This window comes from Hevea brasiliensis, chromosome 4 (genome assembly GCF_030052815.1).
Source record: "Hevea brasiliensis isolate MT/VB/25A 57/8 chromosome 4, ASM3005281v1, whole genome shotgun sequence".
In the NCBI taxonomy this organism is placed as follows: Eukaryota; Viridiplantae; Streptophyta; class Magnoliopsida; order Malpighiales; family Euphorbiaceae; genus Hevea; species Hevea brasiliensis.
The window spans coordinates 83,293,165-83,365,253 of NC_079496.1; the positions used below are offsets into that span (position 1 = coordinate 83,293,165).

General features: G+C 35.5%; 1 protein-coding gene and 1 non-coding gene across 3 annotated transcripts; one reads left to right on the forward strand and one right to left on the reverse strand.

Moving 5' to 3' along the window:
- Positions 1–27,736: 27,736 nt before the first annotated feature.
- On the reverse strand, positions 27,737–30,417 carry LOC110658078 (serine/threonine-protein kinase RHS3). 2 transcript variants are annotated; one of them, XM_021815551.2, is made up of 3 exons: positions 30,248–30,417; positions 29,398–30,149; positions 27,737–28,717 (listed from the first exon to the last, which is right to left on the reverse strand). In XM_021815551.2, exons 1-3 carry the CDS (start codon positions 30,287–30,289, stop codon positions 27,841–27,843), a joined length of 1,671 nt encoding a protein of 556 aa, XP_021671243.2. In that variant the 5' UTR covers positions 30,290–30,417; the 3' UTR covers positions 27,737–27,840. The 2 variants fall into 2 exon arrangements, with proteins under 2 accessions (XP_021671243.2, XP_021671242.2); XM_021815550.2 differs by having other exon boundaries at positions 29,398–30,348.
- A 26,308-nt stretch (positions 30,418–56,725) lies between these two features.
- On the forward strand, positions 56,726–56,832 carry LOC131179718 (small nucleolar RNA R71). The gene has a single exon (XR_009148605.1). It is a non-coding gene; the product is annotated as a small nucleolar RNA R71 (small nucleolar RNA).
- The last annotated feature ends 15,257 nt before the right edge of the window (positions 56,833–72,089 follow it).

A 72,089-nucleotide genomic window follows, 5' to 3' on the forward strand; every position in this document is an offset into this window, starting at 1 on the left:
TTCTTTATCTCACTAACTATGCAAGACTAATCTGATAGGGCCATCTTCGATGTGATTCTAACTCCCTATGGTCGGGGAGGTCGAATCAGATTCTAACTCCCTATGGTCGGGGAGGTCGAATCATCGTGCACAGTACCATCACAATAATGAATCTTCCGCAAGGGCCATAACGATAAAAAAACTTAGATCTAACCTCAAATCAGAGGAAAATCTAAGCCTGTGCACGTACCATGGTAATCAAAACACAACTAACTCCATTGTCTTCTCAACAAATGAGAGAGATGGATAATAACCTAGTCAAGCATCTATAGTGAGATATAAAACAATATCACAATCCTTTTAGTGAGCATAAATCACAATATAATTCGATTCAAAGTCAATTCCAATATCCAATAATTTTTATGCTCAACACAAATCAAATCATAAATTTACATTTTTCCATGAAAATTACCATCACAATTCAAAACATGTTCTATCACAATTTTCCAAAACATAATTTATTCAATCCATAACAATGCTTAATACTTGTGGAAATACCATTTCACAAAGCTAAATTCATACATACTATAACAATTTTCAATAATCATTGAATTAAATCTAATACTTGTTAAACATAATACATAAGAAAATATGTCATTTAATCATATGAAATATTCAAAACAAAATCAGTTAAAAACTAGTTGTGCACAAACCTCTGATAACTGTCTCTTGGTCTTGACTCAGTGTTTCCTTCCCTTTTCCTGAGTCTTTGCTAACTGAGAAACACAATTTGAAGTGTTTCGGTACTAAATTAAATTGTCTCTATCGATAATGTTTGACAAATAATTCACTGAAAGCTATTATTTGCTTAATCACCTAACATACCGACCCTCGATGCGTTCTAGGTAAATTAGGTTTTAACGTTACTAATATGTCACATTCGATAGGGTTTTAGGGTTGGTACGTTTTACCAAACTCATTTCCTTGTTTAGTGCATTTTAATGCAACTTGCTGGATTCCGGGATACTAGTTTGACCTAGCCGGACGACCTAGTTCCCTCGGTTTTCGAGTTTCGGTTAAAACTACAAACTTGTAGATCTATGTCTTATGGAACGCGGGGCAAAATTTTAGGTCATTCTGAGTTAAGTAGACCAAGTTATGGTCATTATACTATTGCTGATCAAATGGCATCAAATTAGGTCAATTTTAGGTCAATTTGGTCAACTTTGGTTCGGCCAGTTTTTGGACCCGAACTTGTGCAAGCTGTTTGACTTGCTTATGGTCATTTCTGTGCTTTGGTGTCTTCATAAGACTTGTAGGTATGGATCTTAACTATTCATGGTTAAAATTTCAGGTCAATTGGACCTGTTTTGAGTGATTTATGGCCTATATACTAACTGCTGCCCAATTGGTCAGTTTTCAGGTTTCACTTGCACTTAATCCGAATTGGTCATTTTTTCATGTCACCTTGCAAGCAGAATTTTGGTATGCTTTCGCAATGAAAGTTGGCACATTTTGTGCCTAGTTTCACCTCCAATTGGTCTCATACCAATTGAAGTTACACATTTAAAGTTATAGGCTAAAATGCATACTGCCCTTAATTACCTTGCTTAAACATACATCAATGACACATTCACCTTACTATATGTCCACTTCCCTTACCAATTCTGTTTTGGTATATTACCAAAACCATATACCACTTCACTTTAAAGTCACTTTGGGCAGATTACACACATCCTCAATACACCAAATAAACTCAAATTTACAAAGTCTAAGTACAATCACATATACACCTAAACATTACTCATTCTTACATACACTTTACACAACCAATCTATATACATATCCATCAATCCTCAATGTCAATATTCTGCCAATACCTTCATGAACTCATACATTTATCAAAGTGTCCCAAGGCTGCCGAAATGTTCTACAATGCCAAAGTGTCCCACAATTCGTCAATCTCCAATTTAAGTGCACAATCACCACATTTTCATGGAAATAACTTACTAGGATATTAAATCCCTCTACTCAACATGAATTTACATCAAATATATGTAATAATAAATCATTAAATACATAACTCCATGGCTGTCCAAAATGGACATATCAATAACTCAAACTTGAAAATTTTCTTCACAAATCCAACACCCATAACATGTACACAAAGTTTAACAAAGCAATATTCAAAAATGTAAACTTACCTATGGTTGGAAATTGCTAAACCTTGATTAAACTTCTTGATTTTGGTATCAAGCTCTTCCTTATCATGTGTAGACAATCTTTAATGAAGCAATCTAAGTGATTGGAGATGAAATGGAGGGATGGATCAAGCTCCAAGTGAAACGGCAATGGAGTTCTTCTTTCTTCTCAAATCGGCATGGTTGAGGAACTTTGAAGAAATGAATTTTCAGATTGCATATTTGGTGTACACATGCCCCATTTAACTTAGTTTATTCCTTTAGTGGCCCGCTCACACTTATTAAATCATATAATAAGTTAAATGTGTTATTTACACCTTTTTCACTCCACTTTTGGCTATTTGTATTAGGTACCCCCAAATTAATTTTTCATTTTATTTTATAAGTGTAATATTATTTATTTTTAATGGATATTTAGGTCAAAAGACAATTCGGGATATCGATTGACCATAATGCCCCTGTTCGGGTTGCATTCCCGATTTTTCGGTAACACCGGGTTTTGTCTGTTTTTCGATTTCTCACTTTTCTTTGTACTAATTATTTAATTTTTCTTTGATATTTCTAATGATATTTATACTTCAATTTATGTCTCTTTAAGTCCTAAAAATATTTTCCAGGGTTCCCCGCGGTCCAGGGCTAGTCAACGGCCCACGCCGTGACTTCCCGGTGCGGTCACCCATCGCTAGGGTTCTCGGCTCGCTTAACTTGGTTACATTTCTTTGTTATTATTTTTCCTTTGTTTTTTTTCTTGTATTTTCTTTTCTTGTATTTCATTATTTTATGTCTCCTCACTCATAACAAAGTGTAGTTCTAGGCATCCTAGCAGTCCGGACAACACTGGTCACCAGAACAGTAGAACGCACTATCGAACTTAGGGGTGTTACAATGCTGTTGAATTTTTATTGGATATTTAATTTAGGAAAGTGAAGTTATAATTGATTATGATTATTATGGTTCTGGGAGAAATCTTGAAGAATAACAAGCTCAAGGTTGGTTTCAAAAAGGTTAGTGCTAATTTATCCTTAAAACTTTGTATATATATATCATGTGGAGTATGAAATGAGGGTGAAATTAAGAGAATTGAAACAAGTTTGCATGAATAAATTTCACCAATTTTTGCAGCCTTAGGATACATTAGGGTTTCATTGATTAGATTGAGTTATAGTTGTACATGGCTGCCATTGAACATAAATTAGATACTTTGATTCATTGATTGCATGTATATGGAGAATTGAAATGGTAGAGTTAGGGTTTGGGCACAAATTTGAGATTTTGTTTATGTAATGATGAAATTGAGTTTTAATGGTCAATTAGTGACCATTTGGTTATGTGTAAACAAGAAATGTGGTGGTTTGATTAGTGGGAATTGCAGTTGGTGTGGCTGCCCATGGTGACCTGCAGAATTGGACATGAGTCCAGCAGGTTTGGGCAGGCATATCTTGAATTTTATGGGTTCAATTGGTACAAGGCCAAGTGGACATGAAACTAGACACATAATGGCACAACTTTGGTGAAGAAACCATTCCTATAAAACCAAACCAAGTGGACCAAAAGCTTGCTCAAATCTGGGTGATCTGCAGGCTGTTTCTGCAGAATGACCAAATGAACAGTGATTGTTCATTTGGCCATAACTCAATGCAGAAAGGTCCAATGTACCTGAAATTTTACCAGCAACAAGATAAGATATAGACCAACAACTTTCATTAAGAAACCTACCCCAAATTATGACCAGAACCTATCCAACAAGGGAGTTGTAGTCACTGTTCACTGCACTGTAGATATGGTCAGTCCAGAAAAATTTCAATCCGGCCAGTTGTGGTTTTTGGACCATAACTTGAGATAAAAAACTCCAAATGGAGTGATTCAAAAAAGGAAATTAAACTAGACAAAATAAGAAACAACTTTCATGTTGATCATTTTACCAAATTCCCACTGCAAAAATGACTAATGAAACAGTAAATATAAGGTATAAAAACTAAAAATTCTGCTCAATTAACTTTAAACTTATAAATGGTATTGGCAACTAATACCAACAAATTTTGAATGCAAAATGTGGTATGTTGGGAGTATTAAAACCAATGTACCTATTGTCTATGCAAAAGTCAACATTTTAGTTGACTAATGAAATGAATAGTAATATTCAAACTTGAAATTCAAAAATTGTGAAATTTAAAAGTGCAAAATGCCCTAGTAGGCCTAATATGATTGGTTTGGATAGGTTGGCATGCCAATAGGGTTTTGATAGCAGTACTGCGTATGATGTATGGCTTCATTGCCATTCTGTGATGTGATAGCCTATGGCTATACTAATTATGATGTTTTACTTGACTTTATGTCTTATTGCTCTTATGGCTTATTAGCCATTCTGTTTGCACACCGGGAGACACATTGTGACCGATGGTGTGACGGCTTGAGGTACCTGGTACCCAGTGCTAGTTTACCGGTTTATCCAGTCCGGTCAATTTGTATAGGTTACTTGGGCATGGAAAAGTATAACTGTAATTGAACTGATTATCAAAGAAAATACGAAAATTAAATATCATGAATGATTACAATAAAATACAAAGAAGCTCAAGATCATGAAGAAAATAAGTAACAAAATGCATGAAGAAGTTGATATCATAAAACATAATTAGCCCTCGACTAAACAATAAGTTAGTAATTATTCATTTCTTATGAACACAATAGCTGGGAAATTATTATTTTTATTTGCATATTATATTTTCTTGTATTATTGGCACCACTAAGCTTTATGCTTAGCGCGTCGCTTTTGCAACGCGTAGGTACTGAAGATTTGGACAGAGGGCCCAGTAGACCACAGATTGGGTAAGGCCGTTCACAGTTCTGCATAGTGTCCGTGTCACCTCACAGACTACAGTGCATTGGTAGGACACTAGGTCCCATTTTGTATTTTATGATTTTTGTAAATTTTGTAATTAAACTCTTATTTTATCATGTGTTTTTAAAGCAAATGTAATATAATTTTGTATTAATGTAAGTACTTGTAATTTGTGATTATAAATAACATATGAGAATTTATTTATGATTTGAGTCTAATGATGATGTGAAATGAATGAATGACAAATAGAGGAATTGTTAAAAAATTGTTGTAAATTGATGTGATAGAAATGGAGCTTGTGAATGATTGGAAATTATTGGAAGTGTTTTTAAACAGGTTCAGAAGACCTGTTTTTCCAATTTACAGCCGGCACTCTGCCGAATTTTCTATAAAAATTGCGTAAAAATTTAGATTTATCAAAAATTGTAAACAAATGATTTAAAAGGGATAAATTGTAATAGAACTATGAATTGGTGCTCCGGCACACTGAGTGGCATAACTTACTCGGCTACACTGTAGTCGGGTAAGGGGTGTCACATACAGGATAGATATATGGTTGTCTAACCCGTATACTCCCATGTATCTAGCATTATAGTTTGTTATAGGTTACTTGGGCACAAATATACATATATGACTTGAATTATACAAATATGACATGAAATATATAGATATGACATGAAATATACTGATATGACATAAAATACACTGATATGATTTCAAAGACTAATATGAGTTTAAAAAGACAGAGAATGAAATAAATACACAAAAAAGATACTGCTAAATAATTTATTTCCAAAGTGCAGTAAAATATGCAAATGACCTAGAATTGCAAAAGTTTACACAGAATTATTATTTATAATTATTTAGTTGAATTTCTTTAAGATTATGTACCACTAAGCAATTTGCTTAGCGTGTTAGATTTTTCATTGCGTAGGTACTGGAGACCAGATACAGCAGCCGCCATAGCAGCAGCCACCACAGTAGTACTCTGATTACGGTTGTCCAGATCTGCTACAGTCTATAGTCTAAAGTCACCTCATCAGTTATAATATTTTGGTAGGGCCCATGTATAGACTAGTATTTTAGTTCATGTAATTATAGTTGATGATGTAATAAATTATATTGATATTTTTGAGACTATAAAAAAATAAGCTTATGAACTTTTGTGTATAATTTCCATATGAATGAATGAGTGAAAAATATTATTTTCTTAAAATTGAATGAACAGATATGATATGATATGTTATATGACAAGATGAATAGAGCAGATACAGAAATGAAATTGTTTTTAGCAAGTAACTATTGGAACCCGCCAAATGCCAATAAAACAGAGGAGGCTCTGCCTGGGTTTCCATAGAAATAATTTGTGATAGAAAAAAAAATATTACCACATGTTTTCTACAAAGTTTAAAAATTAACAATGGACACGACAGGAAAAGATAGGGTGCTCCGGTATCAAATGTGGCACACTTTACTCGGCTACACTGTAGACGGGTGAGGGGTGTCAAATTTAGTGGTATCAAAGCAAAGGTTTAGGCGGTCCTAAACCTAGATAGATAGAAATAGATAGAGTACATTACATGCATGGGCCTTTAAATAGAGTCAAGGTGACACTAATGTAGATTTGTTCTTTGTCTATTCTATAGGATTGATGGCATCTAATCCTTCAAAGCATGGGTCTCTTAGACTGATAGATGGGTTAAAAGATAACATACTTGTCACCAACCCTTTAGGTCATCAGGTGATGGTAGATTATCAACCGAAAAGGATCATATTAAAGATAATGGATGGAAATAAGAGAGAGACTGCATATGAGATGAAAGAGGATGAGTACATAATTGATTAAGGATAAGTATAGGAAAAATTTAATCTACTGGAATATACCATGGTAACTACACAATGTTCTCAATGTTTGTGCTATAAGCTGCAGATTACAGTACCGACTTGGGACTATTGTGCAGAGCTGCATATTTCCAATAGTAAATTGAGATGAGGATAAGATTGTAAAGCTAGGTGTAATGAGACAGACTAAAGAAAAAGCGAAGTATTATAACACAAAAAAGTGAAAAGACAAGGAGATAGTGGTCCCTCGATTATTTACACTGGATAAATTTTGAGGACGAAATTTTATTTAGAGGAGAAGAATTGTAACGCCCTCACTGTAGGTAATCCACACATTCTACTATTTCGAAGACTAACATCTGTCCGGACAGCTAGGATGTCTGGAGCTAACTTAAATGATAGTGAGGAGACATAAAATGATGGAATACATGATAAGAGAATACAAGAAAAATTAAGAGAAAATAAAGAAAATGAAATGCAACTAGGTTAAGCGAGCTGAAACCACAACGATGGATGACTGCACTGGGAAGTTACGGTAAAGGCAATTACCGACTTCAGGACCACGGGAAACCCCGAGAAATAATTTTCGGGACCTAATCAAAGGTCTATAGAGGTATAAACGACATTAAAAATGTCAAAGAAAATTTAGTAAGTCGGTACAAATGAAAACGAAAAATTAAAGAAATCAAAGGATCAAGGACTTAATCAATAGTACCGAAAAATTCAAAAAACAACCCGAATAGGGGTATTTTGGTCATTTGACACCTAGAGTTGGATTTTGACCTAAATGTTTATTAAAAATAAATGGTATGAAATTTTGAAAACCCCATGAAAAAAGAAATTAAATATGAAATGCAATTAAAGAAAAAGTGGGGGATTAAATTGCAAATATTGAAACTTTGGATTATAATAATAATTAACTAACTTAATGGGGGTATAAATACCCATATGAGGACAGCATTCTCCACTCACAACCTGATTTCTTCAACCTTCCTCTCCCATGGCTGAAATTGAAGCTCTCAAATTCACCATGGCCGACCACCATGCAAAGGTTCCACTTCACCATTTTAAGCCATGATTCTTGCAATTTTCTTTACTAAAGTTGGTCTCCACACCATGGGAAAGCTATAGGCAGTAATAAGAAGAAGAAATTCTAAGGTTATAAGAAGCTCAAGAAAAGGTTAGTGCCTAATCTTCTCATTTTCCTTCACTAATCCTTGTTTTGAGGTTTGGGTAAGTTGATTTGCTAAAAAAAATTGAGGAAATTGTTAAGTATTGAAGAACCATGAATTCAGTAGCCATGGACGCTATGGGATTTTGATTGATTTTTACATGTAATTGAGGATTAGTGAGGTTGATTAAGTAGTTACATGTATTAGGATTTAATGGTATGTATAATTTTGAGGTTTACTTGTTGAATTAGGTTTTTGATTTTGATTTAGAGACTTTGTGTGTAATTGCTTGAATTTGGCAAGGCTTGTGTAATTGTTGAATTTTGGGTAGCCTTGATTTCTATGAGAATTGGGTTAATTCATGTATGTAGATGATGATTAGGCTTGTTGATTTATGTAGATATGTGTATTACGGCTTAATGGCAATTGTATGTTTGAAGTTGTTAAATTGAATTAGGAATTGAACAATTTTTGAAGACCTAAGGGAAAGCGATCAATTTGGTAGCCTTGAGGTATTCAAGGGATTGGTAATTCCATAAAATTCAATGTTAATTTATGGGTTGATGGACTAGTAGAAGTGTATGGTAAACTGTTAGTAGAAATTTCATGTAGTAGTTAATTGATTTCATGTATATATATTGTTGATTTTTGACTTTGTGAATTAGGGTTGTGTATTGAATATTGAGGACTTATGTAAACTATTGGAAAATGACCAATTGAGATTTATTTGATGGTAATTAGAAGTGCTATGTATGCAATTATAGTTTGGGAGAAGGAGGAATGACAATTGGAAGTGCAAATTTTCTACACATGTTGAGTTTGTTGAAAATAGTGTGTAAATTGAGCCATAACTGACCTTGTGTGACCCCACTTGGTATGAGCTCAATTGGAGGTAAAACTAGACCTAAATTGGACCAACTTTCATGTAGAAACCTTACCAAAATTTTGTCCAGAAAGTGACTTAAAAAGTGACCTAATTCAGATTGGCAATTTGAAACCCAAAATTTTTGATCATATGAACAATAATCAATCAATTGACCATAACTCACTGTAAACAGGTCCAAATGACCTGAAATTTATACCATTGGAAAGCTTAGACATAGGGATACAACTCTTGTGAAGACACCAAAGCTCAGAAATGCCATTAACTAAGTCAATTTGCTTGCCTAATTAAGTATACAAAATCTGTCCAGAATTAAAACTGCCCAGAATTGCTAAATAAAGACCACTTGACAAGTTTTGGCAAAGAAGCCATAACTTGGTCCACAGAACTCCAAATGCCCTGAAACTAGTGCCACAATTTCAATAAGACAAAGACCTACAAAATTGGTATTTGGACCAAAATCCAGAAACCAAGAGAAATAGGTCAATTAGCTTGATCAATTTGATGCACAAAAATCTGGAAAATGCATAAGTGACCAAGGAATCCAGAATATTCTTTTTAGCATATCTCCCACTAGAAATCTTCAATTGAATTGAGCCATAGCATTGTAGAAACCTAAGAAATAAATCTTCAACTTTGTTTCAGACATCTTCCTCAACTTATAAATATAAGAAGCTTAAATTATAGGTCAAATTTATTGACCTAATTGAGGATTATATTAGTATAGGACATTTGAGTCCAGTCCAATAATATGGCTATAATAAATTCTACAAGACTTAAAAATTTGCAACTAAAATTTCTAATTGACCATAAGAATAGGGCAGCAAATCCTATATAGAATGCTGGGCCTAAATGTTACTACAAACTATCCAAATAAATTGGTTAAATTCAATACCAAAATTGCCTAGTAAGGGAACCAAAATCCAAAATTGACCTAGTTATGGTTATTTAACCATAACTTGAGTTATACAAATCCAAATGACATGATTCAAAAAGAGAAATAAAAATAAGACATAGAGGAACAACTTCCATTGAGGAAATGTGGCCAAACAGTAGCCACAAATTACTCAATTTGATATGCAAAGACAAGACATTAAGCTAAACCTAAAGAAAGATTCTAGAAATAAATTATTGACTTATCCCTAATAAGTCATTACATGCTAAATTACATGAAATAGATATGTGGGACACACTTTTCCCACTTTCCCACAATTGGTCGGATGGTCTAAGGTCCAAAATTTCTAGGTCAATTTTGGTCCAGGCAAATTTGATGACCTGAATTTGCCTAGCAAATTGGTTGAGTTAGGGTTAGAATTAGGTTCCTAATCTTCATGAAAAATGTTCTACTATGTCTAAGCTTTTCATAGGTTCAAAAATCAGGTCATTTGGAGCTTCCTACAATGAGTTATGCCTATTTGAACATTTACTATTCATATGGTCATTTTCACAATTTCCAGAATATGTCATTCCGGATTCAAACAAATTTTAAGGCAATTTATAATCAGTTTCTGGGCAAGTTTCTTCATGGAATTTGTGGCTTTAGGTCTTAAGTTTCACCTCTATTTGGCCTTACACTAATTGGAGCTATCTAGCTCTACTTATAACCATGTAAGCACACTGGACTTAGAGGTCCAGAAATCCAGCACACATGCAATACCTCCAATTCTCAATTCAATTCAACAACTCACTTCTAAACTCAACCAATTCTCATCAAATGGTCAATATTTGACCTCAAACACTTCAATTGAGCATTAATGCACAAAACCCCCAATTTCTCCCAAAACCCTAACTTCCATAATCACAATTCATGCTACCATATGCAAATCAGCACATAAATCATGTATTTCATTTTATCTAAGCTAGAATTTAAGTTTCAATTCAATTAAACACAACATCTCTCAATTCCATAAGCTGACTAAAATTTAGATCTTTCAAACATATCTTATTTTCATTAATTCTCATTCAATTTCATCGTAAATCAACTTAGTTTCAACATTATAAAAAGCAAGATCATAGGATTTAGCACTAACCTTAATTGAGAGATTCCCAAGCTTGTAAAAATTTCAAGTTTTCTCTTTCTTTTTGCTCCCAAACTCTTAAGCAAGGTCTAAAATAAAAGTTTTGTTTTAGGGACTAGGGTTTTTATGGTGAAAATTGAAGGAAAATCAAGCTTGAATTGAAGAAAAATTGAGGAAAGAGCTAGGTAAGGGGTTCAGCCAATTCTAGATGAAGAAGAAGATGAGACCGATTTCTATTTCTTTTAATTTCTTTTGTCTCTTTTATATGTGTTTGTCTCATTTTAATTGGTTAAAAATTTTAATTAAGTCATCTCCATGTCATGCTTATGTCATAATTGTTAATTAAATTTCATTTCTTTTATTTTCTTCCTTTCTATTACTCATTTCTATTTAAATCTTCATTAAAAATTCTTCCTTAATTTATTATATTAATTTATCTTGACTTAATTGACATTTTGGTCAAAAATTAACTCTTCATGCGAAATTATTAAAATGCCCTTCCTCGAGTCATAATTTGTCTTTACCGATTAGCATAAATTTTCTTACATTTCCTTAACATTTCTATTGTCATTAATCTTCATTAATTCTTCAATTTAGTCCCAAATAATTATCTCACAGGGTTCCTATAATACCCTCACTGTAGCAATTCCGTACATTCAACTGTTCCGGTGACTGGTGTCCGTCTAGACAGCTAGAACATCTGGAAAAATATTTAGACTAGAGTGAGGAGTCATAAATAACTCAAATATTAATAAGAAAGATTTAGGAAAAATTTTAGAAATAAAATACAACCAAGTTAAATAAGCCAGTGCCTTAGCGATGGGTAACCTAGTGGGAAGTTGCGGTCTTAGTAGCTAGAAGCCCTAAACCCGGGAGAAAATTCATGAAATAATTTTTGAGACTCTAGAGAAGAGTCATTGAGGTTTCTGTGACATTAGAATACTAAGAAAAGGCTTAGAAAAAATTTTTAGATCAGTACAGACGATTTTGGCTTAACAAGCCAAACGAAGGGCATTTTGGCCAGTTCGTCTTCAGAGATGATTTTTGGCCGACTTTTCCAGTTAAGTAAATAATTATTATGACATAAAATATGAATAAATATTGCTAAAAATTAAATTGAAAATGAGTAGAAAAGAAAAGGAAAGAAAAATGAAAGAAATCAAGATTTATGACATCACATGATGTCATTAAAATACTCCCACCCAATCACATTGTGACACATGGCTATAACTCACTTAAAATGAATTAAATAGGCAGAAAATGAAAGAAAAAAAAAATTCAGATTGCTCGTCTTTCTTCTTCTTGCCGAGAATCACCATTGGAGCTCCATCATTTTCCTTCACCCAAGCTCCATTTCTCACTCAATTACACCATAAAACCCTACCTTGTCTTCACTAAAATTTCTCCTCATACCTTAAACCATCTCTAGGCAACAATTTGAAGGTGAAATAAAGGAGATTTATAAGCTCAAGTTAGCTCCCAAAAGAGGTTAGTGCCTAATATCATTATCTTTTTTGTTTAAAGTTTCATTTAGACTTAAGAAGAGTTGAAATTACTTGAAAAAAAAATGATAACTTTGTGTAGAATTAAATTTTTGTTAGCAATGAGAATTGATAGGATTTTGATGACATGAAGGCTATACTTGTGGTTATAAGTGTTGATTAATAGGTAAATGTGATTAACATGTTGATTTACATGTGGTGTGCATAAATTGAGACCTTGAGTTAGGGTTTGAGTTAATTTTGTTACCTTGGTGATATGGCTTGAGATTGATCTTGTTGAGGCTGTTTGTTGATTATTTGAAGTGTTATAAGTGATAAATTATAGTCGGGAGTAAGGAGGATGAAATATTGGAAGTGATGTTTCATGTGCAGAAATTCAGACCTATGAGTCCATGGTCTTTTTTGACCTATAACTAAAGTTGTGTAATTCCAATTGGTATGAAGCTAATTGGAGGTGAAACTAGACTCAAAACACCCCATTTTTCATGAAGAAACCCTGTCCAAATTTTGTCCATAAGTTGACCAATTTGCTAGTCCAATCCGGATATCCAAACACTGAACCCAGAAAAATGACCAAATGAACATGTTCATTTGGCCATAACTCTTTTTAGACAGGTCCAAATGACCTGAATCTTATACCATTAAAAAGCTTAGATATAGTAATACAACTTTCATTGAGAACACCAAGCCTAGAAATGCCTCTAACCTAATGAAATTATTGACTTAAATTAGGACACCAAACTGACCTGAACCATTCTGCCCAGAATTTTCTGGACATATACTACCCGACCAGTTTTGGAAAAATGGCCATAACTTGATCTATAAAAATTTAAATGCAATGAAACCAATGGCAAAAGTTTTATAAGACATAGGTATACAATATTGATCTTTTGACCAAAACCTAGAACCCAAAGGAACTAGGTCAAATGGTTAGAAGAAATTAACACATTAAAACTTGGAGTGTGACCAAATCACCTCAAAAGCCCATCTTCCCTTCACAAAAACTTATCATCACCACTAGAGCAAGACTTGGGCAGCAAAAAGAAGTGAAAATAAAGGAGTTTTTCAAGCTTGGATTGACACACAACAAGGTTAGTGCTATCTCTCTCTCTTGTTTTCATGTTAGGATACAAAAAAAAAATCAACTAGAAATTGTGGAAAAAGAAGAAAAAAATGCATGATAGGATCATTTCAAATTTTGGCAGCTAAGAGAGTGTGAGCGTTTTGATGATTTACTTACAATTAAATTTGTGTATTGATGTCAATTGATGTGTATATAAGGATTGGAGTTGGGGATTTTAGGAGTTACATTAGATTGAGACTTTGATTAATTAGGGCTTGTGATGAATTAAGGGTTATTGTATTTTAATGTGAAGTGGGGTTTTAATGGTCAATTAGTGACCACTTGGCTGAGGATAATGAGAAATTGAAGTGAATTGTAGCTTTGGATGTGAGGTTTGGTGTGCTGCCTTGAGTACCCTGCAAGTCTGGATGTGAGTCCAGCATGTTTAGGCAGCTATAACTTTGGTTGTATAGGTTCAATTGGAGCAATGCCAATTGGACATGAAATTAGACACATAATGGCACAACTTTAATGAAGGAACCCTGTTTAGAAACTAAACTTAGGATACCCTAAAAATTGACCAAAACTGGGTAGCACCAATTCTGCCTGGCAAAATGACCAAATGAATAGTATTCATTCATTTGGCCATAACTCAGTGTAGAAAGGTCCAATTGACCTAAAATTTATATCAATGGAAAGCTGAGGTAATTTAGAACAACTTTCATGTAGACAACAAACTCAAATTCTGGACTTAGCTAAATGAAATTGCTAGCCAAAGTTGGACTATCAAATTTGGCAGAACTAAAAACTGCCCAGAAATTCTGGGTAAAGGCAATCCGACCAGTTATGGTGAAATAGCCATAACTTGAGCTACAAAACTCCAAATGGGGTGATTCAAAAAGTGCAATATAACTAGATACAATAAAGAACAACTTTGATTGAGAATACTTGGCCAAATTCTCACTGTAGAATGGCCTAATGGAACAGTAAACTCTAGCACCCAAAACTAAAATTTTTTTATTTATTTTCCATTGGTTAGAAGCAATGATTGGCAACTAATGCCAATACTTTTGGGAATCAAAATGTGGTAAATCTATGTGATTAAAACTCATGTAACTATTATATATGAGAAAGTCAATATTTTGACTTAAATGACTAAATGAATAGTAACCTTACATGTTAAGTACAAATATTTAAGAAATAACTTTGTAATATGCCCTAGTAGGCCTAATGTGATTAGTTTGGATAGGCTGGCATGCCAATAGGGTTCTGATAGCAGTACTGCATATGGCTTCATGCCATTCTGTGATATGATAACCTATGGCTATACTGATTATGATGTTATACTTGGCTTTATGCCATATTGCTTTTATAGCTTATTAGCCATTCTGTTTGCACACTGGGAGACACATTGTGATCGATGGTGTGACGGCCCGAGGTACTTAGTACCCAGTGCTAGTTTACCCGTTTATCCAGTCCAGTTAATTTGTATAGGTTACTTGGGTATGGAAAAGTATAAATGTAATTGAATTGATTATTAAAGGAAGTAAGGAAATTAAATATCAAGATAAAGAACAAGAATGATTACAATAAAAAGAGGCTCAAAATCATCAAGAAAATGATTAATAAAATGCTAGAAAGAATTGAAATTGTAACACCCTCCCTGTAGCAACTCCGTACATTCTACTGTTCCGGTGACCAGTGTCAGTCCAGACAGCTAGAACGTCCGGAAAAATATTTAAACTAAGGTAAAGAACCATAATTAACTCAAATATTAGTAAGAAAAATTTAGTAAAAATTTTAGAAATAAAATACAAACAAGTCAAATGAGCCGGTGCCCAAGCGATGGGTAACCAGAGGGAAGTTGCGGTTCTCTCAACGAGGAGCCCTAGACCCGGGGGAAAAATTATAAAATAATTTTTGGGACTCCATAGAAGGGTCATTGAGGTTCCTATGGCATTAGAATGCCAAGAAAATATTTAGAAAAATTTTTCAATCGGTACAGACAATTTTGACCCGTTAAGCCAAAGGGAGGGCATTTTGGTCATTTCGCCTTCAGATACGATTTTTGGCCGACTTGTCCAGTTGAGTAAATAATTATTATGATCTAAAATATGAATAAATATTGTTAAAAATTAAATTGAAAATGAGTAGAAAAGAAAAGAAAAGAAAATGAAATAAAAGTCATATTTATGACATGAGCATGATGCAATTAAAATATTTTCACCCAACCAAATTTTGACACATCATTATAAATTACTTAAATATGAATAAAAGGAGATAAAAATTGGAAAAAGTGGACAGCCATCTTCATCTTTGGGCTGCAGAAACGTTGAGAGAGAGAGAGAGAAGAAAAAAACTCCATGAAAGCTCTTGTTCAAAGCTTGATTTTCCCTAAGCTTTCCACCCCAAAACCCTAAACTTCCTTTACAAAAAATTATCCCTAAACCTTGAGGAAGCATAAGGCAGCAGAAATTTGAGGAAAATTTGAAGTTGGGCAAGTCCAAGTTAGGTCACAAGTGAGGTTAGTGCCTATTATGCATACATCTTTCTCTTTCCATGATTAGAGACCTAAAATAAGCAAGAATTTGTGAATAAAATGAATGGAATTTGTGTGTATGTATACAATGAATTTTGGCAGCCCTAGGGAGGAACAAGATTCAGTGTTTTTGATGGACTTAGAGTGGACTAAAGATGATGTTTAAGGTATATATATATATGTATGATGAATTGGTGTGCTAACTAAGGTAATTGGTGTAATCCTTGAAAATGAGCTAGGGTTTGGGAGTGAAACTTGGATTTAGCTTATGAAATTGTGAAAGAACATTTTAATGGTCAATTAGTGACCATTTGAGGCAAGTTCACCATAATTTGAAGAGATTTAGAGTGATGCAAACTGAATTGGTAGGCTGCCTAGGGACAGCAGCAGGATGACTGAAATTTTAGTCCACTTGGACTGTCATATCTTTGGCTGTGTTGGTCCAATTGGTGTTTGGCCAATTGGACATGAAACTAGACTTATAATGGCACATTTTTGCTGAAGAAATCATGCCCAAAAGACCAAAGCAAGAGGACCAAAAATTGGCCCCAATCCGGATACCCTGCAAACAGCCCCTCCAGAAATGACCAAATGAACAGTAACTGTTCATTTGGCCATAACTCACTGTAGATATGGTCAATTGACCTGAAATTTTTACAGCAACAAGATATGATATAGACAAACAACTTTCATGAAGAACATCACCCCAAATTATGCCATTAACCCATTCAAATTATTGGGCAAAGTTAAGTTATCAAACCTGCAACTCTACAGATTTTCACTTGAGCAGTAATGTTTGGATGGCTATAACTCTCTCTAGAAAACTCGGATTTAGGCGATTCTTGAACCGATGGAAACCTAAGGTATGGTAGAACATTTCATGTGAAGAAAGTTAGATCAAATTATGAACTTAACTTGATCAAATTACTGACCAAAGTTGGACCAAAAATCTGCCAGACCCAAAATCTCAGCATGAACAGTGCACGTGAACAGTAAACTTATTTTGGCCATAACTTGAGTTACAAAACTCCAAATGGAGTGATTCAAAAAAGGAAATTCAACTAGACAAAATAAGGAACAACTTTCATGTTTACCATTTCCTCGAATTCCCACTGCAACAGTGCCCAATGAATAGTAAAGTTGAGTTAGCAAAATTGAAAATTTTGCTTCTCTTGGTTTAAGCTTAGAAATGGTATTAATGCTTAATGCCAACAAGTTTTAAATGAAAAATGTGGTATGTTTGAAGTGCCAAAGTCAATGTACATATTTTCTATGCAAAAGTCAACATTTTTGTTGACCAATGAGGTGAATAGTGTCACCAAAACCAAAAATTGGCAATTTTGCCAAAATGACCTAAGCTTTGAGAAAGTGATCAAAACCAACAAGTTTTGAATACAAAAATGTGGTATGTTGGGAGTATTAAAACCAATGTACCTATTGTTTATGCAAAAGTCAACATTTTAGTTGACTAATAAAGTGAATAGTGACATGAAAACTTGAAATAAGCTTGGAAATGGATTTGGTAATTGATTCCAACAAGTTTTAAATGCAAAATGTGGTACATCGGGAGTGTTAAAACCAATGTACCTATTGTCTATGCAAAAGTCAATATTTTTGTTGACCAATGGGGTGAATAGTAATCAAAATGATTAGTGAATTAAGATGAAGACCTAGAACCAATTCTAAGCTTAAATGCTTAGAATTGTATGACAAATATGGACTATGCATCCTAGTCAAAATTGTTAAAAAGAAATTAGGCCATAAATTTGAAATCCATGAAATATTCATGGATTACTTGAAACATGAAAAATAAGTCACCTAATTGATGTGAATAGATAGTTAGGGCATATATGCCCATCACAAATGGAATTCATAAAATATTAGTAACTCAACTTGAAATATAAAATTTGTAATTACATAAGTAGACTCTTGAATGTATAAATGAGAAAGGAAAAATGTTTTGAATACAATGGTACATGTGAACCATTGTTTAGAATTGGGATCAATATGAATAACATAATGAATGGATAAATAAACCATATAAATGTATGAATGAGACATTAGTTATCATTATTATAAAGAGGAGAAGTATTTTGAGTACAATGGTATAAAAGGATAATTGATATGAATTGTGATCATATAAATGATCAAATGAATGTATGAATTATGATTGAAATTTATCATGAAATAATGAAGTCATAAAGCACAATATATTAATATTTTAAAGTATCAAATGCCCTAGTATACCTAACAAGATTGGTTTGGATAGTTTGGCATGCCAATAGGGTATTGTTTTAGCAGTACTGCGAAAGGAAAGGCTTTATGCTTGTATTCATGGCTTTATGCCCGTATCCATGGCTTTTATGCCCGTATTCATGGCCTTTATGCCGATTATGTGATATCATGGCTCTTTAGCCATACTGACTGCATACGTGGTTGACGTTCTGCGTCCCATGGTATGACGGCCCGAGGCACCGCGGTGTCCAGTGCCAACGACTTGTTATCCAGTCCAGTCGTCTAGTATAGGTTACTTGGGCAGTCAATTAAAGTATTATTCAATTCGATGACTAAGTTAAGTTAAGTATAATGAAAATCCAGTACAATTAAATTAAGTATTGAATGAATAAGCAAAAGAGATTAGCAAAAGAAACATAACAAAAATATAAATTGCAGAATCGTACAGACTTGAAATACAATACAGATAGAATAAATTATATACCTGCTAGTATTACTGAAAAGTTATAAACTAAGCACTTCCAAAGAGGAACAAACTAGTATATAAGATCGTTGATACTGGAAATACCATACCAAATTAAATTGATTCTTGAGTATCTGAATTATCATTTATTTCTTTCTTTACTTGTATATATTATTTCTGGTTTTATTATTGAACCACTAAGCGAAATGCTTAGCGCGATGGAATTGCTTCCTCGCAGTAATCAAGGTAAAACCAGTAGATTGTCGACTGAGATTTTTGGAGTCCAGATCTGCAGAAGTGTCAGAAGAGTTCAAGATTGTCACTTCCTCAGCAATGCATGTAGATAGGGCTCATTTTATACATGTTATGTATATTGTTCATTCCTAGCACATTGTAAATTATTTGTATATCTTGTACAAAATAAACTCATGTAATTAACCTATGAACTATGGAAGCTATTCAAAGTAAGTATTTTAGTATGTGAATTGAATTTAAGTTATAATGAGATTATACTTGTGAATATTGAGATATTGAAAATCTAATGAGATTTCTGAGAAATCTAGATACTGTATTGAGATACATTATGTTTGAAAATTTTTGAGACTATTAAGTTTGAGAAATTGAGTATATATTGAAATTGTCTTTGGCAGGTTCAGAAGAACTGTTAGTCCAAATTACAGCCGACACTTTGTCGGATTATCGTTAAAATTTTTGAAATTTCCAATTTAGTTAGATTTTGACACTTAGTAAAAATAGCCTAAATCTTCAATAAAGTTTTTGAATAAATAAATCAAGAACTGTAATGAAATCAGATAAAATAGAGTGCTCCGGCACACTGAGTGGCATAACTTGCTCGGCTACACTGTAGTCGGGTAAGCGGTGTCACAGAAATGAACTAGACTGATGATAAAAAAAAAAAAGTTATCTATTATTGAATGCACTGGGAACTTTAATTATTATGAAATAATTTAAGATAACCTAGAAAGTATTGAATTAAATGATACAAAAAGATTAATAATAGAAATATAATTTAAATAAATATTATAAATGTACCTTTCATAATAATATTAAGTTAAGAATAATTCTATTAGAATATTAGTATATTATATATTCTTACTGTAACCTTATGAACTAAGCACCTCTAAAGAGGACTAAATTAGGGGAAAAAAAAGGGATATTAAATTTTAGAAATCTTATTGAAGCATAATTAGATCTAAATTATATGAATCATATTTTATTTCCATTTGTGTTTTGTATATTATTTTCTTTATTATATTATTGCACTACTAAGCAGAAATGCTTAGCGCGATGGATTTGTTTCCTCGTGCAGGTACTAAAGCTAAAGCCCAGCGAATATTAAATAGAGATTTTGGAGTTCTGATCTGCAGAAGTGTCTAAAGTATTCAAGGTTATCACCTCCTCAGTAATGCATGTAGATAGGGCCCATATAGGTCATATTATGTATTTTGTATATTATAATTAGTTATTATTTGTAATATAAACTATGAATTATATGTTGAAATATAGATTATGGAATTGTAATTAATTTGTAGATCATGTAAATTTATGTAATTTGAAAATTTTTATATATGAATTCAGTATGAATGGAAATATATGGAAATGATTATAAAATTAAAATATATGGATAAGATTTGAAATATGAGATAATTATGAGAATGATTGATGAGATAATCATGATTTGCACGGATAAGATTTTATTATGAAAATATTATTGAAAATTTCAAACAGGTGAATAGTGAAACACATCAAAAGTAAATAAAATAGGGGAAACTCCATTAGTTATTCGTCGAAAAATAATTAACATTAAAAGATAATAACTTGAAAATGATTAAAGGAATAAAGTAAGATAAGATAGGGTGCTCTGACACCGAGTGTGACATGCCTCGCTCGGCTACACTGTAGTCGGGTGAGGGGTGTTACAGTTCCTCATGAGCCTAGGGTTGGCAACTGTATCCATAGTTGCTTCCCAATAGGGTTACCCATTGCCAAAACCTTGTGCCCCTTAACTCCTTTGCATCTCATTTCTTTGATTTCTCTTTAACTTTGCTTAGTCATTATTTAGTTATTTATGGCTCCTCACTCCAGTTTAAATATAGTTCAAGACATTCTGGCTGTCTGATCAGACATTAATTACAGAAACAGTAGAATGTATAGAACTACCTAAAATGAGGATGTCACAGTATGTATGTAGAACACAAATATATTGCATTTTGCATAATTCTTGTTGATGCTTGATGGACTTTGGATGATCCACTGGCCTCCCCTATGTCATGTATATGCTATGTTTATGATGTGATCATGGTAAGACCAAGTGAAGCCTAATAAGCCCTTGGCACACTATTTTTTAAGTGAAAGTCTTGAGGAGCCTCTATATGAGTTGGGCACATTGGATATGTTCTTTATTAAATAAAAGTCCTAAGGAGTCTTTGTATGATCTGGGCACATTGGATCGGGAGACCACTAGGGACAAGTCTATCCTATGTGAAATGTTTGTGATGTGAAAGTTATTTGGATGATGCATTGTAACACCCCTATTTGCATAGCCTGGTATATTTCACTATTCCGGTGACTGGTGTCGGTCCGGATAATTAAGGAGATTAGAACCACATCTAAGACAACTAGATAAACCATAAACACAAATAATTAGTAATTGTCAATTAGTTAAGTATAAATAAGAAAAATAGAACATAAGAAGTTAAATGAGTCGAGAGTCACAGCGATGGGTGACCTTCTCAGGAACGACTACGAAGTCGATTTAAACTCAAATTTTGAACCGTAAAATGTGACGCCGCGGTCCTTAGGACTAGTGCGAACATAGTGGAAAAGAGAAAATCACGAAAAAGAATTGTTAAGTCAGTCAAATAATTAGGTCAGGGAGCCGGAAGAAATATTGAATTATTTGCAAACCGGGTCGAACTGGAGAGGGGCAATTTGGTCAATTGACCCCGAGAGCTAACTCCTGACCTAACTGTTAAATAAAATCGGAGAAAAGAAAATTTCGGTATCGAAAATTAAATTAAAGAACTAATGAAAAAATAAATAAATAAAAAAGAAAATGAAAAAGGTGAAAAGAGATGACATCATGCATGACATCATGCATGATGCTATAATTATTATAATTAAAATTTATTTAATTTAAATTTGTGGTCTTACTAACTCATAAAAGAAAAGAAAAGAAAAAAAAAAGGGGACTTCATCTTCCATTGTCGTCTCTCTCTCTCTCCCAAGTTCTCTCTCTCAAATTTTCCTCCATGAAAGCTTATTTTTCAGCTTTCTAAACACTAAATCCCACCATAGAAAGTTAAACCTCCAACATTAAATCTTGATTTCAAGCTTTGGTAGAGAACTTGACAACAAAAAGAAGAAGAAAGGAAGAGTTTTGAAGGGAAGAAAATTCTGCATAAGGTTAGTAATTCAAACTTCAAATTTTCAGTTTCATTAATGTATGTATAGCATAAAGAACTTAGAAATTAACATAAAATGAAAAAGAAAACTTATTTGGAGGACTAGATAGAAATTCTGGTAGCTAGGATTTGTGATGGAAATGCATGTGTTTTGATTGAATTAAATATGTTAGGCAAGCTTGTATGAATGTGGTATTGAGATTGATATGCATTGAATTGGTTAAATGCAATTAATTGGTGAACTAGGGTTTTGGATACCTAGGGTTTTGGAAGCCAAAAATTGGAAGAATGGTCAAATGATGTGTTTGACCTAGTTTGAGGTGAGAAATGGTCATTTGTGACCAAATGGAGTGTGTTGGAAGTGTTGGAATTGAGATTAAATTCGGATTGAATGTGGTCATGCTGTAGGCAGCAGGACCAAGGTCCCTTTGAGGGACCAAAACTGAAAATTTACAAGTCCAATTGGTATGAGACCAATTGGGAATGAAAATAGACACAAAATGACACAATTTTTATTTAGGAATCATGCCCAAAAAGTGACCAAAACTTAGTGAACAAATTGACCAAATCCGGAAATTCTCAGTCTGCCCTGTACAAACTGACCAAATGAACAGTATTTGTTCATTTGACCATAACTTGAGATAGGGAGGTCTAAATGACCTAAAATTTTACCAGTGGACAGATGAGATATAGACCTAAAACTTTCATGAAGAACACAAACCAAAATTATGCTATTAACCAAGTCATTTGGCCACCCAAAGTCGGTGACCTAAAACTGCCAGAACCAAAATTTGCCCAGAAATCTGGGTTAAGTCCAATCTGATAGCCATGGTTCAAATGGCTATAACTTGAGCTAAAAAACTCCAATTGGAGTGATTCATAAAGGAAAATAAACTTAAGACAATAGGGAATATTTTCTATAAAGGAAGTTTTGCCAAATTCTAACAGAAAAATGACCAATGGAACAGTGCAACTTAGGATACCAAAACTGAAAATTTGCAAATTTGCCTAAAAGACTTAGAATTTGAGTAAACAACCAAAACCCACAAATTTAGTAACCAAAATGTGGTATGTGGGTGAAGTTGGAATTCCCATACCTATTAAGCCTTAGAAAGTCCACAAATTGACTTGAATAGTATAGTGAATAGTAACCCCGAAATATAAAATTTAAAGAACGTCAAGATTAGCACATTAGAGCTAGGTATAAGTGAATGTAAATTTATGTTTGGACTAATGATGAGTTATGATACTGAAATACTGAGAAACTGTGTGTTTCAGTTGAAAAGAACGCCAGGAAAGAAACCGAGACATCGAGTCAAGGCCAAGAGGTGACTCGTATAAGGTTTGTGCACAACTAACTATTTTGTTACTTTTCACTTCTAAATTGATTTAAACAAATTTATTTTATGATTTATAATTTTGTTGTATTGAGGATTTTAATTTGTTGAATGAAATTGTATAAATTAAATGTAAATTTTCTTATGCATTCAAGGATTTATTGCATGGTTTTGAGGATTGTAAATTTTAAGTTTGATGTGTTGCCAACCTTGAGCATGAATTTATGATGATTAAATATGTTGATGATTTGTAAACACTTTGTAAATAGAAATTGTTTTGAATATGATTTGAAACCACAGTTGACATGGCAAAATATATTGTAAATTCTCATTAGCTTGTCTAGTGAGATATCTCCTCCACTAGATGGGGCGAGTTCCTTCCTCTCTGGCTTACCAGTTGGGGCAGAGTTTGAATGAGTACTCATGTATACTAGCTAGTCTTTGTTCCTCCCTTTTAGCCTCGGTTATTGGGAGAGTGTGAAATGTCGTGGTGTACAACATGGCATCTATTTGAATTTTGGGTCATGGGTTTAACTGTGTGAATTGTTAGCAACGCTCTTTAAATTATGCATAATTTGATAAATTGTGATTGAAAAAAATAACTTGTTAGTGATTCAAAATATTTTTGTATTGTTTCAGAATTTAAAAGAAATGTAAATAAATAGTTACTATTTGATCAAAATGTTATTCAAATGAATAATTTGCATGAATGAAAATAATGATTTTTGAATGTCATGGATTTTAAAGAATTTAGAAATTTTAAATTTTTATCCATTGTGAATTGTTAAGAATAATTTGTATTAAGTTTTAAATTATTAGTTTGTGCACCACTGAGTTCACCACTCAGCGATAGCTTTGTATGCTGTCCCAGGTGAAAGAAAATATAGAGCAGCTGACCGATGTTACTGAAAGACACGGTGAGATTATCCTCGAGTATATCATAGGTATACTCTTGTACATTAGCTTTTGATGTAATTCTGTAATTATATGTATGAAATTTCCTTTGAGCAGTTGTACTAACACTTTTTGTAATATATATATTTCGATTGTAATCAAATACAAATTATTGTAATATTATCTTGAGATTTTATATACTTATAAAGTTTTGCACTATTAAATTTTAATGCTCCCATGAATGTGAAAATTAATTTGTTTACCTCAATGAGATGTTTTAATATTTGATTTAATTTACACAGTGTATTGAGTGATTTATGCGGATTTGTGAAATGAGATTGAATAATGGAGTTGGGATTGAGAAATATATTGGGAGTCTCTTTATTTTCAAGTTTTGAAGAACTGTTTTCTCAAAATATAGACGACACTCTACCGAAATTTTTATAAAATTTGTGGAAAAATAAAATGGGCAAAAAATTTTAACTAGTTTTCAACTTTAATTAAATGTTTTAATACCTATTAGAAAATGCTCACCACTTAACAAAAGTAAGAAAATTGTTTTAAAATCCCTTGTAGGGTACTTAATAGGTTATCGGTAGGTGAAGTTTGGTAGTTCATTAGGTATTCTACGGGATCATGTTATGCCTTACAGAGGGGTAAGGTGTGACATGCATTGCATATATATGAAATGAATGATATAATTAAATATTATTGGTTAGTTTACCCACTGAGCTTGTAAAGCTCACCCCTTTCCCTTAACACCAGGTGCAAAAGTGCAGGAATAGAAGAGTTCTTTGAAGTTTAAATGGCAAGAGCAGTTGTAGAGTTTCTCTGTGTATGTCGCATGTTTAGTGAACATGTAATATGCAAAAGAATAGTTATTGTGCTAGTATTCAAGATTTTGTAAATGTTTTATCTTAAGTATAAGTGATGTAATTATGTATGTCTAAAATCTAAGGTAGCTCCTTATATGAGTATGTATGTATGTACTAATTATACTTTAGTGATTTTTATATATGTACCGGTTCAAATTCTGAGCCAATTCTATGTTAATTATGAATGAAAAAAAAACTAAAGTGTAATAGTTTAGAGTATGCTTGGATTGTGAGATACATTGATATGTTTATGTTTAATAGTTTTTTCAAGCTTACTATGGGTTCCAACAGCCTTAAGTTGACCTCATCTCTATTGCCGATTGGGGTCGTTACAATGTTGACTAAAATAGTTCCAGCGTGGCGCTTAGTTAATATTTCTCTTTCCTATCTCAAGCCAAGTGTAAATTGAATACTTCTCCTCTTTGCAGAGAGAATAATTTTTCATGCGTAGAGAGAATAATTTTACATTTTGCATGAGAAATGAGAGAAAAATGCTGACTAAGCACTACGCTGGAGCTATTCACATCAGCGTCTAAGTAGAAAATCAGTAATTAGAAGTCAGGGAAATTTTATTGTATAAAATTTGAAAGTTGAGGGAGTTTTATATTACATTTTAAAGTTGAAAAACAATAGTGTTATAACCATATAAGTTTAGGGACAGTTATTGAAATTTATCTCTAAATTTTTTTTATGGCAAAATCAAGCTTTTAGTGAAGAATTTTCCTTTAAAAAACATATTTTGTTACAGTGATTATTTCTTGAGTTATTCTTGCAATATTTAGTGATGGCCTACACTAATATGTTATTGGCTAATAACAAATATTACTTGAAAATCCTTAACTAATTTGGTGGAAAGAGTTCTAGACAAATGCACACAGTCCCAATTCCCAACTGGAGAAATTACACAATGAATCGGTTATTCCTTGTAGGTAACCATACATGGAATGACAAATTAATGATGAAGTAGCAACTAAGTTATAATGGGTCTCATAAAATTCAGTTTTTTCCATGCGTTAAAAATAACTTTTTTTTTTTTCAAATTATAACTACATTTTTATATTTAATTGTCCTTTCATAATTAGTTTGCTATTTCATGTCAAATACAGATATGAAATCAAGGTTATACTATATAATTTATTGTAGAATTGCGCCGTGACATAATACAACCAATGACAAATTTTTTGCACATATAAAATATGCTTGATGACAGACCTAACTAAATAGAAAGTATTTGACATGAATAGGGGTAGTAGCAGGTAGGATACTCATGAAAATCACTCCACTCGAAACTGAACTAGTTTAATTTTTTCAATACTCAAATCAGTTCTAAACTCAATTAAAATTTATTCTCAAATACCCAAATCCATTCTAAATTCGATTATTATTATTTGAAAAATACCCAAACTTTTTTAATTTTATATATTTTAATTAATAATCTATATAAAAAATTTTATAATAATTTATATTTTAAAATTTTAATAATTCTATAAAATATTTAAATTCTATTTATTTAAAATATAATATATTAAATTCATAAATATTATTATAAAAATATATATTTTATATTTAATTAATTATTTATATAAATGAGCTTGGATAATAGATATCTTACATACAAAACTGAGCACAACTTGGACTCATCATAGATATTATTACTTAAACCCGAACCCACCCCAAATCTGATCATATAATATCTAAACTAGTCATATTAGGGTCTGATTGGGTCAGCTGCCAGCAAATATCCAATCGTTGCCACCGCTAGACATGAGTTTTCTTGATGTTAGGGGAAGTTATTTAATGTACCCGAAAGCATATGCATCCTTACTCAACATGATGTGAGTCTTATTATCCATAAGTGAAAAAATAAGTTCTTTGTGAATGAAAGTACACATACATCAAGTGTATTTTATAATTTTACAATTAATGAAAAAAATTATTCGGTTTACTCTTACAATGATGTGGATATCTTACTTTATATTTGAAAGAAAAAAGATCTTTTGTGATTGAGGTGGACATAGGCGGATGAATTTTATAATAGTTGTTGATGGATAATTTATTGAGATATTATTGTGTGTTTTTAGCGTGCATACTTCATCTTTCATAAGATATGAAACCACTACTTTTTAATTTAAGGGATAATTATAATTACATATTTTTAGGAGTACTATATTTAAAATTTTAATGTTTTAAGTGCATGCTAGAATTTTGGTAACACTCTTCCTCACAATGGAAAGGGAAGAGATGAATTATTTTTCATAAAAGGAAAATGAAAAAAATATTCAAATTCTTCCTTTCATATACAGTATTTATTTCTGCTCACCAACAAAGAACTAGTCAATTTTTTTTTTAAAGTTTCCTTAGATGCGTGCACACACATATACATGTCTATATATATATATATATATATATATATATATATATATATATATATTAATCGACAAAAGTCTTCTCAGACATATTTACTCTCAGTATTATGTCTTATCAGGGCTCAACCACTTTTTCTTGTACAACTTAAAATTTCCCTTCAAAGATGAAAATACGAAATAGGAGTCTTAATTGAACCCTTAATAATCCTAGAAGTATTCGAATTCTATGTAGGAAGAATCATGATGATGAGGACTACCATTGTTTTTATCGACTCCACTATCTGCCATCTTGTTATCAGCAGCTGGCGGTGGCTCTTTGCTAGCATATTGTGAGAAGTCTACTGGTTCAGGTACGTGTGGAGGCATGGCACTTCTGACCAGAGCCCAGTTCACCCCTTCAAAAAATGGATGTTGTTTTATCTCCGTGGCTCCCCTTTTACACGCAATGCGTTTATGGGGTTCCTTCACCAGAAGACCTCTAATCAGATCTCGAGCTCCAAAGCTCACTTGTGGTGTATCTGGGAATCTCAGTGGCTGCCCTACAACATTGAATAGGGTAGCCCTATTTCCTGAGCCTTTAAAGGGAGTTGTTCCATGCAACAGCTCGTATAAAAAGATCCCAAAAGTCCACCAGTCCACTGCACTGCCATGACCCTCTCCGCGAATGATCTCTGGGGCTAAATATTCATGGGTGCCTACAAATGACATAGAGCGTACATTTGTTGGCTCTGCCATTAGTTCTGGGAGGGAGCCTCCGACGAAGAGGCTAAAGTCTGATTTGGATTTATGATTCTTTTTGCTAGGCAAAATGCGAGGGAAAAATGTTGAAGGTTGCATACAACCTTGCACCGCAAATTCATCGTCCAAAATGCCTCCACCGCCATTCCCTCCGCCATTGCTTACATTTGCAGATGAGGACTTGACAAGAGTTGGATTGACGGAGCAGCGAAGTGAGAGGTCAAAATCGGAGAGCATTATATGACCTTCATTTCTTACTAGGACATTTTCTGGCTTCAAATCCCTATAAACAATGCCTAACATGTGTAGATACTCCAGGGCCAGCAAAACTTCCGAAGCATAAAACCTGTTTATATGGGGAACAGAGGAACATGAAACTTCTGATTTTTTATTTTCAATTTTTTTCCAAAACACACACACACTGTTCTCTCTCCCTTCCTCCTCAAAAAGCTATCTTTTTTTTTTTTCTTTTTAGGAATTTGGGGAAGTGAGAAAGATAGAGCGCTTGAATTTGAATAATTATATTGATCATATATGGTAAAGCTTGCATATGTACTCTTTCTCTTTCAAGGAATTTTGCATAGCCAAAGATCTGATATAAACGACTGTTAATACATTGCATAATATGAATGATGATGCCACCACAAGTGAATAAGGCTTTAGCCAAATAAGGTCAATCACACTCCTCGTTCAAAATGAACAATATCTTAAGAGTTTCAGGATCCAATCAATATCCAAGAGGGAAAATTGCACGATCCATGTCATCATGAATGCATAATTAACCATTTCCATTTGGAAATATACTGTGACAATAAAAGAAAAAGTATGATTGCATAAATTAAAAGAACAGTAATTAAGGATTCAAAATCATGTATAGTCTGAAAAAATTCCCCTAACCCTGGTATACAACAATGCAGAAATGGTATGCAGTATCCAACTAATTGCAGGAGAAGAAAGGTGCGTTAGAAACAAAACTACAAAAGTTGGTGGTATGAAATTATAAAATATGTGGAGATTTATATATACCGGGCTGCTTCCTCAGTAAAATACTTGTTGGGTTGCCTCTGGCGAAGAGAATGAAGATTGCCTCCACTACAGAACTCCATGACCAAGCAATAGAACTTATTAGTCTCAAAATAAGAATAAAGGGTGGGCAAGAATGGGTGGTCAAGAAGCCCAAGAATCTCCCTCTCCGTTTGTGCTCTCAGTAGCTTATTTCTACTAGCAAGCGAAGCCTTATCCATTACTTTCATAGCAAAGTGAGCACTAGTTCCTCTAAGTTCAACAAGGTAAACACTCCCTATGTCTCCATACCCAAGACGCCTGAGAAGCCGAAAGCTACTAAGACCAATTGCATCTTTGGCATTCACCATGTTAATTGCATCCCACCGGACGTCACCACCGGTATGAGGCTTAAATGATGCAGTGGAGCTCTCTAAGCTATCGCTACGATTACTAGTGGTATGGCCATGGTTGGTCTTGGCGTTTGGTGGTGCTGGTGTGGGTTGGCGGTGGTGGTGATTACCACTTGAAACATTGGCAACATGCTTGGATAGAGCATCCATCTTTCTAGGATCAAAGGGAGGATTAGACATCATATTTTCAGAAATGTTGTCATTTCCTGCAGGTCCCTTTGGTGAATCAAAACCCGTGTTAGCGCCATATTTTCCCATTTGATCTGTGTACTTCTTGGGGACACAGGTTAAATTGGATTTAGCACCAGCTGCAGTCTTCTTGGATTCACATTCTACTTCTTCGGGTTGAATGTTGCGACTCTTCTGCAGAAAAAAAAAAAAAAATTCACATAATCTCTTGAGATGAAAGAAATGCGAGAAATCTTCTCCATTTTTGCAGAACTTGAAGGAACAGAACATACTGTGGAAGAGTCGGGCTTCAAGGCAGGAATAATTGATGACATTGATGGGCCAACACTACCAGAAAGCAACCCCTCGCAGAATACTCCTAACAGAAATCCTAAACAACAAGAAACTAATCAAATTATTAAGAAATAATAGCCATATAAAAATTCAGAAATAAATTGGTATTGTTTTCATTTTACATTGTTTGCATTTTTTTTTCACATATTCCAATTTATTTAAGGATAATTATCAATAAAATAATTTTTTTTTAATAAAATGACATTACGATAGAAAATCATTAAAATGCGCGTGGTGAGCATATCTTACAAGTGCATTCATCATATCAGGATATTCCAACATTTAATAAAAGTAACACAACAAACATAAATTATGAAGAAAAGAAAGATCAATGCCGATACGGCACAGAAATTTGATTCATATATATATGTATTACCGCGTGAGATGAATTCAGAATAAATCGGAATCTTGAATGAAAGAAAAAACAAAAAGAATGTTGTAGCCAAAAAAACCCTGTAAATTGAAATGGGGTGGCTTGAAATGAAACAATAAAGAAAAAGACGTAATTTGAGAAGAGGAGAAGAAAGATGGTGAAGGATTAGAGATATTAGAAATTAAGCTGAAATGAAAGGAAAATAAAATGACTTGGTGATTGAATGGACCACCATCCATGCATGGATCCGTCTGTCAATTGTAGGAGTGGGTTTGCCGTGGACTTTTTTAATTTATTTTTTTAAGATTGAGAGATTTTTGTGGAAGCATAATATCCTCAAATGGGGGGTGGGGTGGTGTTGAGGAATGGTCATGGCTAGGAATAAGGGGTGGATATTGGATAGCCGTTTAATGCTGTTCGGTGTTTGTGAAAAAATGAGCAGATAGTCTATCTCATTTCATATCCTCAAATATTTCAGCCTTGCAAAATAATGATGCGTATTTTATTATTATTACTATTATTATTATTATTATTATTATTATTATTATTATTATTAATGCCTTTTCAGCCATTAGCCAATGTCAAGTTGACACCACATTCCTATGCTAGTTGCTTTTACTAATCTCATAAAAAAAGTTTATGGGCCGTCATTATAATATCCCAAACCTATGAGCTCTGAATAATAGTATTATTTTTTGTCTGTGACTAGTACTATTTAAAGACATCGTGAGGACTAAAAATAAAATAAAAATTTATTGAGATTGATATAATAAAAATTCAAGTGAACAAAAAATATAAGGGCTCATCGGGTATTATGAAAAAGAATGATTATGATCCGATGAGAGACATTTTGGTCAATTCACTTTAAGAGTTGATTTTTGATCAAAATATCAATCAAATTAAATAAAAAAAATTTATTGAATTAGGAAGAAAAAATTTTTTTAGAAAAATTCAAGTAAAAATGTGTAAAGGAAATTTTACATTTTTAAAATTAGAATTATGACATCATCATGATACAATTAAAATTTATAATTTAAATAAACTAAAATTGGGGATAAATATATAAGAGACAAGATAAAAATTTACTAAAAAGAAAAACTCATTTTCCCCTCTTCTTCTCCCTTGGTGTGCCACCCATCCCCCACTCTCTCTCCCTTCTTTCTTCATTCCACCATTAACAATCTCTCTCCCAACCCTTGATTCCCTACTTTTCTTCCATGGGTTCTCCATTAAACTAGTAGAAAACATTAAAGTAACTTTAGATTGAGGGATTAAAGCAAGAAGAACAAGAGTTTTGAAAGAGAATTAGAAGATTGAAAACTCTCCATAAGAGGTAAGTTTCTTTTCTTGTTTAATTAGTTATACAACCCTTGAATCAAGTTAGCCTGTGATAAAACTATATGAAAAAAACATGAGAATCATGCATTTATGGAGAGGAGAATTTTTGGCCAATTTGGGAAAAATTAGGGTTTGATGTATTTTAGTTAAATTGAAGGTGAAATCAAGCTTAGTTGAAGTAGTGTGCATGATTGGGGTAAAGAAATTGTATGAGATTTGCATAAATTGAAATATGAGAGATTAGGGTTCACGGGAAAATTGGAGCTTTGGTGCTAGAGAGTGAAATTAGTGTGTGTAGTGTTAAATTATGGTCATTTGAGGTTCCTTTAGTTTGAATTGACATTGGGTTTATTAATGGAAGTAATGAAATGGTAGGATTGGGGAAAAGTGCAAACTAGGGATTTGGAAAATTGGGGGTTTTTGTGCTAGGAAGTGCTATGGATGTAGCAATGCTAAATTATGGTCATTTGGGGTGAATTAAATGTGAATTGAGGTTGGTTAGTGGAAGTAATTGAAGAAATGAAAATTTAACCTTAGGGCAGAATTTTGCACACTGAATTCAGTGTGTTTGACAACCCATAAATTGAGCTACACAACTCCAATTGGTGTGAAACTAATTGGAAATGAAACTTAAGACATAGAACTAGAATTTTCATGAAGAGGCTTAACCCAGAAACTGCCCAGAAATTGCCTAAAACTTGGCTTTAACTTGGAGATAAAATTCTAGAACCTGCAGAATTAGGCACGTGAACAGTAAACTTTGCATGGCCATAACTCTCTCTAGAAAACTCTAATTTAGGTGATTCTTAAACCAATGGAAACCTAAAACATAGTAGAATATTGAAGAACTTAAGGCCAAATTATGGACTTAGCCCAATCAAATTGCTAAGCAAAGTTGAGTCAACAAATCTGCCAAAAATCTGGAAATCTGCAATTTAACCATATGAACAATAAAATTTGTAAGGCTATAACTCTTTCTAAAAAACTCCAATTTTGGTGATTCTTAAGCTAATAGAAACTTAAAACGCAGTAGAACATTTCGTATGAAGAACTTGAAGCCTAATTACAAACTTAACCTAACCAAATTTCTAAGCAAAATTGAGTTGATAAATCTGCCAGAGCAATGAATAATAACGTAAATAGTAAATTTTAATAGCCATAACTCTCTTTAGAAAGCTCCGATTTAGGTGATTCTTAAACTGATGGAAACTTAAAACATAGTAGAACATTTCATATGAAGAACTTGGAGCCAAATTATGAACGTAACCCTATCAAATTATTGGCCAAAGTTAAGTCATCAAAGCTGCCAAAAGTAACCTCAAGTGAACAGTAAAATTCATTTGACTATAACTTTGGCTACACAGCTCCAAAAGAGGTGATTCAAAAACTGAAATAAAGATGAGACCTAGAGGGACAATTTTCATAAAGAACACCTTATCAAATTATGATTGAAACTATCTTCAAATTTCAATGTACCAAGCTGCCAGAAAACTAAAACTTTCTAAAATTTGCAAAGCTAAATTGGGATATATTAGACATTCATGTAATGAGTTCTTGGCAGCAATTGAGATGAGTATTGAGGTATTCTATTTGCGTGTTTTGAGTAGAAAAAGAAGTTGGAATGGACAAGTGATACACTTGAATTGTATAGATGTTTTTAAGGACGTTTGTATACTATCTCATAGCATTTAGGCAAGTATTTTCATGCATAGTAGTTGATTTCATTAGTTTTTGTAATTTCTATTGTCAAGCCCTTAATTCCATGTTTTCTGCATCGTTTCAGGTGTTTGGGTGAAGCCCCACAGTATAGGAGTGCAAAAGGAAGCTTGGAGAGGTTAAGAGACTGAGTATTGCTGCTGATACAAAGTACATGGGTCATGTAAGCCAAGCCCCAAACTCGTGTAACCTTCTGCTAGAAGAAAGCCAGATAGCCAATGGAGAAACAAAAGTACATGTGCTATGTAATTAGACCCGTGTAATCTGCAAGGACCCGTGTAAGTCTCTGCCGGGCACAAGCTTGAAGAACCTTATGGCAACAATAGTACACGGCCCGTGTAACCAGGCCCCTGTAGTTGGCGCAGACCCATGTAACTCTCTGTACCAATGCAAGACTCTGCAGTTCCACTCCAGTAAGTTACACGGCCCTGGGCCATGTAGTGAAACACGGGCCGTGTATTATGCTGTAGCCAGTTTTATAACTCGAATTCCCGCTCTTGTTTTCTTATTTAAACGAGACTCCTAAAGCCTTTTGGACTCAAAATGACATAACCCTAGAGCAACCATTATAAATAGAAGAGAAAACATCAGAAAAAGGGGGCTCTCTCTTTTATCTTTTGACAGCACTTTTGAGGAGTTTTGAAGGAGAGAAATCCACACTCTGCACTCTCTCCAACCGTCTCGAGGAGAGAAACATCAGTACCAAAAGGAGTTTTCCAACTGAAGTTCCACAAGATCAAAGCTGCAAACTCTCTTTAGTTCCTTCATTTCATCTCCTTAGATAGATTTTTATTATTTTATTTTAGCTACATGATTTTCTTTTTACTGTTTTTACCTTTTATCATGATGTTTGCTGAACTCACCATGAGTGAGTAGTTTTCTTATTCTGGATTTGGGAGAGTAAAGCTTGTAATTATTATTATGGATGAACACTTAAGTTTTATTTATTAGATTTGAGATTCGTTCCTTGATTTAATTTCTTGTGATCTTAATGCATGCTATGTGCTGGTACTCACTTAGCCATTATTGTAGATATTAATTGAAGGACTGAAAGGTGAAGATTAATATTAGAAAATCAAGATCTTGAACCTAGGAATTCTGACCTAGACATAAGCTGATACCTTTGTGGAACTTCAAAATTGGTCAAAGATCTTAAAGGATTTTAATTAATTTGATCACTACGAAAGTTGGATTTAAGTTAATTAGAATACACCTTAGGTGCCTTGAAAGAGGATTTAGGATAATTTAGGACTGATTTCCATCAAGGAAAATGATCCTCAATTCAGTAAATAAATGAGATAACATCCCTAGTAAGATTCAAGTATGAAATCTTAATTCCAGAATTATTTCAAATAAATCATTTCGTTTTTAAGTTTACCATTCTAGTGTTTAAGGTTAACAAACTTCATTCCCTAAGTATTCAATAGCCTATACAGTCAAAATTACTGTGTAGATTAGTGCTTGCTAATCAAATTCCTCATGGGAACGATACTCTACTCATCACTTTATTACTTGTTAGCAATCCATGCACTTGCGGGGTTGTAAAACTAGCGAAATAAGTTTTTTGCACCGTTACCGGGGAATTTTAGCTTTAATAGAGTATTTATTATCTAGGGATAGGCAATTTAGTTGATTTAGGCAATTATATTTATTATCTAATTTTATTTTACTGATTGTATTTTTCTTCTTTTCTCTCAGGTGCTCGATTTGGTATATGACCAGAACAAGGCCAGAAGAAGAAATTTTAGACTGTGATCCGGAGATAGACAAAACTCTGAGAGCCATCACAAGGGAAAGGAAACATCAAGAGCAGGGTTAAGGAAATCTTGAAATTCCAACCATAGCCGATAATAATGACAGACAAAGACTCTTGAGAGATTACGGAGCTCCATCTGTCCAAGGATTTCAGCCCAGTGTCATTAGACCCACAGTGGAAGCCAACAACTTTGAATTAAAACCAGCATGGCTCTAAATGATTCAACAAACCCAGTTTGCAGGTTCACCAATAGAAGACCCACACTATCACCTCCAGTAATTTCTTGCCCTATGTGACACATTCAAGATGAATGGAGTGTCTGATCAAGCAATAAGTCTTAGAGCATCCCCATTCTCCCTTCGGGACAGAGCAAGGAAGTGGTTACTTTCTCAATCGGCTGGAACATTCACCACTTGGGAAAACCTCTCTTAAGCTTTTCTAGCAAGGTATTTTCCACCTACAAAGACTACAAAATTAAGGCTTGAGCTGAACTCCTTCAGAAAAAAAGAAAAAAGAATCACTCTATGAAGCATGGAAAAGATATAAAGACCTGCAGAGGGAATGTCCACACCATGGCATAGAGGATTGGCTATTAGTGCAAAATTTCTATAATGGGTTACTACCCTTTACAAGGAGCATAGTTGATTCAGCTGCAGAAGGTGATCTAATGGAGAAAACAGTGGCACAAGCACTTGAACTTCTAGAAAGGGCTGCATACCATAATTATGAGTGGTCAAATGAAAGAGGAAATTCAAGGAGAACTGCAAGGGTCCTAGAAGTAGACGCCCTAAGCATGATAAATGCTCAATTTGATCAGCTCACAAAGAGACTTGAAAGAATGCAAGCCAACGCAGTTGGTACAAATAGTCAACATGAGGACAGCTATGGAGGAGGATACATGAATTCAGAATACAACAATTTCAATGAACCCTCCACAGAACAGATGAACTATGTGAATAATCGAGGAAACTTCAACCAGAGGCAACCCAACAATCCATATTCAAATACTTACAACCCTGGATGTAGGAACCACCCAAATTTCTCATGGTCCAATCAGCAGAACCAGCCAATAAACAAGCAACAAGGGCATAAACCACTAGAACCCCCTGGATTTCAGAACAGAGGTCAAAACTTTGCAAAGCCATCACTAACTCTCCAACCTCAACAACCTGAACTGAAGATGACCATGGAAAGCATGATTGAAGGATTCCTAGTAGCTCAACAACAACAAAATGAATTGAATAAACAGCTGACTTCCATAGTGGACCAACTTGCTACTCATAACAAGATGCTAGAGAATCAAATCGCTCAGCAAGTAAGTTCTTCAAGTAAGGCTGCTGGCAAACTGCCTAGCCAACCAGAAATGAACCCAAGGGAGCATTGTAAGGCAGTTACACTAAGGAGTGGGAGAACTCTAGTACAACCAGAGGTAGGACCGACAGAGAAAACCATAGAAAAACCTAAAGGCCAAGCAGAGAAAAAGGAGGAAGAAACTAAGAAAGATCAGGAAGAGGTAGCAAGGAAGACAAAGAAATTATCAGAGCCATACCAACCTCCCCTACCTTTTCCTCAGAGATTTCAAAAAGCCAAATTGGAAAAGCAGTTTGGGAAGTTTTTGAAAGTTTTACAGAAACTTTATATTAACATCCCCTTCACTGAAGCACTTTCTCAGATGCCATCCTATGCCAAATTTCTTAAGGAAATTCTATCAAAGAAAAGAAAGCTAGAAAACTATGGAACAATAGCTCTAACAGAGGAATGTAGTGCCATACTGCAAAACAAACTACCTCCAAAGTTGAAAGATCCAGAAAGCTTCTCCATACCCTGCCTCATTGGTAATAAGAAAATAGACAAGGCCCTCTGCGATCTTGGGGCAAGCGTCAGTTTAATGCCTCTATCAATATGTAAAAAACTGGAGATCAGAGAACTAAAGCTCACAACAATCTCATTGCAATTGGCTGATCGATCTGTTAAATATCCTGTGGGCATACTTGAGAACATCCCTATCAAAGTGGGCAAATTCATCATTTTAGTAGACTTTGTTGTCCTTGAGATGGAAGAAGATGTTCAAATTCTTATCATCTTGGGAAGACCATTCTTGGCAACCACTGGAGCCATTATAAACATCAAGAATGGGAGACTAACCCTCAAGGTAGGAGAAGAAGAAGTGGAGTTCAACTTTTTCGACACAATGAAACACAAATTTGATCCTAATGAATGCTTCAAGGTTGAAATAATTAACGAATAAGTTGAAAAGAAATTTAATAAGACACATCTTAAAGATCCTCTTGAAGCATGTATTGCGCACAGCCTCACAGTGGATGATGAAAATACAAAAATAGCAGCCTGTGCACAACAGTTAGCAGCTTATCCACCCCTACCCTTAGCTAAGGCTTCCGAGATGGAGAAGTTGAAGGAGGAATAAATCAAAGGTAAGCTCCAGGAAAACGCCAAACAGATAGAGCTTAAACCTCTCCCCTTCTTGCTAAGGTATGCATTTCTAGACTCAAATTCTAAATATCTTGTTATAATCAATGCTAGCCTGTCTAAGTTAAAAGAGGAAAAATTGTTAAGAGAACTTAGGATCCATAGCAAACCCATAGGATATAAAATAGAAGACCTGAAGGGAATCAACCCTTCGATTTGCATGCATAGGATACCCATGGAAGAAAAAAATAAACCCACTATCGAACACCAAAGAAGACTTAACCCAAACATGAAAGAAGTAGTCAAGAAAGAAATTTTAAAACTATTAGATGTAGGTATCATATACCCAATTTCTGATAGTAAATGGGTTAGTCCAGTACATGTAGTTCATAAAAAAGGTGGGACAACTGTTATCCAAAATGTAAACAATGAACTAATCTCTACTAGAGTAGTAACTGGTTGGCGAATGTGCATAAATTATAGGAAATTGAACAGTGCTATTAGAAAAGACCATTTTCCTCTCCGCTTCATCAACTAAATGTTAGAAAGGTTAGCGAAACACTCTTATTTCTGTTATTTAGATGGGTATTCGGGATTCTTTCAAATTCCCATTCACCCAGAAGACCAAGAAAAGACAACATTCACTTGTCCCTATGGAACATTTACATATAGGAGAATGCCTTTTGGTCTTTGTAATGCCCCTGCTACCTTTCAAAGATGCATGATGGCTATCTTTTCTGATTATATTGAAGATATCATGGAAGTTTTTATGGATGATTTTTCTGTCTATGGAACTACTTTTGCTGATTGTCTAGCTAATTTATGTAAGGTGTTGTAAAGATGTGAAGAGTCAAACCTGGTCCTGAATTGGGAAACATGCCACTTTATGGTAAGGGAAGGCATAGTTCTGTGACATTTGATATCAGAAAGAGGAATTGAAGTTGATAAGGCAAAAATTGAGATCATTGAAAACATACCACCCCCAACATCAGTCAAGGAAGTGTGAAGCTTTTTGGGACATGCAGGATTCTACAGAAGATTTATCAAGGGCTTTTCCAAAATAGCTAAGCCACTTACCAACTTGTTAAGTTAAGATGTTCAATTTGATTTTGATGAAAATTGCCTTGTTTCCTTTAACAAGATCAAAGAAGCCCTGATATTAGTTCCAATAATGCAGCTGCCAAATTGGGAGCTACCATTCGAAGTGATGTGCGACGCGTGTGACTTTGTAGTTGGAGCAGTGCTCGGGCAAAGAAAAGATAAAAAGTACCATGCTATTTATTATGCTAGTAAGACACTCGATGATGCGCAAATCAATTATGCCACCACAGAGAAGGAATTACTAGCAGTGGTGTTTACAATGGACAAGTTCAGATCTTACCTCATTGGGTCAAAAGTCATTTTATTCACAGATCATGCTGTAATCCGGTACCTTTTGAACAAGAAGGAAGCAAAACCAAGGCTAATTCGATGGATTCTACTCCTGCAAGAAGTTGACCTTGAAATCAAGGACAAAAAAAGGATTCGAAAATGTAGTAGCTGACCATCTTTCCATATTAAAATTGGAGTACACAGGGGACTTCAAAGATTTGCCAATTGATGATTCATTTCCTGATGAGAAATTACTTGCATTCTCCAAGGCTCCATGGTATGCTGACTTTGTTAATTTTCTTGTATGCAGGATACTGTCTCCAAATATGACTTATCAGCAAAGGAAGAAATTTCTACATAATGTGAGATATTACATATGGGAGGAACCTCTACTGTACAAGAGATGTAATGATGGGCTGATAAGAAGATGCATACCAGAGGAAGATATGGAAAGTATCATTCATCACTGTCATTCATCACTATATGGAGGACACTTTGGCACTTCAAAAACCGCAGCCAAGATTTTGCAAGTAGGGTTTTACTGGCCACATTTATTTAAGGATGTGAGATTTTTTGTGCTAGCTTGTGATCAATGCCAAAGAACAGGTAACAGTTCAAGAAGGAATGAAATGCCACTGCATGGTATACTTGAGATAGAATTATTTGATGTATGGGGAATAGACTTCATGGGCCCATTTCCCTATTCCCGTGGCAATAAAAATATTCTGGTTGGAGTTGATTATATGTCAAAATGGGTAGAAGCAATTGCAACACCAACCAATGATGCTAGAGTGGTCACAAGGTTCCTTAAGAAGAACATCTTCACAAGATTTGGCACACCACGAGCAATAATCAGTGATGGAGGAAGTCACTTCTGCAACCAACAATTCGAAACACTACTGAAAAAGTATGAAGTGACTCACAAGGTGGCCACACCTTATCATCCTCAAACTAGCGATCAAGTAGAAATCTCAAATAGGGAACTGAAGCAGATTCTAAAGAAAACTGTAAACAGATCCAGGAAGGACTGGTGCATGAAGTCAGATGATGCACTATGGGCATACCGTACTGCATATAAAACCCCAATTGGCACAACACCCTTCTGACTGGTTTATGGAAAATCATGCCATCTCCCTATTGAACTTGAGCATGAAGCTTACTGGGCAATTCAGATCTTAAACTTTGACCTCAAAGCTACTAGTGAGAAAAGACTCCTACAACTGAATGAGTTGGAAGAAATCTGACAGGATGCATACAAAAATGCCAAAATTTTCAAGGATAAAACCAAAAGATGGCATGACAGGCGCATAGCAAGGAAAGAAATAAAAAAAGGAGAGCTTTTCCTCTTATTCAACTCTAGATTAAAACTCTTTCTAAGGAAGCTAAAATTAAGATGGTCTGGGCCTTTCAAGGTCACCCAAGTCTTCCCACATGGAGCAGTAGAAGTGTGGAGCGAAACCTGAGGTGCATTTAAGATCAATGGGCAGAGGCTGAAGTTTTACTTTCAGGGAGAACCCATAGAAATGGGAGTCAGTTGCATCCTCAACCATCCTATTGAAAAACCATAAACAAGCGAAGTCCAGCTAAAGACTATAAACAAGCGCTTTTTGGGAGGCAACCCACAAATTTTTCTGAACTTTTCTTTTTTTCTCCTTTTTCATATTGATTTTTGTTTCGTACTCATTAGCATTTCATTTTGTAGGATTTTTTTAGAAATGGGAGTAGAGAATAAGAGAGGAAAGGAATCACCAAGTCAAAACCACAAAAGGGAAAATTGGACAAAACTAGGGAAGTAGCTCTATTGCTAAACTTTACATCCATTTCATGTGTGTGTGATGATAAAAAATTTTCATTTGACAAAAAATTTTTTTAGGAAAATTAGACAATTACACGGGTCATGTAATGGTTTTACACGCCCCATGTAACTTTCTGGAAGTCCATAAATTTCTTACATTTTTAACTCTGAGGGAGAGAGAAAGTTACACAGGTCCATAGCCCAATTTACAAGGACCGTGTAATGTCTCTAGCAGAATAACTTAAAACCATGGAGTTACACGAGTCTCCTTGTATTTGACACGGGTCGTGTAACATGTCCAGTAAAGCAACTCAGGAGACAGAAAGTTACACGAGTCCCAGAGCTCATTTACACAGGCCGTGTACTACGATAAAATTTGAAATTTTCAGGCAGAAATTTATATAGCCCTACATGTCGGGACCCGTTAAGTGATACACGACCTGTGCATTATGTCGCAGACGCAACTCCTAGGGCAGAAATGCGCGAAACAAAGAGTCCTAACGGCTCTTTAAATACACCCCTACTATTAAAACCATTTATAAAAGCAAAACCCTTCATCTCTACCCCTCCTAGCCTATAAAAACCCCTCAAATCTCATCTCCCTTCACCAAACCCTACTCTTCTCCTTCCCAAAAAACTCATCAATGGCTCTTGTAAAGCGATTTGCGAGAAAAATTGGCTCTTCCTCAAGGCAAAGAGGAGAATCCTCATCTTCTCCACATCAGCCGCCACCCCAATGCCCAAGAACAAGGGTAGCCTCTCCCCAACCATCTCAACCAACCCATCCTCCACTGCAACCCCAACCATAAGCCACTCCATAACCCGAAATCTCCATTCCTTGGGGATTCTGTGATGATGCCCATAAGGCAATGTGCACCTGGCTTCACACCCGGAAAATAAGCTCCACCAAATACATGGATTTTCCACCGTTGGAGCAAATCAGGCTGCAGAATGAAATCAATGGGCTACTCAATAGCGTTAGGTGGACAAGGTTCGCCCAACTCCAATTTTCAGTATACCGGGACACCACACTAGAGTTTTTGGGTAGTTTTAAGGCCACCTTATGGATAGGTTGGCATGCCAATAGGGTTCTGATAGCAGTACTGCGTATGATGTATGGCTTCATTGCCATTCTGTGATGTGATAGCCTATGGCTATACTGATTATGATGTTTTACTTGGCTTTAAGCCTTATTGCTTATATGGCTTATTAGCCATTCTGTTTGCACACCGGGAGACACATTGTGACCGATGGTGTGATGGCCCGAGGTACTTGGTACCCAGTGCTAGTTTACCCGTTTATCCAGTCCGGTCAATTTGTATAGGTTACTTGGGCATGGAAAAGTATAATCAGAATTGAACCGATCATAAAGAAAATACGAAAATTAAACATCAGAAATGATTACGATAGAATACAAAGAAACTCAAGATCATGAAGAAAATAAATAAACAAAATGCATGAAGAAGTTAATATCATAAAACGTAATTAGCCCTCGACTAAACATTAAGTTGGTAATTATTCAGTTCTTGTGAACACAATGGCTAAGAAATTATGATTTTTATTTGCATATTATTTCTTTCTATTTTATTATTTGCACCACTAAGCTTTATGCTTAGCGCGTCGCTTTTGCAACGCTGAGGTACCAAGATACAGATCGAGAGCCGTGAGACCATAGATTGGGTAAGTCCATCCCGCATTCTGCATAGTGTCCGTGTCACCTCACAAAGCATGATTGCATTGGTAGGACACTAGGTGTCATTTTGGTATTTTGTAATTGATCTTATTTTCTCATGTGTAAATGAACTTATGAAATGTAATTTGATGCTCATGTAAATAATGAGAATTGTGTTTGTAAATGAAAAAGTGAATGTTTATCTGTGATATATATATGATTATCACATGAAATGAATGATTGAGAAATGAATGTGAACTGAAAAAAATATTGAGATTTTGATAATTGGAGTTGAGATGAATGAATAAGAATATAGGAAGTGTTTTTCACAGGTTCCGAAGAACGGTTTTCTCCATTTTTAGCCGGTACTCTGCCGGATTTTCTTTAAAAATTTTCGGAACCTCAAATAAATTACAATTTCAATAAATGAATTATATTTCACAAATTATTTTCAAAACTATGATAAAAATGAATTAAGATAAAATAGAGTGCTCCGGCACACTGAGTGGCATAACTTGCTCGGCTACACTGTAGTCGGGTAAGGGGTGTCACATTTAGTGGTATCAGAGCACGGTTTAGGTGTTTTTGGGCCTAGATTGAGTCCATACCATGCATTGCATTTGTAAGAGTCGAGGTGACACTAATGCAGATCTGTTTATCTTTCTTATTTTGAATAGGATATGGACCCTTCATCTCAGAGAGCAGTCGAGGAGGAAGTGGAGAGTCATGCTCCACCTGCAGCAGCTGAGACTAGGGGTATGAGAGAATCTGCTCCGCCAGCTCAAGCAGAGCCTGCTCAGCCTCCACAGGCCATGTTCCATCAAATGGCCGAATTCTTCAGACAAATGGCTGGGGTAATGCCAGCACCACCACCACCACCAGCTCCACAGCAGAAATCACACCTGGAAAGGTTAAGAAAGTTTGGAGCAGTGGATTTCTATGGCAAGAGAGAAGATGATTCTGTTGCAGCCGAGAATTGGTTGAACAGAACAGGCAGAGTACTAAAACAACTTCACTGCACTCCAGAGCAAAACCTGGAAGCTGCCATCTCTTTACTGCAAGATGATGCATATGAGTGGTGGGACACCGTGTCAAGTGAAGTGCAGCCAGAAGCTGTAACTTGGGACTTCTTTCTCTCTGAATTCAAGAAGAAATATGTGGCTACTGTATACCTGGAAGAGAGAAGAAGGGAATTCATCAACCTGAGGCAGAGACAGTTGTCAGTAGCCGAGTATGAGAAGGAATTTGTTCGATTAAGCTGCTATGGAAGGGAGATAGTCCCTAATGAAGCTGAAAGATGTAAGAGATTTGAAGAGGGACTAAATGACAACATCAAGATCCAGCTCACTGCCTTGGGAATCACTGACTTCACTAAGTTAGTGGAAGCTGCATTAAAAGTGGAGAAAGTGAGAGTAAATGAACAAAATAGGAAAGATAGGCAGCGTAAGAGGGAATTTGGACCAGATACCAAGTATACCAACTGATAGTAAGAAGTTTAAGGGTCCCAGTTCACAAGATCAGATACAGGGCCACAGAGGCCAGATGGGAATATCTATAACTAGTTCTCCGGACACAATAACAAGGGGATCAACCCCAGTGCCTGAATGTATGCATTGCGGTAGGAGGCACAGAGGGGAGTGCCGATCGTTAATCGGAGAGTGTTTTAAGTGTGGGGCTACGGATCATTTCATAAGAGATTGCCCTCGGAGGAGTGGTTCAATAGCTCCAGACAAATTGATAGACCTTCCCCGTAGTTCAAAGGGGTAAAAGATCGGGTAGAGCAGAAACGATCGACATTTCACGTAAGATTATTTCGAGACCGCTTAAAAGCCCGGTTAGGTGGCACCACAAGTATATGCAATGGAAGCTCAGGAAGAGCCAAACCTGCATAATCGATGAGGCAATACAAGGAAGTGAAGAAACAAGGAGGTAGTAACTCGACATTTAAGCCTGTAAATTTCGAGGACAAAATTTAAATAAGAGGGGAAGAGTTGTAACACCCTCCCCGTAGCAACTCCGTACATTCTACTGTTCCGGTGACCGGTGTCGGTCCGGACAGCTAGAACGTCCGAAAAAATATTTAAACTAAAGTCAAGAACCATAATTAACTCAAATATTAATAAGAAACACTTAGAAAAAATTTTAGAAATAAAATACAACCAAGTGAAACGAGCCGGTGCCCAAGCGATGGGTAACCGGAGGGAAGTTGCGGTTCTCGCAACGAGGAGCCCTAGACCAGGGGGAAAAATTATAAAATAATTTTTGGGACTCCAGAGAAGGGTTATTGAGGTTCCCATGGCATTAGAATGCCAAGAAAATATTTAGAAAAATTTTTCAATCGGTACAGCCAATTTTGACCCGTTGAGCCAAACGGAGGGCATTTTGGTCATTTCGCCTTCAGAGGTGATTTTTGGCCGACTTGTCCAGTTAAGTAAATAATTATTATGATCTAAAATGTGAATAAATATTGTTGAAAATTGAATTGAAAATGATTAGAAAAGAAAAGGAAAGAAAAATCCATAAAAAGCAATTTATGACATCTTTATGATGTCACTTACAAGTCCCCACCAATTGCATTCAAACAAGCATTTTTAAAACACTTAAAAGAGACTAAAAAATGGACTAAAGGGAAAGAAAAATGTGAGCAGCAGCCATTCTTCTTCTTCTTCACCAAAACGTGATTTTCTCCTCCCTCCATTGATGAGCTTGGCAAGCTCATGAAGCCCTAAACTCCCACCATATTTCCTCAAGTTCTCAACACAAAAATTTATTCTAGAAGCTTGCTAAGGTGTTTGGGAGCAAAAGGGAGAAGAGAAATTAAAGTTGGCAAGCTTGGAGATTCTTCAAGTTGAGGTTAGATCAACTATAAACATAAAACTCTTAAATTTCATGATTTTGGACTTGAAATTTAGTAAGACTTGTAATTTAAATGAACAAAAACCTATGTGTATGATCTCTTGAATGTTGGCTGCCCTAGAAAAGGAATATGTAGGAGTATTTGATGAGCTTAGAGTGAAATAGAAACCATGTTGAAGTTATAAACATATAAGCAATGCATTGGTAGTTACTAAGATACATGGCATAAACCATGAATTTGAATTAGGGTTTGGAAAGGTGAAAATGTGACTTGGCTTAGGAAATTATTAGAGAGCATTTTAATGGTCAATTAGTGACCATTTTAGGTAAATTGAACAACAAATAGACAGAAAAATGAGATTGCAAAGTGAGGATTGCAGGCTGCCCTAGACAAGAAAGATAGGGACTGAAAATTCAGTCCCTTTGCACTGCCATAACTTGGGCTGTGTTAGTCCAATTGGTGTTTGGCCAATTGGACATGAAACTAGGCTTATAATGGCACATTTTTGCTGAAGAAACCATGCCCAAAAGACCAAAGCAACAGGACCAAAACTTGGCCCTAATCCGGATACCCTGAAACTGCCTCTGCAGAATTGGCCAAATGAACAGTAACTGTTCATTTGGCCATAACTCACTGTAGATTTGGTCAATTGACCTGAAAGTTTTACAGCAACAAGTTAAGACATAGACAAACAACTTTCATGAAGAACCCTACCCCAAATTATGACCAGAACCTAACCCAAATGGCAGTCACAAGCATCGTTCAAACCTGCAACTCTGCAGATTTTGATTTGAGCAGTAATGTTTGGATGGCTATAACTCTCTCTAGAAAACTCGGATTTAGGCGATTCTTGAACCGATGGAAACCTAAGGCATAGTAGAGCATTTCATATGAAGAAAGTTAGATCAAATTATGAACTTAACTTGGTCAAATTACTGACCAAACTTGGACCAAAAATCTGCCAGACCCAAAATCTCAGCATGAACAGTGTACGTGAACAGTAAACTTATTTTGGCCATAACTTGAGTTACAAAACTCCAAATGGAGTGATTCAAAAAAGGAAATTCAACTAGACAAAATAAGGAACAACTTTCATGTTTACCATTTCCTCAAATTCCCACTGTAAAAATAACAAATGGAACAGTAAAGATGAAGCATGAAAACCGAAAATTTTGCTCAATTAGCATTAAGCTTAAAAATGGTATTGGCAACCAATACCAACAAGTTTGAAATACAAAATGTGGTATGTTTGAGGTGTTAAGACCAATACACCTATTTTCTATCCAAAAGTCAACATTTTTGTTGACCAATGAGGTGAATAGTGACACCAAAACCAAAAATTGGCAATTTTGCCAAAATGACCTAAGTTTTGAGAAAGTGACCAAAACCAACAAGTTTTAAATGTAAAATGTGGTACATTGGGAGTGTTAAAACCAATGCACCTATGATCTATGCAAAAGTCAACTTTTTGTTGATTATTGAAGTGAATAGTGACATAAAAACTTAAAATTCAAATATTGAAGAATTCAAAAGTATCAAATGCCCTAGTAGGCCTAATGTGATTGGTTTGGATAGGTTGGCATGCCAATAGGGTTCTGATAGCAGTACTGCGTATGATGTATGGCTTCATTGCCATTCTGTGATGTGATAGCCTATGGCTATACTGATTATGATGTTTTACTTGGCTTTAAGCCTTATTGCTTATATGGCTTATTAGCCATTCTGTTTGCACACCGGGAGACACATTGTGACCGATGGTGTGATGGCCCGAGGTACCTGGTACCCAGTGCTAGTTTACCCGTTTATCCAGTCCGGTCAATTTGTATAGGTTACTTGGGTATGGAAAAGTATAACTGTAATTGAACTGATTGTTAAAGAAAATATGAAAATTAAACATCAGAAATGATTACGATAGAATACAAAGAAACTCAAGATCATGAAGAAAATAAATAAACAAAATGCATGAAGAAGTTAATATCATAAAACGTAATTAGCCCTCGACTAAACATTAAGTTGGTAATTATTCAGTTCTTGCGAATACAATGGCTAAGAAATTATGATTTTTATTTGCATATTATTTCTTTCTATTTTATTATTTGCACCACTAAGCTTTATGCTTAGCGCGTCGCTTTTGCAACGCGTAGGTACTGAAGATACTGATCGAGAGCCAGTAGACCACAGATTGGGTAAGTCCATCCTGCAGTTCTGCATAGTGTCCGTGTCACCTCACAGGCTACAGTGCATTGGTAGGACACTAGGTGTCATTTTGGTATTTTGTAATTGATCTTATTTTCTCATGTGTAAATGAACTTATGAAATGTAATTTGATGCTCATGTAAATAATGAGAATTGTGTTTGTAAATGAAAAAGTGAATGTTTATCTGTGATATATATATGATTATCACATGAAATGAATGATTGAGAAATGAATGTGAACTGAAAAAAATATTGAGATTTTGATAAATGGAGTTGAGATGAATGAATAAGAATATAGGAAGTGTTTTTCACAGGTTCCGAAGAACGGTTTTCTCCATTTTTAGCCGGTACTCTGCCGAATTTTCTTTAAAAATTTTCAGAACCTCAAATAAATTACAATTTCAATAAATGAATTATATTTCACAAATTATTTTCAAAACTATGATAAAAATGAATTAAGATAAAATAGAGTGCTCCGGCACACTGAGTGGCATAACTTGCTCGGCTACACTGTAGTCGGGTAAGGGGTGTCACAGTGACTGCCACTGCCATTTAGGTTAGGTTCTGGCCATAATTTGGGGTAGGTTTCTTCATGAAAGTTGTTTGTCTCTGTCTTAAATTGTTTCTGTAAAAATTTCAGGTCAATTGACCAAATCTACAGTGAGTTATGGCCAAATGAATAGTTACTGTTCATTTGGTCAATTCTGCAGGGGCTGTTGCAGTGTGTCCGGATTGGGGCCAAGTTTTGGTCCTCTTACTTTGGTCTTTTGGGCATAGTTTCTTCAGAAAAAATGTGCCATTATAAGCCTAGTTTCATGTCCAATTAGCCAAACACCAATTGAACCAACACAACCCAAGTTATGGCAGTGCAAGTGGACTAAATTTTCAGTCCCTCTGCTGCTGTCCTAGGGCAGCCTGCAACTTCACTTTGCAATCCTATTTTTCAGTCCATTTTATGGTCAACTTACCTAAAATGGTCACTAATTGACCATTAAAATGTTCTCCAATAATTTCCTAAACCAAGTTTACATTTTGCTCACAAAACCCTAATTCAAATTCATGTTTTGTACAATTTACCTTACTTAGCTTTTAATTCATTATTATTGTGTTTATAAACTTCCAATATGATTCTAGTTCACTTCAAGCTCATCAAAAACACTCCCTCCCATTCCATAGCTAGGGCAGCCAAAATTTATATACTCATACACATGAGTTTTTGTTCATTCAAATTACAATTCCTACTAAGTTTCAAGTCACAAATCATGAAATTAATGAGTTTTATGTATATAGTTGCACTAACCTTGAATAGGGCAGATTTTTCCCTTCCTCAAAGTCTTGGTTTCCTTTTCTTTTTGCTCCCACAATAATCACCAAGATGATAGAATGAATTTTTGTGTTGGTAATTAGGGTTTTTAGTGGAAGAAAGCTAAGAAAGATGAAGGATGAAAGGTTGTTAATGGTGGAATGGGTAAGGGTGAGTGGACGGCATGAAGAAGAAGAGAGGGAGCTGGTTTTGGGTTTCTATAATTCTGCTTCATTTACCCATTTTTATTTCATTTTAATGGACTTGCTTAAATTTGATTGGCCAATACACTTTTAATTACCTAAGCATGACATCATAATTCCCAATTTAGCTCCTTTTTCTTTCTTTTCTTTTCTATCAAATTTTAATTTAATTTCTAGTAATGTTTATTCATATTTTATGTCATATTAATTATTTACTCAACTGGACAAGTCAGCCAAAAATCACCTCTAAAGGCGAAATGACCAAAATGCCCTCCGTTTGGCTTAACGGGTCAAAATTGTCTGTACCGATTGAAAAATTTTTCTAGGTATTTTCTTGGCATTCTAATGCCATGGGAACCTCAATAACCCTTTTCTGGAGTCCCAAAAATTATTTTATAATTTTTCCCCCGGGTCTAGGGCTCCTCGTTGCGAGAACCGCAACTTCCCTCTGGTTACCCATCGCTGATGCGTCCCAACCGCAAGTGCACGGGTCGTACAAGTAATATAGAAAAGATATCGTTCCCACGAGGAGTTGTGTTAATGATTGAATTTTTGATATAAAAAAATGCTAACTAATTTGGACTATTTTTGAAATTAAAGTAATAAATTGATGGGTATTGGAGTATGAAATCTATATATGCAAAATTAATAATCTATTCAACTATGTAATGATTTAACTAAATTTGCATCAAATTAAAATAAAGCAAATTCAAATATGGCAATATTCAAAATGGTAAGTAATTAAATTCGATTAGAAATTAACAATGATAAAAAGGCAATTCCGGAGTTCGGGATTTCATATTCAAGCTATTTTGGGATTTTCCCTAGCTAGCCCAATCCATGAAATTTATGGGTTTAAAGGAGATTAATTCTAAAATCCTTTGAAAACTCTTTCGAGTGAGACAAAGAGTGCCTTAATTAACTTAATCCTACTTTCGTGGAGTTAAAATTAACCAAGACCCATTAGGTTCTTTAATCAATCTATTAAAACCCTCTTAACCCTTAGTCTATTTCTAGATCTAAGTTAATTAAGTCCAATTTCTTGATTAACTATCACTTGGTTTTCTCCTTTCGGTGCTTCAACCAAGGATTAAGAACATAACTTAATGGGGCCTTTCATTAAGCATGTGAATAAGCACACAAGAAATGGATTAAACCTCATAAATTCATTAAATTGGGACTAACCCAGTTCAAATCCACAAAAATAACTAAAATATTACATCCCTTACTCCAGAATCAAAAGTAAACTACTCACTATCCATAATGCTTACAAGATATGATGAGTTTAAATGGAAATAAAGCTTTAATCTAAGCTAAGAAGTAATAAATTAAACACTAGAAATATAGAAAAATGTAAAGGAAGGAAGAAATCTGCAAATATTGGTTGAGAATGGTGTGGAAGGTGAAAGTGACTCCTCAAATTCTGCCTCTCTTCTCCTTTTCTTTTCTGCTCCTTGTCTCTCCTCTAAAATGAGAAAATGGGACTATTTATATCATTTTTCTGACATGGAGCCCTAAAATAGTATGTTCTAGGAGGAATTGATTGAGGGAATCTTCTGCCAGCTCATTAATGAACTCTTTATGGGACTGCATAAGTGGACTGCATAAGTTATGCGCCCTTATGCGCTACTGGTTCTGAGTCACTTATGCGAAATCGCATGACTTGGTGCATAGGTTATGCTCAAGTCCTTGAAGGTGCATAAGGGATGCGAGAATGTTCATATGGTATGCTGTCTCCTTATGCACATTTCACCGGTTCTCGAATGATGATCTTTCTCCTTATGCAGATCTGCATAGCTTATGCGGCAAGTTATGCACAATTTGGTCAATGCATATTTCAGCTTGAAAACTTGTTTTTGACATCTTTGGCTGTAGAAGACACTCCTCAATGGCAAAATTCTCTTCAGTCCTTCAAAAACACCATTTTTCCTACAAAACAAAGTAAAATTACAAATTAATCCAAAATTGACAATTATGGAAACTAACTAAATAACTAATGAAATTAGCTAAAAGTGACTAATAATCAAATAAAATAGCTATGAAATTAAACCTAAATGATTATGCAAAATGTATGCATCAAATACCCCAAACTCAAGCTTTTGCTTGTCCTCAAGCAAACTTTAAAATGAAATGCAAAAATTTTTAGGGTGCCTTATCCAAAGAACTATGAAAATCACCTATTAAAGTAACTTAACACACCTTCAGCCATACCAGCAATCCATATACCCATCCTTCAAAATGCAAAGAATCTAATGCTTATCCAAGCTTTCACCGCTTAGCCATCAAGTCAATTATCATTCAAAATCCCCAAACCAACAAATCAAAAGAGATAGTCATGCTCAAAAAGAATTCTAGGACAATTGATAACCAAAGTATCTCAACATGGAATGATAGAATTGAATGAATAGATGAATAGTTTTCCAATCCCATAGGCAAATTCCCTACTCCTATCTCCACTAATGTAGCAAGTACTATCAAGAGATCAAAGGTCTTTTTAGGGATGTAATGAGGCCATGGGGTTTAAAATGAGGCTAAGAAGAAAGATGGGTAAAAAGTATTCAAAGCATGAGAATATTTTCAATTTTTAAACATAAGGTACACTTCTTATTTTATTATAATTTTTTTCTTTTTCTTCTTTTTTTCTTTTTTTTTGTATATATGGAGGAGAGAAGTACACAATGAGAATTGTCAAGTGCTAGCATAGTTTACAAAACACATAAAAATGGAGGGACATTTTGATACTTTAGACTTGTATTTTGCATTTTCTTTTGATGATTGTCCCTAAAAATGCCACCCCCAAACTCATTTCTTTTAATACTTTGGGTGGATTTCTTTCATTTTGAATGGCAATAGTGAAAAGCACATATACTAGCACTTTTACAAGATGACAAGCACTTCTTCTCCCTTTTTTTGTATATTTTTTCTTTTTTTTTATTTTTATTTTTATTTTTTAGAAAGTGTACCTAATATTCAATATTATTCTCATGAAAAGGGTTGGAGTGTTTGGTTCATTGGCTAGGTAGTAATAAGGATTTCAAGAAAAATTAGGGATAAAAAGGCTCAAAGGGGTTTTCAAAGGTCAATTTTAATTAGGAAAAAGGGCCAAAGGTTTAAAATGAGAAGGTTTAAATCAAAGAATGCCTAATCATCTCTCTTTTCAAGTATAAGCTGATATTTCGCCTTGAAAGGTTTAGAAAATTTGTTCTAGGATTGGTGAGACATCATTTGACTACCTTATATCCAATAACTCCCTCTAAACACTCTAATCTCTAAAGGACTAGTTGGGTGGCTTTTTGGCTAAGAAGATATAGGCAAAGGATAGACACTTCAAAACTTTGCACCTCTTAGGAAACTTTCAATCCACAAACCCAACTATAGGTAAGTCAAATTACTCTCATAGGCAACTTTTCAATACTCAAGGGATTTGGCAAAAGATTTTAATGCATGATGCATGATTCCTAAAAATGAGCAATGCATTAACTAAATGGAAGAAGTCTATTTGTGTGCAAAGTGTATAATTTCTAAGTGATGTATAATGTGTGTGTAAATGTGTTATGTATATGTATGTATGGATGTATATGTAAAATATTTACAATATATGTAAATGAAATGGGATGAGATGTTCCTATACTCAAAATGTAAAAAAAAATGAAGCAAAAATCAAAATGAATGTGCACCCCCAAACTCAAAATTAGACATTGTCCTCAATGTCTCAAGTAGTGCATTATCAAAATTCAAAGTAAAGAGAAATTACCAGGAATTGTGAAATTTAAGAGCAAAAGGAAAGAGTTACCTGGTATAGAGCAGATGAGAATTCAAGGAATAATGGTGATGCATAAGAGGCTGTACAGGTTATGCAGAGTAAAGTGCTGTCCAAAACATGTGCATAAGTAGGGTGCATAAGCCGCAAGGCTCGCATGAGTGGCAATAAGGGTTGCATAGGCTATGTAAAATATTTGCAAATTTTTTTTTTTTTTTTTTTTTTGGTCATGCGGAAGTGCATAAGTTATGCACTCTCCTTATGCAAGTTTCGGTGAAAGTGGTTGTTCAGAAAATCGGGTCATGCAGAAGTGCATAGGTTATGCACTCTGCTCATGCACTGTTCGGCAATTTTTGGAATTTTGGGTTGGTGGTCATGCAGATGTGCATAGGTTATGCACTCTGCTTATGCACCCCTCGGCAAGTTTGAATTTTTGGAGTTCTTGGTTATGCGGAAGTGCATAACTTATGCACCTTCCTTATGCACCCCTCGGCAAGTTTGATTTTTCTGGGTTTCTGGTCATGCAGAAGTGCATAGGTTATGCACTCTGCTTATGCACCCCTCGGCAGAATTGGAAATTCAGAGTTTTTGGTTATGCAGAAGTGCATAGGTTATGCACTCTGCTTATGCAGACTTCGGCAGAGAGAGAAAATGCAGAATTTGAAGTTGTGCAAATGTGCATAAGTCATGCACTCACCTTATGCAAGTTTTGACAGATATGAAATTTGACAAAATGAGGTTATGCAGAAGTGCATAAGCTATGCACTCTCCTTATGCACTTGCAATAAAGGTGGAAAATGGCAAGAATTGTGGTTATGCAGGATTGCATAAGCTATGCAGTTGCTTATGCACAAGTTAGCAAGATCAAGAATGCAATAGAACATGGATTGCAAGTGTGAAAAATACCCTAGAATGAGGAAATATAATTCCATGAAGCATAAACCATGAGAAGTTTCACCAAAAACACATCAATATATACAAAGTATATCAAAAAGGCATCACACAAGCATGTAAAAATGGATCCTACATAAAAGACCTTTGAGAACTAAGCCATTTTAAGACAAATTCTGCAAATCAACATTTAGCACATAAAACTCCATAAAATTTGCATGAAGTTGCATCTAACCACAAATGACGAAATGAAGTCTCCAAGTTTTGCCAAGAAAATGCAGCATTTTTTACCTTGAATCCTACAACCCAAAGAAGCTCAAAACTGCAAAAATGACTCACTTACCACCATATTAAGATTAAAATCACACATACTTAAAAGTCTCACACCCAACCTCACCAAAAACACAAGCCATCTGCTGCAAACACCCTCTTTGCTGCAGAATTTCTTCTTCCTCTCTGCATAAACTAGATTGCAGCTCAAGGACAGAATCTATCTGCTGCAGACTTTTCCTTTTCTGCAGATTGCAATTTTCCTCTGCAATAACAGTTGCGACTCCCAATAGTTCACCAGCCTTTCTTCATTGATATACATCTACAAGGGACAAGATTTAATAATGTCAAAAATTGAATTTGAGGAAATTTAAGATAAAAACAAAATTAATGAAAATGAAAGTAAATCAACAAAAGCAAAATAAAAGGACTTGGGATGCCTCCCAAGAGCGCTAATTTATAGTCCTTAGCTAGACTCTTTTCATGTTTCATGGTGGCTGAAATTGGAATTTGTTGCCTCTGTTTCCAATAGGTGCTTCAATGAATCTATACTTCATTTTCTTTCCATCACATGAGAAGATCCTTGTTGCTTTGTCTAAAAATCCGACCATTTCTTTCTTGACAACCTTTGGTGCATCTTTTTCTTTGAGAGATGGTTGCTTTACTTCACTTTTCTCCACTTCCTCAACTTGAAAGATTGGTGCCATAGGACAAGGTGGATTACTATTCAAATCTTGTGCAAATGCAGCCTCTTTTGGATTTTCATCATTGATACTCCCTTCATGGATAAGACAACTTTCAAGAGAAGCCTTCGGATAGCTCTTTCTAAAGTGCTCTTTTACTAACTCATCAACTATATCAATTCTCAAACAAGAGTCTACATCTTCATGTTGCTTCTTCTTATCATTGCCAATATTGAAGACTAACTGATCCTCTCCGATTCTAAGAGTAAGCTTTTCACCTTTCACGTCAATCAAAGCACCAGTGTAGCTGTGAAAGGCCTCCCAAAATGATTGGTTTATGAGAATCCTCTTCCTTGTACAAAATGACAAAGTCAATCGGGATGTAAAATTTTCCAACCTTGATGGTATATTTTCCAAGATTCCTTCGGATATTTAATTGATCTGCATCGCCGAAGAGAAATGTGGGTTGGCTTAAGATCTCCCATGTTAAGCTTCTCATAGATGGAGAGGGGCATAAGGCTTACACTAGCCCCTAAATCACATAAAGCTTTTATAGAACATGATTCCCCAATATGGCATGGAATTGAAAAACTCCCTGGATCCTTGAGCTTTGGAGGAAGTTTCCTTTGGAGGATAGCACTGCATTCCTCAGTTAAGGCTCTGATCTCATAATCTTCAAGTCTTCTTTTGTTTGAGAGAATTTCTTTCAAAAACTTAGCATAAGAAGGCATTTGGGAAAGAGCATCGATAAAAGGCACATTTATATATAGCTTCTTCAAAACCTCTAAGAACTTCCCAAATTGCTTATCAAGCTTGTCTTTTGAAATCTCTGTGGAAAGGGAAGTCGTGGCTTGTAAGGCTCGGAGGTATATATTTCTCTTCTTTCTCTCCAACCTCCTCTTTACCTTTTCTTGCACTCCCTTTTCACTCTTTTGTTTTCATCTCCTCAAAATCTTCCTCATTGTCTCTCTTTTCAACTTTTTCACTCTTCTCATTATGCACTATTTTACCACTCCTCAGTGTGATGGCATGACATTGCTCCCTTGGATTTTCTGTTTGACTAGGAAGTTTCCCCATAGAATTGGTACTTGATGAGCATGCTTGTTGTGCAATCTGATTTTCCAAAGATCCTATTGTGTGTTTGCATTTGTTCAGCCTTGCTTTCATCTCTCTCAACTCTTCATCACGCTTAATTTGATTAGCAAGAATTTGTTGTAATAAAGCCTCTGTGGTGGAACTTTGTTCTTCTTTGTCTTGGTAAAGGTGCAGATTTGCATTCTTTTCTTTGAAAACTAGGTGGTGGTTGCCTAGGTTGTTGGTATTGATGCTCTTGTTGTTGTGATGGAAAGTTACGAGTTGAAGCTTGATTTTCTTGATTCTCCCATGAAAAATTGGGATGATTCCTCCAAGCATATGAAGGATAATCTACTCCATGACTCATTGTTCCTTCGCATAAGTAACTTGTTGAGAACTTTGAGCATGATGATGAACTGACTAGCATACTTAAATCCTCCATTTTCTTAGCAAGGACATTAGTGAGTGCATCAAATTTGGCATTGATCATGTTGAATGGATCAAGCTCATACATTCCAAAGAACTTGCCTTTTTGAGTTGGAGTTGACCCTCTTGGATTACTCCATAGATGACTGTTTTTTGCTATTTTCTCTAACAACTCATAAGCTTCATCTTCATGCTTAATAATGAATTCCCCTCCAGTTTGAGCATCAATGATTCCTCTAATAGCAGGAGTGACATTTGTATAAAAATTCTGGTTTATCAAAATTCTGGTTTATCATCCATTTAGGAATGACATGATGTGGACATTGTCTCTCCAACTCCTTCCATCTCATCCATGACTCATAAAGAGTCTCATCTTCTCTTGGTCTAAAAGCAATCATTTGATTCCTCAACTCTTGAGTTTTTCCAGGTGGAAAGTATTGGGCAAGAAATGCATCAGTGAGCTGCTCCCAATTTGTAATTGAGTTGTGAGGTAAAGAATCAAGCCAATCCAATGCTCTATCTTTCAAAGAGAATGGAAACAATTTTAGCCTTGCTGCATCATCAGATACTCCTGGTTGCTTTTGCATGTCACAAATCATAACAAACTTCTTAAGATGAGTATGAGGATTTTCTGAAGGATGACCTCCGAATTGAGAATTCTGAATCATTTGTAGTACTCCAAAATCCATCTTATAACTATTTGCATCAATTCTTGGTCTTGCTGTACTCTCTCTTAAATCATCAAAATGAGGAAATGCGTGATCCATCATACTTCCCTTAGGCACATTAGCATTTACAACTTCTTCACCATGAGCTGCATTTTCATTATTTCGATCATTTTCACCATTATCACAACTGATTCCAACTCTTTCTTCAGCAATTTCTGTTTCAATTTCAGCTGCTCTCAATGCTTCTTTTCTTCTTCTAGTTTCTTTCTTGTTGTCTCTACAAAACTTCTCAATTTCAGGATTAAATAATAAGGATGTGTCACTTGTGCTTCTAGCTCTTCTCATAAAAGATTAAAAGTACCTGAAAAAGAACAAACAAACACAAAATGAAAAGATAACAAAAATAAAACTATAAACGACTAAAATAATCAAGAATTCAATCTTAAACAAACAACTCCCCGGCAACGGCACCAAAAACTTGATGCGTCCCAACCGCAAGTGCACGGGTCGTACAAGTAATATAGAAAAGATATCGTTCCCACGAGGAGTTGTGTTAATGATTGAATTTTTGATATAAAAAAATGCTAACTAATTTGGACTATTTTTGAAATTAAAGTAATAAATTGATGGGTATTGGAGTATGAAATCTATATATGCAAAATTAATAATCTATTCAACTATGTAATGATTTAACTAAATTTGCATCAAATTAAAATAAAGCAAATTCAAATATGGCAATATTCAAAATGGTAAGTAATTAAATTCGATTAGAAATTAACAATGATAAAAAGGCAATTCCGGAGTTCGGGATTTCATATTCAAGCTATTTTGGGATTTTCCCTAGCTAGCCCAATCCATGAAATTTATGGGTTTAAAGGAGATTAATTCTAAAATCCTTTGAAAACTCTTTCGAGTGAGACAAAGAGTGCCTTAATTAACTTAATCCTACTTTCGTGGAGTTAAAATTAACCAAGACCCATTAGGTTTTTTAATCAATCTATTAAAACCCTCTTAACCCTTAGTCTATTTCTAGATCTAAGTTAATTAAGTCCAATTTCTTGATTAACTATCACTTGGTTTTCTTCTTTCGGTGCTTCAACCAAGGATTAAGAACATAACTTAATGGGGCCCTTCATTAAGCATGTGAATAAGCACACAAGAAATGGATTAAACCTCATAAATTCATTAAATTGGGACTAACCCAGTTCAAATCCACAAAAATAACTAAAATGTTACATCCCTTACTCCAGAATCAAAAGTAAACTACTCACTATCCATAATGCTTACAAGATATGATGAGTTTAAATGGAAATAAAGCTTTAATCTAAGCTAAGAAGTAAGAAATTAAACACTAGAAATGTAGAAAAATGTAAAGGAAGGAAGAAATCTGCAAATCTTGGTTGAGAATGGTGTGGAAGGTGAAAGTGACTCCTCAAATTCTGCCTCTCTTCTCCTTTTCTTTTCTGCTCCTTGTCTCTCCTCTAAAATGAGAAAATGGGACTATTTATATCATTTTTCTGACATGGAGCCCTAAAATAGTATGTTCTAGGAGGAATTGATTGAGGGAATCTTACACGACTCATTAATGAACTCTTTATGGAATGCATAAGTGGGTGCATAAGTTATGCGTCCCTTATCTGATTTTACTGGTTACGAGTCACTTATGCGAAATCGCATGACTTGGTGCATAGGTTATGCACAATTCCGTGAAGGTGCATAAGGGAGGCGAGAATGTGCATAAGCTATCTTTGTCTCCTTATGCACATTTCATTTGGTTCGAACGATGATCATTCTCCTTATGCAGATCTGAATAGCTAATTCGTCAAGTTATGCACAATTAGGTCAATTCATATTTCAGCAAGAAAAATTGTATTTGACATCTTTGGTAGAAGACACTCCTCAATGGCAAAATTCTCTTCAGTCCTTCAAAAACACCATTTTTCCTACAAAACAAAGTAAAAATTACAAATTAATCCAAAATTGACAATTATGGAAAACTAACTAAATAACTAATGAAATTAGCTAAAAGTGACTAATAATCAAATAAAATAGCTATGAAATTAAACCTAAATGATTATGCAAAATGTATGCATCAATCGCTAGGGCACCGGCTCATTTAACTTGGTTGTATTTTATTTCAAAAATTTTTACTAAATTTTTCTTATTAATATTTGAGTTAATTATGATTCCCGACTTTAGTTTAAATATTTTTCCGGACGTTCTAGCTGTCCGGACCGACACCGGTCACCGGAACAGTAGAATGTACGGAGTTGGTACAGGGAGGGTGTTACAACTCTTCCCCTCTAATTTAAATTTCGTCCTCGAAATTTACCTGATGCAAACAGTTGAGGGAACTGTTGCCTCATCGTCTCTTCACTTTCCCAAGTTGCCTCCTCGGTGTTGTGGTGCCTCCAAAGCACTTTCACCAGTGGAATCTGCTTGTTCCTCAACTCTTTTACTTCCCGAGCCAGGATTCGTAGAGGTTCTTCTTCATATGTCAAATCCGATTGTATTTCAATTTCTTCTCTGGAGATGACATGTGAAGGATCTGAGCGGTATCTTTTGAGCATGGACACGTGGAACACATTGTGGATCTTGTCCAGCTCTGGTGGTAAAGCTAGCCTATAGGCCACTGGACCCACACGTTCAATGACTTCATATGGGCCAATGAACCTAGGGCTCAACTTACCTTTTCTTCCAAACCTCAACACTTTCTTCCATGGTGACACCTTGAGGAACACTTTGTCGCCAACCATATATTCTTTTTCTTTTCTCTTCAGGTCGGCATAAGATTTCTGTCTGTCTGAGGCAACCTTTAAGTTGGCTTTGATTGATTTTACCTTCTCCTCAGCCTGTTTCACCAAGTCTGGCCCTACCAGTTTGTCTTCGCCCAATTCAGTCCAGCACACTGGAGTTCTACATTTTCTCCCATACAGTGCTTCATATGGGGCCATTTGAATGCTAGCTTGGTAGCTATTGTTGTATGCAAACTCTGCCAGTGGGAGGTATCTATCCCAACTTCCCTCAAACTCAATGACACAACTCCTCAGCATATCCTCAAGGACCTGACATATTTTTCATGTTATTGTTATCATTTCAGTTCAATATGTGTATTTATCTAATTGGTTTCAATTGTTTACCTGGATTACTCTTTCTGATTGCCCATCCGTTTAAGGATGGAAAGCTGTGCTGAAATGGAGTTGTGTACCCAAGGACTCATGCAACTTCTTCCAAAATCTCGATGTAAACCTTGGGTCTCGATCAGATATGATGGAAAGTGGGATTCCATGCAGTCTAACTATCTCACTGATGTACAATTCTGCTAACTTCTCCAGTGAGTAGTCAGTCCTAATTGGCAGAAAGTGTGCTGACTTTGTCAATCTATCAACTATCACCCATGCTGCATCATGTTTCTTCTGGGTGAGAGGTAGACCACTTACAAAATCCATGGTGACCCAATCCCATTTCCATTCAGGTATGCGTATAGGCTGTAGCAAACCTAATGGAACTTGATGTTCTGCCTTGACTTGCTGACATGTCAAGCATTTAGTCACATAGTCACCTATATCCCTCTTCATACCAGGCCACCAATACTGAAGCTTCAGATCATGATACATCTTTGTACTTCCTGGGTGCATAGCATATACACTGGTGTGTGCCTCTTTTAGAATACTGGCCTTCAATTCCCCATCATCTGGTACACACAGTCTTCCTTTGTAATACAGACACCCATCTGCTTTCACCTCATAATCAGTTGCTTTTCCCTCTGAGATTTTGCTCATAATAGCCATTAGCTTCTCATCTACCTTTTGCCCATCTAAAATCTGCTGTAGCAGGTTTGGCCTCACTTGCAACTCAGCCAAAATAGCTCCATCTCGAACCAAAGATAGACGGGCATTTAATGATCTCAAAGCTGTGATGGACTTTCTGCTCAAAGCATCAGCAACTACATTTGGCTTCCCAGGATGGTAGTCAATTACACAATCATAATCCTTCAGGAACTCAATCCATCGCCTCTGTCTAAGGTTGAGCTCCTTCTGGGTTGGCAAGTATTTCAGGCTTTTGTGGTCTGTGTAAATGTAGCACTTTTCACCATACAAGTAGTGCCTCCATATCTTCAATGCGAAGATAATTGCTGCAAGCTCTAAATCATGGGTAGGGTAATTCTGTTCATGTGGCCTTAGCTGCCTGGAAGCATAAGCGACCACCTTCCCCTCTTGCATCAATACACACCCTAGCCCATTATGTGAGGCATCACTGTAGACCACAAAGTCCCTTCCTGACACTGGCTGTGTTAACACTAGTGCCTCTGTCAACATAGCCTTCAACTTCTCAAAACTGGTCTGACACTTGTCATTCCAGTCAAATCTGACATTCTTGTGTAACAACTTGGTCATTGGAGCAGCTATTAGGGAAAATCCCTTCACAAATCTCCTGTAATACCCAGCTAGCCCCAAGAAACTTCTGACCTCAGTTGTGTTTCTGGGAGGCTTCCATTCCATCACTGCTTCTATTTTCTTGGGATCCACCCTAATCCCATCAGCTGACACTACGTGTCCAAGGAATGCAATCTCATTCAACCAAAAGTCACACTTGGACAGCTTAGCATACAGCTCCTTTTCTCTCAGGGTTTGCAGAACAATCCTCAAATGCTCATCATGTTCTTCCCTGGTCTTAGAATACACCAAAATATCATCAATAAAGACCACTACGAACCGATCTAGGTATGGATGGAAGATACGGTTCATAAGGTCCATAAATGCTGCTGGTGCATTTGTTAGGCCAAAGGCCATCACTTCTAGGAACTCATAATGCCCATATCGGGTCCTGAATGCAGTCTTTGGCACATCTGCATCCTTCACCCTCAACTGATGATACCTTGATCTGAGATCAATCTTAGAAAATACTCCTGCTCCCTTCAACTGATCAAACAGATCATCAATTCTAGGCAACGGATATTTGTTCTTCACCGTCACTTTATTCAACTGCCGGTAATCAATGCATAGCCTCAAAGTCCCATCCTTCTTTTTCACAAACAGCATTGGAGCTCCCCATGGTGACACACTGGGGCGTATGAACCCCTTATCAAGCAACTCTTGCAACTGAGTTTTCAACTCCCTCAATTCAGTGGGTGCCATCCTATAAGGAGCAATGGAAATGGGTGTTGTACCCGGCAGTGTCTCAATAGCAAATTCGACTTCCCTTTCTGGTGGCAAACCAGGCAACTCTTCAGGAAATACCTCTGGGAAGTCTCTTACTATGGGTATGTCACTCAGGTTTGGCTTAGCCTGCCTAATATCCACCACATGTGCTAGGTAGGCTTCACAGCCTTTTCTCATCATTCTTCTTGCAACTGTGGCTGAGATGACATTGGACAAGAAATCTGTCCTTTCCCCTACAACTGTGATCTCATTACCCTCTGAAGTTTTTAGAGAAATTCTCTTCAATTTGCAATCAACTATTGCCTGATGACGTGACAACCAGTCCATTCCCAAAATCACGTCAAACTCGTGGAAGGGTAACTCAATCAGGTCGGCCAAGAATTCATACCCCTGAATCCTTAACGGGCAACCCTTGTATACTTTGTTCACCACTACACTGTGACCTAATGGATTAGTGACCAGAATGTCTTGGTCACTCTCCCCTATCAGTATCCCCCTTTCTACGGGTAGGTTGATGCAAATGTAGGAATGAGTAGATCCTGGATCTACTAATGCATGCACAGGAGTATTGTAGAGGGAGAACGTACCCCGGATGACGTCCGGGGCATCTTGCTCCTCCTGAGCTCTCAGGGCATAATTTCTGGCAGGTGGTCTGTTATCTGGCCTCTCTGCTGGCTCGGATGTAGGCCTCTGTGATGGTCCCACTGCGTCAGATCTGCCTGATTTTCTACCTCTCTGTGGTGCAGGAGCAGGTCTTTCTGCTTGTGTTGGAGCAGCTGTAGTAGTTCTTCGTGGACAGTTCCTCAGCTGATGCTCTATTGACCCACACCTCAAGCAGGCACCAGTCACTCTCCAACACTCCCCCTTATGCCATTTCTGACAGTGTGGACATGCAGAAGATGCTGGGGCTGGTCCCCTGAACCCCATCCCTGGAGAGCTGCCCACTGATGGTGTGGATTGACCTCTCCTAGGGGTAAATTGTGGCCTGGGCCCCTGAGACTGACCCTGACCTTGTGGTTGCCCTGAACTCTGTGCAGGTGGACCCTTGAACTTCTTCCCAAATGCAGGAGCTGAACTAGACTGACCCAGGCCCCTCTTCTGCTGTCTATCCCTTCTGGTTTGCTCATTGATTCTTACTTTTTCCACCTTTATTGCAGCTTCCACTAACTTGGTAAATTCTGTGATTCCCAAGGCAGTGAGCTAGATCTTGATGTTGTCATTTAGTCCCTCTTCAAATCTCTTGCACCTTTCAGCTTCATTAGGGACTATCTCCCTTCCATAGCGGCTCAATCTTACAAATTCCTTCTCATATTCGGCCACTGACAGCTGTCTCTGCCTCAAGTTAATAAACTCTCTTCTTCTCTCTTCCAGGTATACGGTACCCACATATTTCTTCTTGAATTCAGAGAGGAAGAAGTCCCAAGTTACAGCTTCTGGGTGCACTTCACTGGACACAATGTCCCACCACTCATATGCATCATCTTGCAGCAAAGATATGGCAGCTTCCAGGTTTTGCTCTGGAGTGCAGTGGAGTTGTTTTAGTACTCTGCCTGTTCAACCAATTCTACGGCAATGCAGTCATCTTCTCTCTTGCCATAGAAATCCACGCCCCAAACTTTCTTAGCCTTTCCAGTGTGATTTACTGTGTGGGTGGTGGTGGTGGTGGTGGTCTTTGGCATTACCCTAGCCATTTGTCTAAAGAAGTCGGCCATTTCTTTGAAACATGGCTCGTGGAGGCTGAGCGTGCTCGCTTGAGTGGCGGGCAGATTCTCTCATGCCCCCAGTCTCAGCTGCTGCAGGTGGAGCATGACTCTCCACTTCCTCCTCAACGGCTCTCTGTGATGTAGGGTCCATATCCTATTCAAAATAAGAAAGATAAACAGATCTGTATTAGTGTCACCTCGACTCTTACAAATGCAATGCATGGTATGGACTCAATCTAGGCCCAGAAACACCTAAACCGTGCTCTGATACCACTAAATGTGACACCCTTACCCGTGTACAGTATACCCAAATAAGTAATGCCACACGGTGTACCGGCACACTCTATTATACCTTAATTAATTTATATCATGCTTTTGAATATAATTTATGAAATATAATTTATTTTAGCCATTTATCAAAAGTATTATTTATTTGAGGTTCCGAAGATTTTAAAGAAAATCCGGCGGAGTACCGGCTAAAAATGGAGAAAACAGTTCTTCGGAACCTGTTAAAAACACTTCCAATATTTGTATTCCATCATTTCAAACTCCAATATCCAAAATCTCAACAATTTCCAATTTCGGTTCTCAACAACCTTTTCATTTCTCAAACATCCATTTCTCATATACAAGCAATAAATAAATGCTCAAATTTTGCATTCATAGTCATAACTTTCATTATTTACATGAACATCAAAATATATTACATAAGTTCAAATACATATGAGAAGGTAAAAATTTGCTACAAAATATCAAAATGACACCTAGTGTCCTACCAATGCACTGCAGAAGTTGAGGTGATAAGGACACTGTGCAGAACTGCAGGATGGACTCACCCAGTCTGTGGTCTACTGGGCTCACGATCGGAATCTCCAGTACCTACGCGTGGCAAAAGCAACGCGCTAAGCAATAATGCTTAGTGGTGCAATAATATAATAAAGGAAAATAGCAAGAAAATAAATGTGTATAGAATGTGTATGCTTTATTTGTTTGGTGTTGGTATATTCATTATTTCATTAACTTTGTTCACTTTTATTCATTTGGTTGCCCCAAGTAACCTACACTAGACGACTGGACTGGATAACGGGTAAACTGGCACTGGGTATCTAGTACCTCGGGCCGTCACACCATCGGTCACATATGCATCTCCGGCAAATGTAATGCGACTAACAAGTCAGAATAATATTAGGCACGAGGCTAAGTCTCAATATAATGTCAAAATGGCTAAAAGCCATAAAATCACGGAATGGCATATTGCCATGTGCAGTACTGCTAACTGAACCCTATTGGCATGCCAAACTATCCAAACCAATCTTGTTAGGTATACTAGGGCATTCAATACTTTAAAATTCTTCAATCTTTGAATTTCAAGTTTCGGTGTTACTATTCACCTCTATGGTCAACTAAAATGTTGACTTTTAGGTAGAAATTAGGTACATTGGTTTTGGCACTCCCAACATACCACATTTTGTATTTAAAACTTGTTGGCATTGAGCGTTAATACCATTTCTAAGCATTAAACAAAAGGAGCAGATTTTTCAGATTTTGTACCATAACTTTACTGTTCCATTTGGAACTGTTACAGTGGGAATTTGAAGAAATGGCAAACATGAAAGTTTTTCCTTATTTTGTCTAGTTGAATTTCCTTTTTTGAATCACTCCATTTGAAGTTTTGTAGCTCCAGATATGGTCCAAAAACCACAGCTGGCCGGATTTCCATTCTGCAGAAATTACCATATCTACAGTAACATGAACAGTGACTGCCACTGCCATTTAGGTTAGGTTCTGGCCATAATTTGGGGTAGGTTTCTTCATGAAAGTTGTTTGTCTCTGTCTTAATTTGTTGTTGTAAAACTTTCAGGTCAATTGACCAAATCTACAGTGAGTTATGGCCAAATGAACAGTTATTGTTCATTTGGTCAATTCTGCAGGGGCTATTGCAGTGTGTCCGGATTGGGGCCAAGTTTTGGTCCTCTTGCTTTGGTCTTTTGGGCATGGTTTCATCAGTAAAAATGTGCCATTATAAGCCTAGTTTCATGTCCAATTAGCCAAACACCAATTGAACCAACACAGCCCAAGTTATGACAGTGTAAGTGGACTAAATTTTCAGTCCCTCTGCTGCTGTCCTAGGGCAGCCTGCAACTTCACTTTGCAATCCTATTTTTCAGTCCATTTTATGGTCAACTTACCTAAAATAGTCACTAATTGACCATTAAAATGTTCTCCAATAATTTCCTAAACCAAGTTTACATTTTGCTCACAAAACCCTAATTCAAATTCATGTTTTGTACAATTTACCTTAGTTAGCTTTTAATTCATTATTATTGTGTTTATAAACTTCCAATATGATTCTAGTTCACTTCAAGCTCATCAAAAACACTCCCTCCCATTCCATAGCTAGGGCAGCCGAAATTTATATACTCATACACATGAGTTTTTGTTCATTCAAATTACAATTCCTACTAAGTTTCAAGTCACAAATCATGAAATTAATGAGTTTTATGTATATAGTTGCACTAACCTTGAATAGGGCAGATTTTTCCCTTCCTCAAAGTCTTGGTTTCCTTTTCTTTTTGCTCCCACAATAATCACCAAGATGATAGAATGAATTTTTGTGTTGGTAATTAGGGTTTTTAGTGGAAGAAAGCTAAGAAAGATGAAGGATGAAAGGTTGTTAATAGTGGAATGGGTAAGGGTGAGTGGACGGCATGAAGAAGAAGAGAGGGAGCTAGTTTTGGGTTTCTAGAATTCTGCTTCATTTACCCATTTTTATTTCATTTTAATGGACTTGCTTAAATTTGATTGGCCAATACACTTTTAATTACCTAAGCATGACATCATAATTCCTAATTTAGCTCCTTTTTCTTTCTTTTCTTTTCTATCAAATTTCAATTTAATTTGTAGTAATGTTTATTCATATTTTATGTCATATTAATTATTTACTCAACTGGACAAGTCGGCCAAAAATCACCTCTAAAGGCGAAATGACCAAAATGCCCTCCGTTTGGCTTAACAGGTCAAAATTGTCTGTACCGATTGAAAAATTTTTCTAGGTATTTTCTTGGCATTCTAATGCCATGGGAACCTCAATAACCCTTCTCTGGAGTCCCAAAAATTATTTTATAATTTTTCCCCTGGCTCTAAGGCTCCTCGTTGCGAGAACCGCAACTTCCCTCTGGTTACCCATTGCTTGGGCACCGGCTCGTTTAACTAGGTTGTATTTTATTTCAAAAATTTTTACTAAATTTTTCTTATTAATATTTGAGTTAATTATAATTCCCGACTTTAGTTTAAATATTTTTCCGGACGTTCTAGCTGTCCGGACTGACACCGGTAACCGGAACAGTAGAATGTACGGAGTTGGTACAGGGAGGGTGTTACAACCATTACAAATGAACACATACCCAGAGGTAGACTTTCTATCATGGATATCTGATTGTAAATCAAAATCAGTATAACCATCCAATTGCAAGTCTCCACCTCCAAAGATCAAGAATAAATCCTTAGTTCTTCTCAAGTACTTAAGGATATTCTTGACAGCTATCCAGTGTTCCAAACTTGGATTGGATTGATACCTACTAGTCAAATTAACAGCATATGCAATATCCGGCCTAGTACACAACATTGCATACATTAAACTTCCAATAGCTGAAGCATATGGAATCCTGGCCATTTTATCTCTTTCTTCAGGTGTCTTTGGAGACATCTCTTTAGAAAGGGGGATACCATGTCTCACTGGCAATAATCCTCTCTTGGAATTAAGCATGTTAAACCTCTTTAACACCTTTTTCAAGTATAGACTTTCGGATAAATCAATTATTCTTTTCGCTCTATCTCTATAGATGCGAATCCCAAGAATATAGGTTGTCTCCCCTAAGTCTTTCATGGAGAATGTATTTGACAACCATACCTTTACAGTTGTCAACATACCTATGTCATTACCCAACAACAGTGTGTCATCCACATATAAGACAAGAAAAGTGATAGCACTGTCACTAACCTTCTTATATACACATGGCTCATCCTTATTTTTGATAAAATCAAATGATTTAATGGCTTCATCAAAACAAATATTCCAACTCCTTGAAGCTTGTTTTAACCCATAAATGGATTGCTTTAACTTGCATACCTTGGAACCATCTTAGGATTTAAAACCCCTAGGTTGTTCTATGAAAATGTTTTCTTCAATGTATCCATTGAGAAAAGCTATTTTGACATCCATCTGCCAAATCTCATAATCATAGTATGTAGCTATTGCTAATAGAATCTTGATTGATTTAAGCATGGCAATAAGCGAGAAAGTCTCCTCATAGTTGATTCCTTGCCTTTGGTGAAACCCTTTCACTACTAGCCTTGCCTTATAGGTATCTACCTTTCCATCAGAACCAATTTTCTTCTTGAAAACCCATTTGTTCCCTATAGGTACAATACCTTTAGGTGGGTCAACAAGATCCCAAACTTGATTGTTATACATGGAATCAATCTCGGATTTCATAGCATCAATCCATTTTGAAGAGTCTATTTCTGATATAGCTTCTTCATAGGTAAGTGGATCATCTCCATGATCTATTTCTTCATGAGTAGACAATTTTTGCTCTTCTTCATGAAGGAAACCATATCTCACTTGTGGGTGAAATACCCTGGTTGTTCTACGAGGAATAGCTGTAGATGTTTCATCAATAGGTGTAGGTTGATTAGATCGATCTATATCCATCTGATCTGTTGGTTGGTCAAAATTCTCCAATTCTAACTCTATTTGCCTTCCTTTGCCTCCTTCTTGAACAAACTATTGTTCAAGAATGTGGCATCTCTACTTACCACAATCTTTTGTGAAGTAGGCAAATAAAAATAATATTCAAAACTATCTTTTGAATATCCAACAAATCGACCCTTTTCTAATCTGGTTTCCAATTTATTAGTGTTTAGCTTTTTGATATAAGCTGGACAACCCCAAATCTTAACATGCTTAAGACTTGGTTTTCTTCCATGCCATATCTCATAAGGTGTGGAAGAAACTGATTTTGATAGAATCCTATTCAAAATATACAAAGCTGATTCTAATGCAAATCTTCAAAAGGAGATTGGCATATCAGTATAGCTCATCATACTACGTTCCATATCCAATAGGGTACGATTTCTCCTTTCAGATACACCATTTAGCTGTGGTGTTCCTAAAGGAGTCAGTTGGGAAATAATTTCGTGCTCTTTCAAGTATTCCTCAAATTTAGTACTCAAATATTCACCTCCACGATCTGATCGAAGAGCTTTAATACTCTTTCCTATTTGATTTTCTACTTCATATTTAAATTCTTTGAATTTTTCAAAGGATTCATGTTTGTATTTCATCAAATACAAATACCCAAACCTTGATTTATCATCAGTAAAGGTAATAAAGTAATGAAAATCGCCTCTGGCCATTTCCTTAAATGGACCACATACATCACTATGTATTAGCTCCAAAATATTTTTAGCCCTTGGCCCTTGTCCAACAAAGGGTGATCTAGTTATTTTACCCTAAAGGCAAGATTCACAAGTTGGAGTAGGCTTAGAGCCCAATGAGGAAAGAATCCCCATTTTCTCCAGTTTTGCAATCCTATCTTCTGCAACATGACATAACCTTAAGTGCCAAATATATTTTGAACTTGAGTTGATTTTCACCGTGGCATTGCATTCATTTAGATCACTTACATTCATTTTGTGTTTGTCATTATTATACAAATAATAAAGACCATTATTCATATAACCCGAACCAACATATTTATTTCCAAAATAAATATTGCAAACATCATATGTGAACTGAAATTCATAGCCATTTCTAGTCAAACTAGATATAGAAATGATGTTCTTAAAAGCATCAGGTACATATAAAATATTATCCAAACACAAAACATGTCACACCTTACCCCTCTGTAAGGCATAACATGATCCCGTAGAATACCTAATGAACTATCGAACTTCACCTACCGATAACTTATTAGGTACACTACAAGGGATTTTAAAACCATTTTCTTACATTTTGGAAGTGGTGAGTATTTTGGTAGGAACTAACATCATTTATTCAAATCTTAAAAACTAGTAAAAATTTTTGTCCATTTTTTTTCCGCAAATTTTATAAAAATTTCGGCAGAGTACTGTCTGTATTTTGAGAAAATAGTTCTTCAAATACATGAAAAAAATACTTCTAATAAATTTTCCACAAGTCTCAACCTCCAAATAATCTCAAGTCAACACAATTTAATTCATTCCACAATTCAATCAAAAATTTATCAACTTAAAATATTTCATAACTTCATTCACAGTGCATATAGTACAAAATTCACAAAAAGAAAATCCAAAATAACATTATTACAATTTATTATACAACTACTCAACTTTACATTGATACATAGAACACTACAATGTTTACATCAAATAATTACAAGAGTATAAATAAATACCTGTACAAAAGTGATAAAGAAGTTCTTGCCAATCCAGCAGCTCACTCTGCTACTTTTTCCTTGCCCTAATCTGCGACAGCAAAATAAGCTATCACTGAGTATAAAAATACTCAGTGGTGCATAATAAAAATTTGAAATATAATACATAAAACATTCATTGACAAAACACAATTTAAATATTGCACAATTACATTTCAAAAATTATCAAACTCATTATAGTACAATTTTGATCAAATAATTTAATAAACACAGTGTTGTCAATTCATACACAACTTAAGCCATGACACAAAATTTCCGATCAATGCCGTGTTGTACACCACGACAAAGCAATCTACAACCCCATTAATCGAAATCAATGAGGGAGGTGGCTAGCTAGCTAATGAGTACTCATCTGATCTACAACCTCAACTGGTACACCAGAGAGGGAGGAAAATAATCGATGTCAACCCCATAAATGGAGGAGGAATAATAAGGCACTGTCATGCTAAGTGTGAATCAGAAATCAATTTCAAACATTTTATTCAAATATTGTATACAAAAATCAAATCAATTTCCAAAGTTACAATTTCATCACAAAGTGGCAACACAAAAGTTCTTAAACTCATAATGCGTACTAAATCAATTTTTCAAGAATAAAATGCTGAAATAGGGTTTATTGTGCACAAACCTGACGTGAATCGCCTCTAGGCCTTAACTCAGTCTTTTGTCCCTTACGGGTCTTTTTCAGCTGAAACACAAAATTTATAGTGTCTCAGTATCTTTGCCTCACAATAATTCCAATAATTTATCTCATTATGCTTAAACTTCATTCTTGAATACTTTCATGTTGAGGTTACTATTCATAGTACTATTTAAGTCAAAATATTGACTTTCTTATGACTAAAAGGTATGGGAAGTCCAACTATACTCACATACCATATTTTGGTCACCAATTTAGTTGGTTTTGGTTGTTTTCTCAAAACTTAAGTCTTTTAAGCAAAATTGCCAATTTTCAGTTTTGGTGTCTTAAGTTGCACTATTCTATTGGTCTTTTTGCTGTTAGAATTGGGCTAAGTTTTCTTCATAGAAATTGTTCCTTAATGTCTTAACTTTATTTTCCTTTTTGAATCACTCCATCTGGAGTTTTGTAGCTCAAGTTATAGCCATTTGAATCATGGCTTCCGGATTGGACTTACCCAGATTTTCTGGGCAAATTCTGGTTCTGGCAGTTTTAGGTCACTAATTTTGGGCGGCCAAATGACTTGATTAAGGGCATAATTTGGGTTTATATTCTTCAATAAAGTTTTAGGTCTATATCTCAGCTTTCCACTGGTAAAATTTCAGGTCATTTAGACTTATCTAGCCCAAGTTATGGCTAAATGAACAAATACTATTCATTTGGTCATTTTTGAACAGGTCATATTGCCAATTCCGGATTTGGTCAATTTGTTCACTAAGTTTTGGTCACTTTTTGGGCATAATTCCTCAATGAAAAATGTTCCATTTTTGTGTCTATTTTCATTCCCAATTGGCCTGACACCAATTGGACTTGTAAATTTCAGTTTTGGTCCTTAAAAGGGACCTTGGTCTTGCTGCCTGCAGCATGACCCTAAGCAATCTGAATTTGCATTTGGTTCCATTACTTCTAACATACTCCAATTGGTCACAAATGAACATTTCTCACCTCAAACCAAGTCCAACACACCATTTAACACATGCTT

Excerpts from the sequence above, each read along its gene's own strand:
- LOC110658078 (XM_021815550.2), bottom strand. The coding sequence starts at position 30,245 with ATGTTCTGTTCCTTCAAGTTCTGCAAAAATGGAGAAGATTTCTCGCAT. Across the intron at positions 28,718-29,397 it reads TTTACTGAGGAAGCAGCCCG|GTTTTATGCTTCGGAAGTTT; the intron begins GTATATATAAAT and ends CCATATAAACAG.